This window comes from Calidris pugnax, unplaced genomic scaffold (genome assembly GCF_001431845.1).
Source record: "Calidris pugnax isolate Ruff unplaced genomic scaffold, ASM143184v1 scaffold8, whole genome shotgun sequence".
Classification (NCBI taxonomy): Eukaryota; Metazoa; Chordata; class Aves; order Charadriiformes; family Scolopacidae; genus Calidris; species Calidris pugnax.
This window is the reverse complement of record NW_015090830.1, coordinates 13,547,292-13,613,434: the sequence shown is the minus strand read 5'-3', so window position 1 is coordinate 13,613,434 and position 66,143 is coordinate 13,547,292. Positions and strand designations below refer to the sequence as shown.

The 66,143-nt window shown below is 41.8% G+C and overlaps 5 protein-coding genes across 5 annotated transcripts in view; all 5 read right to left on the bottom strand.

Annotated features, from left to right (window-relative positions):
• Nucleotides 1-6,824: 6,824 nt before the first annotated feature.
• On the bottom strand, nucleotides 6,825-13,301 carry LOC106887345 (ovalbumin-related protein X-like). Its single transcript, XM_014940805.1, has 7 exons — nucleotides 13,134-13,301; nucleotides 12,437-12,487; nucleotides 11,134-11,262; nucleotides 10,223-10,340; nucleotides 9,297-9,439; nucleotides 8,826-8,981; nucleotides 6,825-7,226 (listed from the first exon to the last, which is right to left on the bottom strand). The coding sequence occupies exons 1-7, from the start codon at nucleotides 13,299-13,301 to the stop codon at nucleotides 6,825-6,827; spliced, it is 1,167 nt and encodes a 388-aa protein (XP_014796291.1).
• Nucleotides 13,302-20,471: 7,170 nt separating this feature from the next.
• LOC106887474 (serpin B4-like) lies at nucleotides 20,472-25,259 on the bottom strand. The gene is made up of 7 exons (XM_014941010.1): nucleotides 25,092-25,259; nucleotides 24,503-24,581; nucleotides 23,864-24,030; nucleotides 22,439-22,556; nucleotides 21,957-22,099; nucleotides 21,044-21,211; nucleotides 20,472-20,876 (listed from the first exon to the last, which is right to left on the bottom strand). Exons 1-7 carry the CDS (start codon nucleotides 25,257-25,259, stop codon nucleotides 20,472-20,474), a joined length of 1,248 nt encoding a protein of 415 aa, XP_014796496.1.
• Nucleotides 25,260-35,116: 9,857 nt separating this feature from the next.
• LOC106887472 (leukocyte elastase inhibitor-like) lies at nucleotides 35,117-41,876 on the bottom strand. The gene is made up of 8 exons (XM_014941006.1): nucleotides 41,653-41,876; nucleotides 40,617-40,801; nucleotides 40,307-40,369; nucleotides 39,741-39,869; nucleotides 38,572-38,689; nucleotides 38,104-38,246; nucleotides 37,379-37,546; nucleotides 35,117-36,830 (listed from the first exon to the last, which is right to left on the bottom strand). The coding sequence occupies exons 2-8, from the start codon at nucleotides 40,785-40,787 to the stop codon at nucleotides 36,420-36,422; spliced, it is 1,203 nt and encodes a 400-aa protein (XP_014796492.1). The 5' UTR covers nucleotides 40,788-40,801; nucleotides 41,653-41,876; the 3' UTR covers nucleotides 35,117-36,419.
• Nucleotides 41,877-48,789: 6,913 nt separating this feature from the next.
• On the bottom strand, nucleotides 48,790-56,138 carry LOC106887471 (serpin B12-like). Its single transcript, XM_014941005.1, has 7 exons — nucleotides 55,971-56,138; nucleotides 54,215-54,328; nucleotides 53,717-53,848; nucleotides 52,770-52,887; nucleotides 51,404-51,546; nucleotides 49,501-49,671; nucleotides 48,790-49,373 (listed from the first exon to the last, which is right to left on the bottom strand). Exons 1-7 carry the CDS (start codon nucleotides 56,136-56,138, stop codon nucleotides 48,969-48,971), a joined length of 1,251 nt encoding a protein of 416 aa, XP_014796491.1. The 3' UTR covers nucleotides 48,790-48,968.
• A 7,499-nt stretch (nucleotides 56,139-63,637) lies between these two features.
• Nucleotides 63,638-66,143, bottom strand: part of SERPINB5 (serpin peptidase inhibitor, clade B (ovalbumin), member 5) — a 17,375-nt gene continuing 14,869 nt past the window's right edge. Inside the window, exons 6-7 of the mRNA XM_014941009.1 lie at nucleotides 66,055-66,143; nucleotides 63,638-65,121 (exon numbers count right to left, since the gene is read on the bottom strand). The exon at nucleotides 66,055-66,143 is cut by the window's right edge and continues 79 nt beyond it. Of these exons, the coding sequence (XP_014796495.1) occupies nucleotides 64,729-65,121; nucleotides 66,055-66,143 (482 nt within the window). The 3' untranslated portion in view covers nucleotides 63,638-64,728. The remainder of the gene's footprint in view (nucleotides 65,122-66,054) is intronic.

Genomic DNA, 66,143 nt, shown 5'->3' with positions numbered 1-66,143 from the left:
GTTGGGGAAAGAGAGGTTGAGCAGAGAAGAAAGATAAGGCTTCTGTTGCTTTTAAAATTCAGACATCAGGATATTAGGACCCCAGTCAGATGCTACCAGAAAAGGATTTGAAATTGCTGCTAAAATTTTGAAGGGTGGTTTAAGGTGGGTTGTTCTTTTCCTTCTCCACAGGTCATAGCACCAGATGCTAGGTTCAAAATGTGCCTTTTGTATACACAGAGACTATTCTTACAGATCTTCCACAAGTAACTTCATGGCCCATCAGGTGAACGAACCAGCTGAAGAAACATTCATGGTCTGCAGGACAGTCATAATATACAATAGAAACCATAAGGCAGTCACATAATTACATGATTTCTTTGAAATAAAAGAATGATCAGACAAAAAAAGAAACTACCCTGACCTCTTTCAATGCCATGTGATTCTAAAACAGAAATCCAAAGTCAATATACAAAATGCCTCTGAAATTGTCTAGAGCAAATTATGCTTCTAGGGAGAAGAGGTAACCTTTCCCTAATCCTTAACCCTTTCAGCTGTCTGTGCAAGTGGAAAGCCTCTGAATCATCCATACCTTTCTCTGTAATGCAGTCCTTATTAGTCCCATTCAGCTGAAGATACCAGTGCAATAATAACAGCAAAGAGTTCAGTCTGGACTACCACTAGTACTTTACATGGTAGTTTGTAGCCCAGGCCGGTCTGCTACAGCCATTGCTATGCAGTGACAGTGCTTCTGAGGAAAGGTCATGAGTCCCTGCCTCACAGCTGTGGCCCATCACTGCAAATCTATTGTAAAGAGAGTGAGCTGTTCTATCGCAGGAGTGGTACATAAATCGTGCACCACCGTTGTGAGTCCCATTTAGCTGAAAATGGTATCGCCATGCTGGTGGAAAGACAGGTGTCTTTCCACACAAATGTGTCTGTACATGGTGAATACCTTTAATCACACAACTGGGAGTGCTCCCAAAACTGTAAGCTGCTCCTGTGGCTGCTGCCCCTTCTGCCTTTTCTGCTTAAGACTGCTTTGTTTCTGTTCAAACAAGCTTTAACACTCAATGGCCATGGTCCATTGTTGTATACTTTACAGCTCAGAATTCAAAAGATTAGCCAATATGTTTTATCCTGTCAGTTCTGAATATGCCTTGAATCTTTTTCCTTGACAATGAAATTGTTTAGCAGTACTCTCCAGCTCACTGTATGTGAGTCACCTTGGCATTTGTGCACCATGTACCTGAATTGCATTTGGATCATCATAGACAGCCTATAACTTAGTAGCTACACAGATGCCCAGTGAGCCAGTACAGTTGTTTCATAACAGCCAGTTTGCAGCATTAATGTTGTTAGCAATGGCGTGTTTTTCAAAATACTTCTGAGTTGAATATTCATTAATGAAAGGAATTGTTTTGTTTTGCAGGAGAGAAGGGGCAGAACAATCCTCCAGAACATGTTAATACACAAACCAGGTTAGTGTTTTTTGTCAGCATTTCTATATTTTTATTGGTGAAATGAATGATTAATGTAAAGAAAGTTGCAGAAGCAACAAAATTATTCCACAAGTAAGTAAAAATCTTGATCATGATCAGCCACCAGTGCAGAATCATACAAATATAAGAGGTACTGCATAGTCTACTCAGCAACGTTCGATGTCATGGACTCTAGTGAGATTAAGCAAACCTTTCTGTAGTTGAAACGCTTCCTGGGATAAAAGTTAATGGATTGTTCCATCCAGCACAACCATGTATTGCAGCACAAACATAAAAGGATGTGTTTTGCCGCATGTCCTTGTTTGACAATGCTTGTCCCAAGAAAGAGGTCAGCGAAGGCTCTGCTACCCTTTCCACTGCTGGGCGTTTCATTGTGGAGCTGTCCCTAAACCAACAGACTCTTGGACATTTGAGCCTTTCCAAAGGGATACAAAGTCCAGGTCAGTTCACAGACCAAAGCCTCTCATCCAATCACAAAAACCCACGCAGAACTCAAGATTTTGTTCTCATCCGTGCTGCTTCTCTTTTGCTAGTAGGAAGGAGCACGTTAATTGTTTTGTGTTTGTCTTGCTCAGGGTGACTGCCAGTGATTGTTCAGTTAGTTGCCATTGCAGACCTGGGTGCTGTAGCTCTCAATGATGATTTCTCTCTTAGTTGTCCTGTAGGACTGTGTTCTTTCCCTCAGTGTGAAGAAAATGAGGTGTCTGGTCAAGCTCCTTCAGAGAGGAGCTCATAGGCCACCTGGCACCTTCGTGCAGCAGCTCTATGCCGTTCTGAAGAGACTGACATTGTTGCCTGTAGTGCTGCCTTGATCATTCACAGACTGTGACCAGGATGTGCATACCTCAGTGTTGGCAGAGTGGACTTCTCCGGTGAAATCCACTGGTGCCAGTGAAGGCACCTTCAGAAGCATACTATGATGGCCTTGGTCACAAGTGTCTCACACTTACTGCACTTGCTTAGCAGCGCACACAGCATCTAGGGGCTGCTGCTACACAGGTTCTAAACCAGTGCACACAGCAGTCCCTTTATCAGTCACCACAGCATGTGTGAAGTCCCCTATTCATCCCTCAAAGTCCCCAGGATCAGCCAATACCCAGGGTGAGGCTGCGGATGGTCTTACCTCACTGGGTTTTAAGGAGACAACATGGTAACCAGGCCCTGACACCCAGCATACCCATGGTGTAGGACAGGTGGCCACTGGCATTGGCACAACTAGTTTACTGGCTGTGCCATTCAGGAGCTTAGTTAGCAGGGTCCTTCCCCGCAGAAAAGATTGTTCATGGCAGTCTGTGACTAGCACTGCTCGTGTCACCATACATGTCACTTTACCTCCCACCACTCACTGGAAAGCAGCATGCCAGCTGTCTTGGCTGCCAGGAAAAATAGCATTTTTCTTTTACACAAAGTAGGATAAACTAATCTCTTGGCTTGTTTCAACACAGACATCCTTCCGTGAAGCCTTCCTCCCCTCCAACTGGTAGTCTACTGAGATTCTTAGTAATATTCCTGGCATGTTTCCTGCCTCTCCTGAAGGGAAAAAGTGCTGCAGAAAAGGAGAGAAGGAGAAATGTCACTGCACAAAGCTCCATGCCATCATGTCAGTTCTGCAGAAAAGAACTGGGGGTCCTGTTGGACACCAAGTTGACCATGAGTCAGCAACATGTCCTTGTGGCAAAGAAAGTCAACAGGATCACGGTCTGCATTAGAAAAAGTATTGCCAGCTGGTAAACAGAGGGTCAGCTCTGGGATTTCCAGTACAAAAGAGATTTGGATGAACTGGAGCAGGACCAGAGAAGAGCCATAAAGATGATGAAGTTATTAAAGGATCTGTCATGAGAGGAGAGACTCAAAGAGATGGGACTTGTTACCCTTGAGAGAAGAAAGTGCAGGGGAAATCTTATCCATGTGCATTACTTACTTGATGGGAGGGTGAAAAGAAGATGGAAACAGACTTTCTCCAGTGAACAGGCAAGAAGGAATGGGCGCAACTCAAAATAGCATAAATTCCAATTAAACAGAATAAAATGTATTTGTTTATGAGAAGGGAAGTAAAGCCAAGTTGCCCAAAGTGGCTGTAGAGCCTTCATTCTTGGAAATACTCAAAACCCAGCAGGACATGGACCCAGGCAACCTGCTGTAGCTGACCCTGCTTGAAGGGAGGAGCTTAGAACAGACAATTGGCAGAGAACACTTCCAGTCTCAGCTGTTCTGTGATTTTGTGTTATACATGGAGGAAGATCTCAAGGGAGATGAAGTAGAGGTATCACACATTAATGTGCAAAGAAAGTACTGTGGTGTAGATGTGGCACCAGGAATGGGAGTGTATGGCAAGTACCACAGAGGAGTACTGTTTCCATGTTCTATGGGGAGTAACATTGCCTCATATTGGAAGGCCCTTGGACCTCTCTTTATGATTTCTGGAGGTGTGTTAGTTGCACCAAGAGGTGCAGAAGGTTTCAGATTTTGTCTTGCACCCCAGGTGTTACCTGCCAAGTCTTCTGTCTGGTGCTGCACAGCAGTCTGTCACAGAAACAGGGTCTCAATTCTTCAGAAAACAAAAATGCCAGGAGCTTTTAGAAGTCTACAACAAAACCACCAGTAGCAACAAAGAGGTTTCCAAGATTTATTTATTTTTGTCTTTTTTCAACTAAAAACTTTTTGAGCGTTTTAACATTGTTAACATTTTGGCCATTCCTTATTAAAGCAAATACGCTCAGCAGCTCAGAACCAGAACCATGCCTGGGAAATGGGACCTGCCAGGTGAAAGCACAGAGATGCTCAGGCAGAACACAGATCCCGGCTGTGCTCCTGGAGCACTTGGACCTTTCCACTGCATGCTTGCTGGGTGGATGAGGGGACAGAGAAGCTTGGCCACAGAGCCTATCTCTCTGGAACACAGGAAGGGCTGCTCCTCCCAAATCTCCCCAGTGATTTGGATTGCTTAGAGGTCACAGCAGGCGTTCATCATCCCACTGGCCAGGTCTGCCACCCCCTTCATTGGGAATACTTTTCCACTGCCTTTTAAATACTGTGCCTCCTACCTGGGCTGTGGTGGCCAGGGCCAGGACCTAGCCATTGGTACTTTGTTGCATGTTTGGTTCAGTGTTGCTGAATTTGCACTTTTTGATGCCTCCTATTTCCCTTTTGAGAAAGGAGAAGCTTTGTACTTGCTTGTAAGTCTCATGGCTCCTTTGTTTTTTTCCCATTCCTTCTTTTTGACCTTTGTTGTCATTCAGGAAAGAGCATTGGTCACTGAGGCATATCTTTGTACTTCAAGCGCTTTCCAGTTTAGTAATCATAGGAAGGCTATTTTGCAAATGTAAGCCTTTTCAGGTCTTCTCATTGCTTAAGTGTACTGACTCTTAAATTTAACGAACTGGATCAACTGCTTCTCAATGCAAATTATACAAAAGGTGAATAAACCGCTTATGATAAACCTCAAGATGTTGAAATTTTGCATCTCTTGGAACTGTTCATATCACTGCCTTCATTTCTAAAGAACAAAAAGTAAACTATACTTGGTAAAATAGCTGGTTTTACCACTGAAAAGCAGCTGAATCTGTATCACAAATATCCTGATGGTGCTCAAATAATGTGGATGTCCGACCTGTAGCACCAGCTGCTTTCCTCTACAGATCTGCTTTTATCATACTGCTCTATATACTGATGTGTAAATAGCCAATATTAACAAAAGAGTTCCTCCTGTTAAGACTCTCGGGGGGGAAATGCCTTGCCTAGTTGTTGGTCTGTTACAGTTTTTGAGTTACATGATTTTCAAATGATTTCATCATTTAAAATGGCAGAGCTGCTGGAATAGTTCTTCCTTGAATTATTTACCAGACTAATTGTCAGTGCACATGTATTGGAATTGTGTTGAAATTGTGGGCTATTTCTTGGTAATCTGTAATACAAAGATGAATCAAACTCTAGATTTCATAAATGCCTAGAAAACTTCATATCTATGTGATTCATTCATTCCAAAAATAGGATTTCGTACCTAATCCCATTTCACTCACAATAGTTACCAATGTAATGATATTTGGAAGGGTTTGTGGTCCAGACAATTAATATAATTCTCATGACAAGCATTTGTGATTCTCTTTTATTATGTTAACAAAAAAAAAAAATAATCAATTGTACGCATCAAAATCAATGATGTATGTTTAGAATGAAAACAAGACATAGTATTGAGCTAATATATCCATATTTGCAGGTGGCAATGGACACATAGGAAGCAAAAAGACAAAGAATATCAAGATTCTTAAAAACAAAGAGATGTAGCCTTGAAATACCATAGGAACAAAGAAGCCCAGCTGCATTCATGGAAGGATAACATATTTGAGTTTTGAGCTTCACCTGAGGGCTTTCCAGGGACAAATTAAAGTTTACTTGCTAATCAAGTTCAACAGAGACATGGATTATTTTGAAAGCTGTGTTTTTCACAAAAATCCCATAGAGAAATCAGATTCTGTAATACCACTTGCAGGACTTTTCTCAAAAAACAAAATACTCTCAAATTTGAACTATATTCTAATATCTTAAACAAGAATTCAGACAGCTCTTTTGCTTGGTGGTTCTCACTGAGTTCTGGATCATCTGTGTCATCCAGAAACCCGTGTTTCAGGCTTTGAATCTACACTCTGTGAGAAGGCATAACTGCACCCACACAAAGTTTGATCTCTTTGCAGTCTCTGAAGTGGGAGACTTTCTATGACTTTGGAAAACCTCGGCAAGAAATTCAGAATTAGATGAGGAAGTCATGGTGAGAGGACAACTCTGGTGACAGTGGACACATGCACCATTTGTCAACACTTAAGTAATACAAATTAAAATTTACATATGCACCAATCAATAACGTACATAGCAGAATCTTATCCACAAGCATCTCCTCCAGACTGCGGATCTCAAAGCCCGTGTTTCAGGAAAAACAACATGGTTTTGTCAGCAGGATGCTACTGGGGAATGGGATGAGCACAGCTTATGGCTTTCTAAGTAATGGACTCCCAAAGACTTGGAGTCATGCCTGTAGCTTCTTCCTCAAGTGAAAATCACTTGGCCCCTTCCTGGATGGTGGGTGCCTCTATTCTCTGTTGGCTCAGTCTTTGCTCAGCTCAAGAAATCCTCAAACCAGCATGAGACGGGAAAGGAGTAAATATGCTTGCTGCTGTTTCCTCACCTGCGGGTATGTCTTTGCTATGGAAGCTTCCCAAATGGGCATTTCTTAGATTAGGCTTTCCACTTGGAGAAAATATTGAAGAGATGAGACTACGCTACAGCATTACAGTAAAGGGGATCTGTTTCTGAGGGCAAGGCAAGCATTATTTCCAACTCTTGTTCTCCTTAGGGGGAACAATATTTACCAAAGAAGAGGATGCTGTTGGTTGGGATGTGTTTGATGAAGAAAAGGAAAGGGTGGTCAGCCTTAAACTCTTCCAACTCAGAGGAATGTTTGATGTCTCCCATCACCCCTGCTGAGCCTGCCATCTCGGTGCCCTCTTCATTGACTTCCAAGTACGCCTCATGGACGACCTCAGACATCTTCAGGGTCTTTGCTGAAGAAATGCCAGACAGATTGGCTGAAGGACTGAACAGGTCAGTCATACCCAAGGCGGTTAAGACAGATGTGAGGTTATATTTTTCCTGAATCTTCATGCGTGGGAGGTAGACTTTCACTCTCCTCTTTTCCATCACATTTGGACTGGTCCACTCAGTAAGTTTTTCAAAGCTGATTTTCTTCTCAAGCTGCAAAGAGAGGCAGGGAATGAAATGCCTGGTGTGCAAATACAACTTCTTCTTACCATTCATTTTAATCAAGGCTCTTATAAACAAAACAAACCAGAATGGTTCCTAAAGTGCATCCTATCAACACTCTTCCTGTAGTTCATTATTTGCCTCCCCAGTACTGCCTGTGTCACTCTCCTTTTATTCAGTTCTTTATCCACCTTACACATCCCCTTCTGTCCAAATCATCTTGTGTCTCATGAAGCACATGTTTCATAGCCCAACAGTTTCATAGCTGAGCAAATTCATCAGGTTGTGAAAGAGATTGCAAAAAAAGTTTACCTACAGTTGATAGTGCCTAACAAATGCAACCTCTTCTACATCTTCGATAAGTCTACTTAGGAATAATAGGATATATAAAGGAGGCTTCATCACTTTTTCCCTTTTTTGAGTACAGATAGATAGTTTGATATCACCTTGATAACTTTATTTTAAATGATTGGCATGATTTTTTTGCTACTTCTTTCAGAAATCCTGCATGAAGATAATACAATCTACCTGACAAGCAAACTAATGGTTTGAGTTTTGTTTCTGCCCTGCATCAGTCCATTTTTATTTCCCCTTCACCGTTAGTATCCTGATTCACTCAGTTGTTTAGCTTCATTTTCTTCCAAGACTAAGACAAAAGTTTAATTTAATTTTGCACAGTCATTAGATTGTGTTTGTATTCTTGTGTATAACCCACAGCATACTGGTCCCACTTCTCTCTCTTTTTTTTTTTTTTATTTTAAAGAACAAAACCATTTTTTTATTAGTTTTCATGTATCTGGCAAAAACTGACTCAACCCAAGCAGTTTTGATGTTTTCTTTTACTTTCTATGCTCTTCTCCTTTTCTGTCCTTGTATGTTCATTGATTCTTTATGCTGTTACTGTTCATTCTATTAGACACTGTCTCCTCTGTTTTCTTTGTCTGATGTGTAATTTTCAGCATTTAATTCCATGCATTTAATTTCCATCTATAGATTTAAGACTCTTTGAAGTCTTAACAGCTGAAGTGCTATTGATTACTTAGTTTAGCTTGATTGGTTTCACCATTTCAAAATCAACAATATCTTATTAAGAAGATGTTTTATGTAACTTCATTTTTCATTTAATGCTAACATAATCAGAGCAATTTTTGAAAGCAGCCAGTTTCTGATGCTTAGTGGTCATTTTGTGGGGAAAAAAAAAACAACACAAAAAACCATGAGTGATTGCTGCAAAGAATGCCTAGTTCTCATCAATTTTGGCAACCTTTCCTACACAGTTTCTGTGGGGAGGTGGGTGAAATAACCTCTCAACAAAAAAAGAAAAATCTGCCCGTACGTACATCCTCTTCTGCGGGGCTCCAGCAGCACTACGCTCCTGTGCCTTCATTTTATGAGGGTGAGCCCAAGGCTCTCCTAAGAGGCCACTCTCTGCCTGAGCTCCTGATTGATCCTGGGGGGCTCTTGTGCTCCCCTCCTGCCCAGCACAGCCCTGGTGGGGGCAGCTGCCATGTACCTGGACAGCAAAAGGTCTGCCAGTAGGCAAGTCCCACTGAAGTGATAACTCCTCTGCTTCCCTTGCCAGGCCCCTACCTGCTCCAGGCCAGAGATGTCATCAGGCAACAGCACCAACATGCTCAGCTGCCCACTGGCGTACGGAAGCTCCAGGATCTTCATTTTCTCTGCAGCCACCGCTGCCACTTTGAAGGTACTGTTTTGACACATCATTTGCACAGGTCTGCTTTCTTGCTGCAAAAGCAGAAATGTGAGACAATATGACTGGGGAGTAATTTTTCTTTGAGCAGGCAAATGTACAAGTGTGTACAGGCTAGGACTCAATCTTCAAGCATGTTGCCTTTGAAGAAGAGCTGTATCTCCATTTTCCTCTCCTGGTGTGCTCTGCTCAGACACAGCTCTTGCAAATCTGACAGCGAGGCCCAGCTAAATCACCTGGCCAATGACCACAGCATGTTGTATGTGTATCACCCAGCCTGCAAGCTCTGCAAGCCCTGCAAGCCAACAGCCTGGCTTCCTGGCAAGAAGCTGTGTCTCTGCCCCCCCTACCTTTGTCACACTGAAGGGCATTTCCTGAGTGTCTTCTTCTTTAAATGCTGTCTTCCATATGCCTTTGAAGTAAATGGCACTCACAAGGGCCAGTGCAGTATCGAGATCAACAGAGCCTGACACAAGGATATCTTGGATCTGTCCTTTAAGGAAGAAGCAGAGCAGAGGGTGATAAGTTTTATAGCAGTAGTCTTGCGTTTTAGAAGTCAATCGACATGCTGCTGTTTGACTTGACTTCTGCTTCTTCAAAGGTCTGCACGCGGAATTCAGGTTCATGAGGATGACTCAATACAGAATGACTGACACCTGGCCAGACATTTCTGCAAGAAGACAGGTAGGTTCAAGAGTGGTATACGTCCCCAGGAGTGTTTATAACCATTGCTTGGAAAAAGATCTATATAGAAAAGAAGGAACAGGAGAGGGAAGCAGCGATACAGATTTTCTGTTTCTCACTGTGCTTCTTTCTCACACTCACTCTTGGTTTTCCTCCCACCTCAGCACAATAAAAGTACACAAGCTCCTGAGTCATTCCTTTCCCACCAGCAGCCTAGTGCATGCATTACTTTCTGCCCTGAAAGCCCACTTCTTACCCTTCCAGCACATGCTTGTAAAATTATGGAATACTCTAGAGATGGTGAGACTAACCTTGCATGAGTTAAGCTCCTCAGCCACAAAAACATTCATAGAAAGTGTGCATATCCTGACACTTCTGCCTTTGCCAGATATGTTTAAAACACACTGGCACTGCCACACAGGTGCTATAGAGTCATCCCTTTCCACAGGGAAAAGTGGAAATATCCATTAGTGAAATATCCACTGATGGGGAGAGGAGGAAGAAATTTCTCTTCTAATGTTTAGTCTTTCCAGAAGTTGTTCAAATACAGTTGCAAGAGGGGAATATATTTCAAGGTGTTGTCTGACCTTACCATTTGTCTGATTTTCCACCCAGGAATTAATGAGCTGTCTGGCTTGATTTGATGCTGTTTTGAAGTTGACCATTTCCAGACCTGCTCTGTACAGTTTCTTCACACATTTTACGTAGATCTATAAAGACAGAAATTGTAACCACCAAACTAGTCATTTTTTAAAAACAGTCTGAAAGTGAAATAAAATATGGCTAAAAGGATTTTTATAGTGGTGCCATGGTAGGCTGTTCTCATTGCTTACTTCCTGGAAGAATCTGCTAAAACTGTGCCAGAAAACTTATTCTGATCCATGACATTTTTAGATCTGACATTTTTATTACTTGACTAGTTAAAAGTATATGTTAGAAATCTTTAAATATTTTCTTTAAGTAATTCCAATCCAAAAACATTGTTTCCAGTTCATTTTAGAGTGTTTTATTATCATTATGTCCACTCTTTTTTTTTTAAGCATTTTTTATTATTTTTAAAGATAAGAAGTTTCTTTGATTTAGAACATTCGTATGTTTTGTTTTGAAAATGTCAAATGAAAGATTTTGAGACTTTCAAAAGCTGTTTTGGAGGTGGGGTTTTCAAGTGAAGAAACATGTTGACATCAAATTATTTCCTGAAATAAACCAAACAACCTATTAAAATGAAAAGGCTTAGGGGGAACAAGCAAGGAGGGGTGAGAATTACATTACCAAATAGTTTTGTTTATTACTTTGTTTATTTTTTAGCAGGGCCATCTTTTTACCTGGAATTGCTTTTCATTCAGGTTCTTGTCAGGGCTGTGGGAAAGGGAAAAGCCATGGAAGCCCACACCAGCGGGAACTACTAGATTAACAGATCACCTACTCTCCAGTAGGTGAGTGGACAGGCCAGTCCTCCTGGATCACAGGTTTAGCAAGAAATCACTCTAATGTACAACTCACCGGTAGGATCGGACATGTCTTTTCAGCATAGAGTCTGTTGGCAATGAGGAGCGAAGAATTGGCTTTTGGTGCAGTGATATCAGAGAGAAGTTCTTTAAATAGTAAGTGGATATTCATAGACTTGCCACACTGAGTTGTTGATAAGAAGATAAAAAGGTATAGCTGTTAGCTTATTTAACTAGAAAAAAAATTACTTATAAGGTACAAATAACATAGAAAAACAGTGTTTGGACATTTGAAAATGAACATGTACTAGAGTCTAAATGCTCCATGGCAGGGATGTTCAATATAAGCAACTAATGATGTGCAATTAGTTTATGTCATGTGATGACATTCATTCTAGGTGATAAAAAGGAGGAAACTTCAGTGATAAATCTGAAACCATATGGCCCAGGAGTGAGAAGACAAAAAGAAAAATTCGGGTGTCAATGTTTGCAATTGGTGAATTGTGATAGACATAGGGCCTTTAGCTCCCAGCTTCTGCTTGCATTTTCATGGCGGCTTTCTGCTGAAGTGCTGGATGAGAAGGGAGTGAGGAAGTATCTCATAATATAGTGAAAAAAAGGATCAATTTTCTAGTGCCCCAAGAATAGCGTTCCAGGTGACACAGGCTAAGATTGTGTAAGAAAAATGCACAATGATAGACAGTGGCTGGGACTTCATTTTATGAGAAAGACAATTGTGTTTTACTGCTGCTCCTTTCTATATGCTTAACCAGCCACTAAATGCTCTAGCTGATACTACCTTCATTTTGCCTTATTAAAAGGCAAAGAGAAACTATAACTTGCCATTAACATTGTTTCACTTGGCATGATGATTCTTTTTAGTTACAAAATAAGATTCTATAGAACTTTATAAACATACCACAAAGACAACTAGAAAACTCCTTCCCATTTCCCATTCCCATGTGTTCTCTGCAGCAGTGTTGTGTCTCAGGGGGATGTAGATTCTGCATGTATCCAGCTGCCTTCCAAGCTGCTTATCAACTCCTGTTTCAGAGACTCTGCATGAATCATGGCTTGTGCTGAAACTGTTAGATCTGACTAGTGTGAGTTGCATGCATGAGGAGTTATGAGTCATGCTGGTACCGTCCTCACAGAATCACTTGTTGTGGTGCAGCTTGCGCAGCCCATTTTATTTTTCTGTTTTTTGGTGTTTGTTTCTTTTTTTAAGTTTACATCTCTGAATTTAAGATCATTAGCAGAAGTATGGGAAGGTGTTGAACCTACCTGAAGCACAGTCAGAACAAACTATTCTAAGCAGAAAAATGTGAGAGAAATAAATGTACCTTAGGTTTCTGTACCTTGGTCTGAATAGTTCCTCCAAGTCCTGCAATTTTGTCAAAGTGAAGAACCTGCAATTGAAAGTAGCAATAGAAGAAATTCAGTATGTGAAGTCCACCGAGAGTCGCTGACACTTGTGTTGAAACTATAGGTTGGGACTAACTAGGCCTGATTAACACATAGAACTGAGAAGTCTGCTTGAAATCAGTTTTTTTTTACTGCATGGGCCACACTGAAAATTTGTGACTACTGTCCTCAGCTTAGATCCCTTCTTTCCCAGTTAATAGTATTCAGTCTGTAAACCAGCTACAACCTTACTGTATTGTACTTATAACTGTGACTCTTACTTTCTGAATGTTTCATCTTTTGTATATTACAATTTGTCCTTTCCACCTGGAAGGAATCAGGTCTGGGAGATAATGTACTCTGAAGCAAGAGACCTGTCTTAACCATTCTTCAAGACTGCTCTTTCTTAATGGAAACCTCAGATTGTTCTTGCCCTTCATAGGGAAAAGCAATGATAAGTGAAAACTCAGCTCCAGGTCCAAACCTCACAGTTCAGAATGCCATTCTTTAACTAGGCAAGTTCAAATCTAGCGTCAAATGTGACTATGTGACTTCTCCCCTCAACTGGAGAAAGTCAAAAATATGTAAATGGATAATTTGTTGCTGTGTTGAACACGACCAAAAGAAGTTTGTATCCATTATGTGACTTACCTTCTCCATTTGATGCTCAGTGTTACCTCTTGCTCCCAGATAAACCATGGCCAAGGCTGCAATGATGCTCAGAGGGGAATAGAGGATGTTGTCGTTGGCATGGTGGACTTTCAGCTCTTTGAATACATCAAAAGAAAATTCTGCATTTGCTGCACTGATGGAGCCCATTGTGAAATCAGTGTTGTCTGAAGCAAACAGAAATATGAGGGTATAGTGGTGATAGGTAGCACTTGTTTTAAAAAGTACTGTCAATAGCCCAGAAGCTGCTAGTTCATGGCTGGTTTTGTGATGCTGAACCAATGAATTATGGGAATCTTACAAATTCTGTGATCATTAGAAATATTGTAACTCCTGACCCATTTATCTCTGAATGAATGTTTGTTTCCTTTTGGGAAGATACGAGCTCATCTTCAAGACAGTATCTCGTACTTGCCTTTTAGGAAATAGATAGTTTCATCCATGCTTCAATATGATAAAAATAACACTGAATGGATGAGTTTCCATCCATAGGACTCATAATGATATTTGAGACAATTCAAACTTCATATTTCATTTCTTCTGTGACTACTTCTTACTGTTACTTAGTACAACCAGCCACAAATTTGGAGGTTGCTTTCCTGTAGTTTATAGGAATAGCAGGAGTAAGTTCCTCTGTAAACCCAGACAGTTGCTTAGATGCTGAGCTATAGACTTAGGCAGGTTCTTTCTTGTAGTCCCATTTCAGATATTTAGTCTCTGCTGATGTTTTCTTGTTGAGAAAAAGCACAAGCACTTATATCGTAAATTTGGGTTTTGGCAGTACAGCTGGAAACAGCGTAGAGCTGCGTAGAGCTGCAAACATTCAGTCAAGTCCTGTACATGCAAATGAACACGACACATTAAGGATATTCATTGAAACTTGCAGACGTTCTCTCTTTTGATTCTGATACCAAGAAAGCTGCAGACTGTTCTTATAACTCTAAAACAGTTAAAGCTGGAGGAATAGCAGCATACCCGTAGTTTGGAGCAGATGTGATTGATTATGTGACCTGAGAGGCATCTGGTGCTAATGACTGTGGAATCACAGACTCTGAATCACCATACCATACCTCACCTGTGTTCTCCAGAGAGTGAGATCAGGAGAACAGAAATGCCTTTATTTCCAAAATAATTAATAAAATTACAAAAGAACGAGAGGTGTTTCTACTCAAGGCTATGGTGTACAAACACTCAGAGTTTGCACACCTGAAAGTATTTGACAGTCAAACAGTATAAGATGTATTGGCAAGGCAAGGTAAAATTATTGTATATGCTGTCTTTTTACATATCTGTTTTATACTTACCTTAAAGTTCTGAAACATAATATCACTTTTTTTCCATATTAAAGAATAAAAATTAGACATTATATTTTACTTGAAAAAATACTTACCCCACAAATTTCAAAGAGGGATGTTATAATCCAGCTTGCCAGCTGAACGTAAAGAGGTTCTCTGAGCCCTTGGAGATATATATTGTACCATTTGAGACACTCCCACTCTTAGCCTTCAAAGAGTCATCTTTTGAGTCACTACCTTTTGTCACAACCTTTGATTCATTGCACTTTGAAACACTGAGCAGACCAACGTTAGACTACTGCTGCAACAAGTCAACTTTTCTTTATTGAAGTAAAACCTAATAAAAGAATTTAATTATTTCAGCTTTTGCTGTAACTTATAAGGCTGTACCAAAGTAATTCGAGTTCAAGTCTAAAACTATGTTTCATGCAGTTCTTTTGAATCTACACGTTGACATGGTTGGGCCATAGAGGTAACTAGAGCCAAATTAAAAACAAATGCAAAAAAAACCTGAGGAAAAACAGTGTTACAAATATATTCAGCAAAGCATAATCAATTTTTAATAAACTTAGCTGTAACATCAGATCAAGTGATTCTCACAGTCAAACGAAGCTAAAGATCCCAAAATACTAGTGGAAAATAGGACCTAGTCCATAGTGCCATGAGCTGGGGGTGAGCAAACAGTTCCCACCACAGTCCATCGTTAGTGAGCATCCAGCAATAGAGTTGAGGAAAGAGCCTTGTATTACCAGGGAGCGTAAAAGAGTGCATCAGTCACTGAAAACCTCACTGTTTCTTTTCTTCTCACCTATGAGGGACTGTAAGTACAGAAAGTACTGTAAAACAGTACTCCCACCCGGTGTGAAAGCAAAAGTGGGTACTGGGCAAACTACTGAAGTTCTGATATATACCCGACAACTCACTACAGTGTCTGTGCAGAGGAACAGAAGGAGATTCCTCATGGACAATAACCATCTGATGTTGCCAAAATAATGCAATTCCAAGCAGAGCCAGCTGCAGGGTGGTCATTCTATCCAGAGGAGTTTGAAATGGATTTTTTCCATGTAAGAACAAACCCAAAATTTCCTGTTTGGACTGGTGCAGATCCTAAAAGCACAGCCACATCTATTTCTCTATCTAGGTGAGACCAAAGCTTTTACCTGAGTTCAAACTATAAGGTCTACAGAACACATGTGGATGAGGGCCAAGGGCTCTGCAGAGAAAGCACGTTTAGCTGAAATATTTAAGAAAATATTCAGAGCAGCAGTGATGAGTCAAATTAGAGTTCTGAGGATGGGCATGGCAGAGGAAGAGATTTGAGGAAAAGTCAGGAATTACATATCTGCTGTGTTATAAGTCAGACCCCAGAGTATTCAGGTATTCAGAAATGGATTTTAACCAGCCAATAGGATTTAAAGGATGATTGAGGGTCAGTTTTTAATTGTCATTCTCCACAGGTCATGGCAACAAGGCCCATGGTACATGTACAGGCCATTCTCATAGATCTACAATACCTACTTTTTTACTATGGCAGGTGAATAAACTACAGAATCTGTCTGCAGGAACATTCATGGTCTGTTAGACAATCATAATGCACAATATCAAATAGAATTCAATTGTAAAAAGCTATTACTCTTTATTGAATAATAGAGTTGATGAGTAGTAAAGAAATAAATCTGGCATTTGTAAAGGCCATAGGTTGGATAATAAAAATACCAAATTTGTATGTATTAAGTTGCAGAGCACACAGCAGTAGGCGCACCCTCTGTGAAAGGGAAAGGGAACTACTTTACCCGTAACAGTGTGGTTTGCTTTACTGAAATGCAGGCATGTATGTACAGAGCCTAATAATTGGGGTGGCTTTCAGTTTTCCAACTCAGAATGCATTTTTTTGTCTGAGGATGTCATAGTAGTGATGAGGATCTAAATCTAAAGACAGTAAGCAGCTTTCATCTCATCTTGTTCAATGTTTCCTATTCTGTGAGTTTGGCTGCTCTAGCTTTTACTTTATCCTATCAAACCTTTCCTACCCAAGGGCACTGGTTTTGTGTGGAAAGAGCCATAGTGTGTCTTCTCTTATTCTCCCATTTTCACATATTCACATTAGAGTTCCAGCTACTAGTCAGCAGTTGCTCAGACATGCCTTTGGAGCTTCCATGAAGAGCTCTCCTGGGCACCAGCCCTCCTTTGTACATTCTGGTTCAATGTGTTTGTCCTGTGTGGACATCTGTGGAACATGCACCTGAAGGACACAACTGGCCCTGCACAGATGGCCAGCTCTTTGCCTAATGTCCAAGGTTTTCTCAACAAACATTTTGTTGCACCAACTCCTCTAGAAGAGGGGACATAGGTGTTTCTGGTATGTTCTCCCAGCCAATATATTTGCCTTTGTACACTCTACATTTCATACCTCTGCAGCAGAATGATCACCACAGCAGCCACAGCAGACACTGTCTAAAAAATATGCTGTGAATTTCAGACAGTTAGAAGAGGCTTAACTGAAAAGTCAAATTACTGAAAGAAAATTGGTTCTGTTTTACCTCAAACCAGGACAGTTATCCCCACAGGTAAACTGGTTGAACACCTGATAACTGCTCACTTTCTGAAGTATGATAGCTTTCATAATGTGAAAAACTACTTTGTCAAGGCAGGTGAGACAGTTTAAAATATCCCAAGTAAATGAGTTCATGGAAGAGAGGAAATTTGGTTCTGCCAGTAGTCATGGATGGGGCAGCACAACTCCACAGAGTGGTCTGTCACTACACACTCTTGGGTTTGTCTTGTATGTTTTTTCTACACTGAATGTTAGTGGAAAAGGGTTGCAGAAGCAGCTTGTGAGAAGCTGAAAATGTTGATCAGAATGGGCTATCCAAATGCAGTCAACAGCAGACAAGTGCTCTTTTGTAACTTTAACTAGGGCATTGGACCTGGAGAAATCAGATGCTTCTCCTGAAATTCAAAAGCTAAGAGAGTAGTACTGTAAAGCAAGACAAACAGGTTAAAATCTGTTCCGTGTAGAAGGAGGTCACCAAGGACTCTGCTGCCTTTTGTGTTTAAACCAGTTCATGGTGTTTACCCCTACTCCCCAATGTTGACATAATTGAGGAGATATTAAGCAGCAGAAAAAGCAGCTCTTTCCAGCATTTCTCTGTTTAGATTTTCACATTTAATTTCTTATGGTTGCTCAGTAGCTATTCCACAGTGTTTGGGGCTATTGTCTACTTATGCTTTGGATGACCTGCCCATCCATATCACGCTTAGCACACGTATACTGGCATCTCTTAAGGACCTTAAATGAACTGAGATGTGGCCAAAGAAGTCCCACTTATAGGATTTCAGATGCTTTTTATTCAGTCATGGTATTTTCTGTGCTGGAGGCGATCAGCTGTGTGTGATGCACACACAGTCTGAGGCAGACTGTCATTGGTATTAGTGCTAGCCCTTTTTAGACAGCCAGCACCTTGTATTAAACCTCTCAGAGAGGCAGTGATTTGAGCTAAAGTAAATGCCTAATGTGTCCTTTCCCCTTCAGAGCCCATAGTAGCTGGTATGTCAATGTGTATTGTGTTTGCACAGCAACCCAAGGTAAATCCACCAGTCCTCTCTGCCCCTTGATTGCTGGTTGGCTCTAGCAATAAGTCAACTTGTTATAATAAAGCAGCAGTGAAGCGGTGACTTTTTTCCTGCTGCAAATGCTTGCCAAAAGAAAGGAAGAGGCTTGCCCAATTGCCACTCCTCGGGTAGCTGGATCTCACTCACTGCAGCTGTGTCATGCTCGTGGTGCTCTCTGGCAAGTGGTGCTGCTCTTCGCCTGGTGCACACAGCTGCCCAGTAGCTCACCTGTGCAACCTCTGAAGTGACCTACGTTTAACAATGCTTTCTTCTTTTTCTTTACAGAATCAGCTCCACAAAATGGCATTTGAAGTGATACCTTACAGAGTTTGAGTCCATTTCTTACTGGGATCATAAGAAGACAGGACTTTCTGGTATAAAATTTTCTACTGGTTAATTTTGAAGGAAATAAGCACTAGTCTTCAGATGGGAAAAAAGTATTACTCAAAACTGTTCTCTTTGGCTTTTTCAGTGACAACCTGAAAATCTTCCTCTGCTCTTCTTGTCCACCCATTGCAAATCTTTTGCATGTTATACATATGTGATCAAGTTATACATATATTATCATGTTATACATAGGTACTAAGAAGCAGTTTAGAGGAAAGCAATTTTACTATTTCAGGCTGTATTTCATATGGAAATTGCAGCCATGTGAGATAGTTCCACAGGCTATCATAAGTCTGCTTTATTTAGCAATGTTATTTCTATTGAGTACTGTAATTTACTGTAATTTATCCTGCATATCTCAGCATTTTGGAAGAATCTGCAGTTCTGAAATGGCACTACTGTGTTCCCAGCATTTACCTTCTTCCCATCAGTGAGCAGCAGGAAAAGCACAGTGAGTCATCAAAGAGGTGGAATATTTTTCCTTTAAAAGCAAGTACTTTGTGTCTGTGGATTTTGGACATTGCCTCCTGCCAAACTGTGCAGTCTGCTCTCCTCACCTCAATTCCTCTGCTACGTCTTACCACCACTTACTCCACAACATCCAGGAGGTGGTTTAGGGAACAAGGTCATCAGCAAGCAAATTAACTTTACCAAAATTCTCCCCCTTGATTTAGGTCTTCCCAGAGAACTGCTTAACACCAGGTCAGGCAAATAATAGTTGTGGCGTAAGTGAGGGAGCAGAAACAGATGGAACGAAGGAGACAAGGGGAGCATCCTCCTCCTCCTCAATGGCATGAGACTGGCTCAGCCGTGTCCTAAAACTGTGCTCTTAGTTGCCTGGTAAAATCAAATGCAAGAAAGAAGCAGGAGGTGAGACTCAGGATTTACCTTTCCTAATGACAAGTTGTCCAGTGCCTAAATTTAGCACAGCGAATATTTTAAAATGAGAGGTAATCCTTTTGAAAAGATTAGCATTATTTTTATCTGTGATATTAGACTATTCCTCTGTCCACTTAATTCTGTGGACTGCTACATTTAGTATTTAGTTTGTAGTGGTTTTATTATGAAAAATGGAACAAATACAGGCCGTTATCTGAATAGCATCACAATAGATGTTTTTATAAGTTTTTTATGCTGATGAAAAATAAAACAGATGGAACAAGAAACTCATGGTATCAGAGGCACAAAGAAAGAGATGGTTTTTTGAAAAGCAAGAATGGGTGATCACAGCTTAAAGATTTATGAGGGAATTAAGTGTCTAGCTCACAGCCATTGCGGAGCAAGCCTTGTCAGACAAGACCTTCCGTTGTTCTGAAACCCTGTTTTTGTTACGTGGAAGTTTATTAAGAAGTTGGAGAACTTTCTAGCACATACAGGGTTTCTCCCAGGAAAAAACAACCAATAGGAACAAGCAAGACTACACCACAAATGTCTTTTACTTTCCCTGCTCTCTGAGAACAAATCCTCATTCCAGCTTGAACTATACCCTTGATCAATGTTTAAAGGAGTGGTCCCACAGGAATAATTTGCTACTGCCATACAAAGTGGCATTTTCCTTGAGACCTACACAGAGATTGGATAGGTACAGCTAAATGAGACCGAGTACATGAGTTTATCATTTTAATGCAGATCCCTATCCTCCTGTCTCCTTCGTGTGGGAGGATCTATCTTTAGGGCACTAAAATCACAGGTATATTGGAGACATGCTACATTAGGAGAAGATCAAATTATGATCTTCTATGCAGGTGTCTCCAGAGGTCTTTGGCAAATATCACACAGCGTATTTTAAAGTAGATGTCAGTTTAGTGAGGCCTCCTAAAAGTAAAACACGACTGAAGTTGATGTTAGAAAGGAAATGGTTAACATTTTTAGGTTTTTCTCTCTAGTTTGGCTTTTATCAGATAGTCTTTTTTACAGCAAATTAACACATTTGGATAAAGCCTAGCGAAAGTGTGCTTTTGTCCTCAGTGCTTGCCGATGAGGATGTTAGTGGAGAGAAAGATCTCTTTTCCAAAGTAACCTCCACTTAAGGGGAACAATATCTTCCAAAGAAGAGAATGGTATTCGTTGTGTTGTATCTGATGAAGAAGAGGAATGGATGGTCAGCTCTGAACTCATAAGAAACTGGGTGACACAGAGGCATTGCAGCAAGCCCCATGGTACCAACTGCTTCAGTGCCCTCTTCATTCACTTCCACAAATGACTTCTGGATGGCTTTGGACACAGCTAAACCGTTTTTCGTAGAGATTCCTGACAAATCAGCTTTTCCCCAGTCAAAAACATTCATCACTCCCATCTCCTGGAGAGCTGTGTTGAGAACATAACTTTCCTCCATCTTGAACTGAGGCAGGTACACCTTCACTCTCAGCTGTTGCATCCTATCCGAGCTGGTCCATCCTGCTAGTTTTTCATATGTGAGGGTGCATTCAAGCTGTAAAGTGATATTGGTGAGAATGGTTAATACCATAATGAGCAGAAGGAAAAGATAATAAGGTTCAGTTTTTCTTGCTTGTCTTCTCACCACACTGGACCAATGTTAAAGTATTTCTCTCTTTGCAGCCCCTTATGTATGCTACTAGAGAGAAAGAGAAGTATTACCTGTTCTAGGCCAGTAAAGTCCTCACAGACAACTTCAGGAAGAAGAATGAGCATGCTCAGTTCATTGTTAAAGTATGGGAGCTCTAACACTTTCATTTTCGGTTCCTCTATGAAGGCCATGTTAAAATAACCTTCTTGAAACATCATCTGCACTGTCCTTTTCTCATTCTGGAACACAAGAAACATATAAAGCAGAGATTACAGAAATATAGAAATGATCATTCTGGTAGTAATTGGTTTCAGTATTGAGATTAGAGTTCAGCCTAGAAAACATTCTTTTCCCTGATCATGGGTTTAATGTACTTGTAGCGTTGATGTGTTCCTCCCTCTTAACTGTAATTGCAATTAAGCTATCCATTTTAGAAGCATAAACCCACTTTTCCATTTCTACTGGTGCCAAATTACTTTACTTCAAAACTCCCTTGTTATATCATTCTTTTTTCTGGCATGTCAGCTGAGGAAACTGCTGCATCTGATGCAACCATGAATCTAAGTTCTCCATGAATAATGTCTACATTCTTCTGAGATAATTTGTCTTTAGTTCATTTTTCCCCGAGAACAAACACTGTTCTACTGGTAAATAGTAGCAGAGGAACAGAATCCTCAAATTCAGTCCCAAAGGCAGACTGGTTTTGAAACAGCATCCACAGTTGAAAAACCCCCAACAAAATTAGTGCATGTGCTCAGTGGCTTTGACCCACCCAGGATCTCAGCTGCACAAGAGCCACTTCTGATGGGAAAGAGTTACATATTTGGTTATCAAACTGGAGAGAAGATGTAGCTTTCTGTTGTTCTAGCCGAAGACCAGTGTTTTGTCTTGGGGTAACAGAGAGGAGTGCTCCCATCTCTTGTCATAGGAGACTGATACGTGCTTTCTATCCCCGAGCCGTTTCAGTTCCTGCTCATACTGTACCTTGTTCAGTTGGAAATATGTTTCCTTGGTGTCTTCTTTCTTAAATTCTACTGCCCACTTTCCTTTAAAATATATAGCATTGACCAGGACAAGTACAGTGGAGGGATCAATAAACCCAGTAGCAAATAGGTCTTTGATTTTACCTTTAAAAATAATAAATTAAGAAGTATTATTACTTTATTCAGGCAATCAGCTGCATTTCACTATTAATAATTACTCCTGTAAATCTGAAAAGTAGTATAATTCTGCCAGAGGAATAACAGAAAGTTTATGTACAGCTTTTGAAGACAGGAACTCAAGGCATTTTTCTACTTCTTCCTACGTTTAGCTCCTATTGAGCAAAAAATGCAGTTAGTGTTTAATATATAAAATACATAAATATTTTTTTAAAATATATAAAAAAGGTGGGAACTGAAATTCAGACATGATATTCCTAACTGGTTGGATTGCAAACCAAATAACCTGCACATATTCTTCTTTACCTTTTGTCTCATTTTCCACCCAGAAGTTAATCTTCTCTCTGGCTTCTTCTTCAGTGCATTTAAAATTGACTGCTTCCAGTTCTGCTCGATAGAATTTCTTTGTGGAATCCAAGTATTGCTGGAAAGTACAAATGACAGAATTGTATCACAAGAGGATGCTTTTTATAAGAATGATAATTTTGTGGCTTTAAGGTAATTCCATGAAGTAGATCAGGAAGAAAGGAATGTGTAAAACAGGCATATATGTATTAAAAAAAAATATCATTGAATTAACTCAAGCATGCAATTTTTAGAGAGCTTTTTTATAATAAAACATATTTGCAGATACATTTTTCTGTATTTTCAAGCTGTACTGAACAGCAGAAATGTCTCATCACAGTAAAAAAAAAAATAAGAAAAAGAAAAAGACTTAAACTTAGTACCTTTCTTTAAGTTTACGTATCATTGTTATTCTGCCTGTCTTCCCCCAACCACCAAATGAAGAAGGTTGCCTTATTTTGAACAAATAACCAGGATTGATATTATCACAGTGAGATGTGTCTGTATATATATGTTACTCTGTATAGATACATACACTGTAAGACTTATAACTTTTATTAAGTATAAAACTTTTCTGGGCTGCTGGTCACCTTTTTCTGGCTCTGAAAATCTCTCTTTACCTAGAGTGCGAAGTTTTGAAAGAAATATAAGATCTTCACTGGAAAAGAGAAAGATGATTACAGAGATAAAACAGCACTGTTCCTAGCAATATTCTTGCAAACACCTTAGGTCTGGTTTCCTGAGGCAATTATTTGTATGCACTTGCATTGCCTCAGCTGTCAGTGTTCCACAGGAATGGTCTAAGATGGTCAATTCCACTTAAATTGGACTAATTGACCAAAATCTCAAAGATGCTACTTTCTTCTAAGCCTTGTCTGAAAAGGCAGCAGGGATCAGAGAGCCCCATGCTCGCAGAGGCTCTGAAGGGAAGATGGAAGAGTGAGTACAAGCATTTTATTAGAAACAGGCAAGACACTGGGGGAGAAAAAAAGTCTGCTGGCCACAGAGCTTCATTCCTTGGATAGAAATGACTTGGCAAATGCTAGCTCTATTAGACATCGGATGTGCATGGCAAGGATATATTGATGGTGATTAATGCTATCATATTTTCTGGAATACTCCGGGAAAGCTGTTACCATAGATCTGTTTCTTTACATAAAAGCTTTTAAGTCACAGCTTCTCAGTGCTCTGCTGTTCCCAATGTCTGCCACTGGGCAATCGAGATGGAAAGGCTCCCTGACTGCAAGAGCTGTGGAGTGCAGTCATTTGGCAGCACACCCTGACAGTACTGCTGTGTTTCATTTCCCTTCATATTTTATGATGGAAGAAATTCTGCTGAGTTTGTAATTCCCAGGAGCTATTAAAATGGACACCAGAGCCACTCACCTGGAAGAACGGATAAGTAATTTCTCCAAAGAGCCTGTTGGCAATGGTGAGAGAGCAGCCTGGTCTGGGTTCACTGACTGCAGCCAACAGAGACTGGAACTGGGAATGGACTCCTCCAGCTTCTTCGTACTTCAAACAGGAAAACAGAAGGTCATGGCAGGCTTGAGCTTTCCTATACAAAGCCAGACCTGAGGGTGAATTGCAGCCTCTGTCTGTATGAGAAGCCTTACTCCACCCAGTCAATATATGCATTGGAATAAATGCATCAGGACACCACCTCCAACTCCCCAGAATTCCAACAGAATGACAAAATTACTCCCCTTCAGGCCCCTGCTAGTCCACCTCCAAATCACCTTGTATCCTACAGTGATGGCCCTGTGCACAGTGAGTGGAAGGAAGTCTGCTGGCTTAGAGCCTGGTAGGAGCAAGCTCCAAGGTGCCTTTGGCATGCCCTGTAGACGATATTTTGCGGGTGGCAACTCAAGCACTTACAATGGTTTAGATTGGTACTCTTGTTTTGGTTAGAAACCTATAAAATCTATTCAGAGGGGCTGCTCAGCCGTGCCGTGCTTTCTGAGTAAGTGACATTTTGCAAGGAAAAGGGCTGACAAATTGCCACCTGTTGCTTCATCTCAGCACTGCAACTGTCTCTTACCTTCTCAGAAGCATATTGGTTTCCCTGGCTTGCACTGCTCAAAACTTCACTGAAGTGAAATACCTGCAAGGTAAATGTCGGATGAACGCAGCTGAGTGATGGTACCTCAAAGCTAAAATAGAGTGTTTCAAACCTATCCCAAAATACAGCCAGACACAGACAATGGGGAAAGCCCAGTTTGTCCTTTATCGTGAGATCCTTGGAAGTCGACAAGTGTTTATAAAGGCTGAGCTCACGAAATCTTTGAAATCTTTCTTCTTATGAAAGAGTACTGGGTATTCAGAGAAGGCAGTAGACCATATCACAAGGAACCACCACTTCTTAGCCTTGGACAGTGGAGTGATACCTCCAAAACATTTTCTTTAGCATTGATGTATTCATGGAATGATCAATTACTGTAGTAGTGTTTAATCTGGACAAGTTTGGTATTAGGACCAGCAAAACAGAAGGTTTTTTAAAGGGTCTTCTGTGTACATCACTCCTTTGGATGCTTAGGAACTCTGTCAGACAGAACTAACAGCCTCTTGGCTCATACCTCGCCACCATCCCATTCTCAGAGCAATGGACACCCACCTCCTCAATCTGTTTAAGCGTGTTTCCCCTGGCACCGAGGACAACCATCCCAAAGGCAGCTGAGAGACTTAGTGGAGAGAAGAAAATGTTTTCATTTCTTTTTATTTTGCTCAGCTCTCTGAAAAAGTCAAGACAGAACTTGGCATTGGCTGTGCTGAGAGAGCACATTGTGGCGCTGCAATCACCTGCAAGAAAGGAAACAAGGATTTATTGTTCTCCTCCTTACACCTGATAAGCTTAGATGCCTTGGTAGAGCACAGTAAGATTTTTTGCAGTAACGTGGCTGAATTGCTCAGCACTTCACAGACGATTTCTAACTTCCCACATCTGGGATTTCACAGTGACCTTCAGATTGAAGCAACTCATCTGAAAAGCAGCACCCTGAATGGCAGGAGAAACACGTTTTCAGAAACACTGTTCTGAGTTCAGCTGTTTCTCCAGCTCAAGCAACAGCTATACTTAGCACTAACCTTGTCCTCACCACAGACCCAGCTCACTTTATGTCCTGATCTTTCTTGTCTTGAGTGCTCCGGGCATAGTGCTTAATTAATTATACTCCTTGATCAAATCTCACTCTCAGTGTCTCTCTAAAAACTTTGTGTATATTAATCAGCTGTGCCTCACATACTGTGTCCTTCTAAGGCTGGTGGCTTAGTGAATGTTCAACAGAAAATTGAACTACAGATAGGCTCACTTAGAAAGATTTGCCACAAACATTAATGGAAAACCCCAGTCATATTTTTTATTTTAACTGCAGCTTTAACATCTTTTCCAGAAATACTTTAGTTATTATCACAATTAGTACTAGCAGATATCTTGAATGTTCTGCAAAACTCTTCACATCTTACACCAAGGACAGTGTTCCTTTCTTATGAAAGTATTTTCCCAGCGTCTTCATCCAGCAAAGTGATACAGAGGTATCTGAGCCCTTAGAAAGTCAGTTCAACATTTTAGAGCTTCCACTATTCTAAGTCTTTTTTGGTTTGATTCTTACTGAGAGCGAATACCTTTCTCCACAGATGTCAAAGGTACCTTCCCCCCATTACATAAGAAAAATTAAATTATCTATATAAATACTTAAAATATGGAATGCTGTAGAAAGATTTTGTTCTCATGAAGTACCAGTTTGGATCACGCAGAGAAAGTGTGAAAATGTTTGGTTTTAATCATCTTTTGGAAACACACTCGGTAAAGCCATTGTGCAAGTTAAGCACAGCTTCATCACACAGCCCACACATTTTAAGGTATTCCAAAACATTGCACAGCACCTTGAAAATATTCTCACTTCTTCAAAATATGCTATGTACAGTATATATGTGCTAGTCAGATATGTACATCACTAATGCACATATCAATCTTTAGACATTTCATAGCTATGTCATTTGTCATGTAAAGGTTAAAATTAAAGGTCAGGGAGATATTTACCTTCTCCTCAGGACTTCTCCTCAGTCAACTCGACTGTTGAGACAGGGCTTCTGGAGCAATGGGATATAAAGCCGTTGCCACTCCCAGGGACAGCATAATTTTCATTTGTGATGAATCACATCCCTGTCTGTTGCAAGCAGTAATTATAATTAGGGGACCTGTGGTGGAATCTTGAATTTTTCCTTATCCCCATGAATTCAGAAAGAAGTCACAATTATAAATACATCCTGAGGTGTAAAAAAAATTATACCTAATTATAAAAAAGAGGAGTTTTCAGGGGTTTTACCTGTAAAAAAAAGTTCTACACAATTTGAGGTATGTTGCTGTCAGAACTGAATATAAACATGTATGTTTTTTGTAGTAGAAATCAATTATTAAGGCCTCTGCAGGTGGCACAGTAGCAAATGAAAGAAAAATATAAAATATAAAAGTACCTATTTGGCCAACTGTGACATGAGGCAGTGATTCCAGAGTGGACGTGGGGCAATTCCCTTTGCCTGCTCCAGTCATGTGGTACTGAAGACTTCTTTCTTAAAGACCCTTTCCAGGGAATTTTCCCTACTTGTTCTCTTCTTCATCTGTAAATTTTGTCCTTAATGGACAAAAGGAATTTAACCATTTGTTCCAGAGTTTGTTGGATATCCACCAGCTTGGACAAACAGTTTGCATGCCATCCAAAAAGAGCAGGAGTGGTGCAAGCGCAGCATGGCTGTGCCAAGTGTGTACATTGGGAATGCTGCAGCTGAGCACTTTGCAGTTGTTGCAGTGATGAAGCACAGATTGTGTGCATTCCTATCAACCACACAGCACTTGCAGACTATCTCTGGGACACTTGGGATCCTATGCTTCCTGCAGAGACGCTGCACTTAGAGTCTCCCCATGTGTCATCTGCATTTCTTTAATTTTTCCAGGTGGAAATATGAGGGTGCTGTTCCTCTCCTAGGGATTCCTGATATTTCTTTTGTAAGTGGGGAAGGCATTTATGGCACAAGGGGCAAAACATAGAGAAGCTATCCCTGTCCATAGTTTTCTTTCAAACCCTTGCATTCTGCAGATGTGTTTACAGGAAACCTGGATGGGTTTTGTCCAGGCAGGCTTTCCATAAGGTGCTGATGTGTCAGCTAAGTTTAGCCCAGAACTTTTCATCACTCCTCATTTTTATCAGTGACTCTGAGGCAGTCTGGCCCTTGCCATTTGTTGTTTCAGCAAGGCATCAGCAGCAGGGGCAGAACAACCTAACTGTAAGAGGTAATGTGTTTCTGGGACTATTTTTCTGAAAAAAAAAAAAATCTTCATTAATGTTTATGCTGATATGGGGAGGGGCAAGTGTTTATATGAGTGTATGCAAGCACAAACACTTATAACACTGTTTTGTAAGTACTTAGTTATCACTGCTAACATATCAACCGTATCAGACACTAGGCCTCTCTGGAATTTAGGAAGCTCTGAAGGCAGATCCATAACTTTCATAAGATACTCATGAGTTTATTTCCTTTACAGTTTGAATTTTCTCTCATCTTTTCATTGGAGGAAACAAAAATATGTTCTTCATTCAAGCCCTGAGGAGAAGAGGGTTAGACCTGCACAGATTTTGCCTGAAGGGAATAAAGCCGTGCAGTCTGGTTTTGCTTGCTTGATGTTGGGGCAAGAAAACTTCCCAAAGAACTGTCTGGTTTGCTTTCCTGATTTCTGCTGAGGAATTGGCTGCTCTCCACGCAGTCACTACAAAAGCCAACTCCTGAGCCTGTTCCTCATGTTGTCACCTAAAGGAAACCACAGAGCAGAACTGGGCAGATGCTGTTACCTTTCTTAGCACGGTGAGTTATTCTCTGCATTCTTATTTTTGGCACTAGGCATAGCAGAGTTGGAGGAAAAATGCTGTGGAATATGAGTGTAAAGTATGCGAGTAGGAGCAGGAAGAAGCAACAGGTTTAATTCAGAGTGGTGTTCAGTCATCTCCCAGAAGAGGAGAAGGGGGGTGGTTTTCAAGCAGCAAGACACAACAATGTATTTCTCTTTCAGGAATACTGGCTATTTTGAATCTGAACTAATACAGTGAGTGGAAAATTACAATCCTGGAGCACAACGAATCATGTCCTTTAGGCACAAAGATGTGTGCCAAAGCCACAGTTCTGAAAATTCATTCTTCTGTGTATGAATTGGTCAAGGCAGAGTTCAAGTTATCTAATGTGCTAGGAAAGTGAGACACTACACTCTTGGCCCTGCTTAGTTTTCTGATACTTTTGAATTCTTGTTTTAACTGTCTTAAAAAAAACAGGTTTCTTTCTTGTTATTCCTCTGCTTCTTTAGGTACTTATGTTCCTATTACATTTTGCATTATCCTGAAGATTAACTGTCACTCCATTGCTCCATTTTGTGGAGGTTTGTTTCACATGGATTATTTCCTGACAGTTATTAAATTGTAACTAATGAAGTAGCTGGACTGGCATTAATTCCTAGACAGGGACATTTCATTTCCTGCTGCTTTTCTACTATCTTCCTTTGATATTTTCTGCTCTTCTAAATTAGTATAATGCAGGTTAGACAGTGGCTTAGACAGGCATAGCTCTCTAACACAAATGTCTGGGAAACACAAGAGTTTTTGTTCAAGTAGATTGAAGGATCTCCTGCATTGTAGGTTCTGATGAGACTCAGTAGGCAAATGCCTGCTGGGAAAGACAAAGCTATAACTCATCCTGCCTTTGGACAGGGAGCTGGACTAGGACTCGCAGCACCCCTGTCAGCCCTGTGACTCTCTTCTTGCTCTTGGAATAATTAAAGGTTCATTGCTGACCCAAGGAAAATGAAGAGGATGGAAGATGGGCATGGTAGTCTCAGAATCAGGAGATTTTACCAAGGGAAAGTCTATCCATTCCTAATGGGAACAGATAACAGGAGGATTTTTTTGAAAGGTTACAGAGAAGTAGTTGCTGTGATGCATTGTGTGGAAAGAAAGACAAAGATGTAAAAGCACTGCAAGTCCAAAAGCTGTGACAGGTTTTGTTTCAGATAGTTAGACTACTCTGGATAGAATGCAGATTTCAAAGACAGCGCTTGTAGCTGGTTGTCAGACACTTGTCATGGTAAAGTTGCTTTCAGGCACAGAGGAGTGGATCACAGACTGAGCTGCTTCCTACCCCTGCAGTTGCCCACATTTAAGACTGCAAATAATGTCACATCCTCAGGAAAAAGCTTTGTTCACCAACGCTTACATGTTTGCAGTCATTTTGGCTGAAAGTCTCAAACTCTTCACTTAGCAGAGATGTTTCTATTAGTGTTTCTTGTGGCCTTGGTACCAGGCCCAAGGGAATGAACACTTCTGTATGTAAGTTATAAACTGCAAAAAGTTCTGATTACATGGATGAGATAACCATAGAAAGGTCAAAACAGGGAAAAAGAGTTCCACTTGGTGATGCCAATCAGCAGAACACAATTTCACAGCAAGAAGCAGCGACTCACTCACCACCAGCATGTCTCTTGTGATTATTCTTTGCTGCAAGTGGACACACTGCAGAAACCTAGATGGCTACAGTTCCCCCTTGGCTTTTTTCTCACAGTTTTCAGCCATATGCTTTCCTTGCTGTCAGTGTCTGCAGGGGACAGCAGGGAAGCAGATTCTTGTTGAGAAAATAGAGACTGATCTCAAGCTTCACAGCAAAGGCTGTTCTTGTCTTTTTCATCTGACAAAATACACCTTCTGCTACCACTATGAGACTGCTCAGGTGGTAATTACAGAGTACCTGATGTGCCTGAAGCTGCCTGTGAGTACAGATACCATTGGGTAAGTAGGGTTGCTGAACAGCAAGAATGAAGGACTTCAGTGATTGTCACTGGACCAAGGATCAAGAGGGCCCACCCTATTTGCCAGACTCCTGCTACATAAGCATCACAAAAGATAACAATCATATACATCATATTAGAGCACTTAGAGTGATTAAGTGTCTGTGGTGATCCACAGCAACTTTAGCATGATAGGAAAATATCTCCTGAAGTGGATAAATAAGTGGGAAAGACTTCAGATGTTGCGGGTGGTCTCAGCTCATTTGACAAGCACCGTGTGAGCAAAGTTTGATTTCAATTCCTGTGATTTTCAGACTGCATGAGTCAAGAACCTACAGAAAAGCAAGTATCGCTTCTAAATTGCACTGCTGCCTGCAGATTCTCCAATACTGAATTTATTGGCAACAGAATGCAGAAATTTATGTCAACTTTACAGAGATTTGAGCCACCTCGTGCTGGTCATTCAAATTGCCCAGGAAAAGGTAAGCCCAACACTGTTTTTTTACCACCTGAATTTCTTTCTGCACCAGAAATCTTTCCATGATTGCGACAGACGTCTTTACTCTTTAGGGAGATTTAGACAAGACACAAAACAGCATCCAAAAATTCTTCATCTTTCATTCACTTATCAGCATTCCAAAGAAGCTCTAGGAATGCAGCCAGTTCTGCCTGTTGTACCTTCTCTGCTCACACCCTTTCTCACCTGCTCATGAACCATGACTAACAGGAAATTACATTTGTAAGCAAGGATGTCTGCATGTGTCTTCTTAACTGGCTTTCACAAAGTAAGGGGTTATGGGCCAGACAGATAAATATTTCTGCATGATGAGCCTCTTTTATAATGCCAGCTGATCCAGGCTTTGTGACTGATCTCATTGACAGTATCCCTGGATATCATTGCTTTGTGGCAGTTTAAATCATGTTAGAGGATGTGTCTTTTTACCTAAATAACAAATGCAGCACTTTTTAAAGCTGTGAGATATAGAATGTCCCTAAATATTCCTCTCCTAGCTCTATCTCAAGTAATTAAACATCCGTCCACCTCAATGCATAGCTTTTCTTGTCAGCCAGCATTGTTGGGTGCAGTGATGAAGACTGTAGAAAACTTCCTTTGCATTTTAAAAAAGGGGCTGATTTTCTATATTCTTTAACCACTGAGAAAGATAATAGATATTTTCATGCAGTGGAGCTACTGTTTGGGGTTTTTGAAAGTGTGCAAAATGTTGATTTGCATTTCAAAGTTCATTCCTACAAAGGTAGAGACTGGTTACATTTTTTTTTTATCAATGAAATGTATGCATGAATGAAAATTCTGCTGAAATAAGACATCAGGATTTTGGCATTTCAGTCTAGGCAACAGCAAATAGATGATATTGTAGTTCCTATTATTTCATCACTGAGGCCCTGATAATACTCCAAATCAGTCATTCTGCAGCCCAGAAAGTGATGAAAATCCAGAGTTCAAATTCAAAGTAGAACTTGCCTGTTGTAATTCTGGTGGGAATTTGGGGTGCTTCAAGTGACAGAAATGAGAGATAGGCATGTTTATGCATTTGTGAAAAGGAAATTCCATGTTTTTTATCACTTAAGCATTTCTCCTTAGCATCCTCAAGCTTTTTTTTAATGTTACTGAGGATGTTGGAAAGCGATAAACTCTAATCGCAAACATTTATTGTTTCATAGAGGTCATTGGGCAAGGTATAGTTAATATCACAGGACAAGGTACACATTCAGAGAATTGGGGATTACCACAAGAATTTATACAGTGCTAATGAAAATGAAATTTGGTGAGGAATTCCCCTAAGTTTTGGTGAATGCAACACATTCAGCACAGATCAGTGTTCATTTTCACGTTATTCTTGGAGCTGAACTGTAAAGAATAAAGGACTGGTTGGAAACATTTTGTACCTAAAGAAATGGGAGAACCTTACTGCAAGATCTGCATTCAGCCACTGGCCACTATCTACATTGTGTGCAGACTCCTCCCTCTGGAGCTCCAGCCACAGAAAATACATGGATGGGTGATGGTTTTTAGTATAGAAGAAGCTGATAATAAAAACTGCTGTCCATATGGCAAATCAAGTTTCCAAGAGTGTATAAAACATGTATGAAAAAGGAATGAAAAATCTATTCCCACCAGCAGATCTTGTAATAACTCTGAACAGATACATTGAGCAAATCTCTGTTGTTCTTTTGCAACTTCATGGAGCCCTTAATTAGCTTTGATCGGAAATGACAGAAATGTGTGGCTGGAAGGAGCCTCAAGATTATCTAGTGCATCTGCTGCCCTAAGGCAGGATCAAAGATGTCTGGATTACAGTTGATAGGTGTTTGTTGAACCTGTTTTTAGAAGCTTCTAGTCAAAGAGTTTTCAAACCTCTGATACATTTCAGTGCTTCCTTATCCCTGGAGTTTTAACTCATCTCTGTCCTAAATCATCCTGACTGAAAATCACAACAGTTACATTCGGGCATCTTTAAACTTTGACATATGCTACTGTCCAAGCCATGCAAATACTTATTAGTCAATTTATTCTTTCTACAAGATGTAGTGTTTGGGAGTGTCTCCCTGGTCATAAAATGTAATTAATGTAGACATAGTCATGACCAAGAACTTACTACCACACTAATCACACTACCCAAAACACTGTGGGTATTGTTAATTACTGAGCTACTTCAACATATTATGGACTTGGACACCTGAAACCTCTTCATGGCCCCTCAACCCTGTAGGGCATTGTATAATTTTCACAGTTCTGAGGAGAGAAGTGTTGCTTTTGGCTGTCAGACTTGATGTTAAAAGTAATTGTTCTTTCTTATTCCTGTGACCATCATTGTGGAATGATTTCCACAGCTACTCAAATTATGCAATTGCTTGGTAGTCTAATGTGTTATTAGTACAAAAGTTAGTGTGGGGATGTTCTTGACAGTCCTTACAGCCAGTGAAATCAGATGTATTGTGGTCCAGAACTGGAGCGTGATAGCCGATATTGTGCACATATTGTTAGTGATCAAATTTCTGAGAATAAAATGTAACTTGGAAATACCCTTCCCAAGGTGCCAAGCCCTATGAGGAACTGGCAGGTGTATAATTTGAAAATACAGGATCAAATTTTCAGCCAATGTAAGCTGATTCATCTCCAAAGGAGGTGTGAAAAGAGAATTTCATCCACAGAATAATGTGGATGTGCAAATGGTATGTTTTCCACATCCTGCCGTGGAATGTGTATAATATATAATTTCATCATTCTGCAATTCAAATTCCTGATCTACATGCTTGGGGTAACCAAGGACAACTGAACTGTCCTGCAAATAAAATTCTCTACATCTCTCCCCATTTCTGCTTTCTCTCAGTTGCACTGTTTTTTACCATTGAAAAAGTTGTTACTCTCATATTATCCTGGATAAAATTTGACAGCCTCTTCATTTCTGGCCTGCCAGTACCTCACCTTGTGAACACTAGATACTTCTATCCCAGCTGGTTGTAAACATTTGTGTACAATCTAATGTAGAACCTGCGACCAGTATCACTTAACCAACAACCGTCATAAAACAAGATGCGTTTACTACACAGAATAAGATATTAGAGAAAAGTTGACTTTAAACCAATATGCTTTCATGAACCATTATTTCATGCAGAATACACAAAACAGCCCCTGCTATTTTGGTCTTGCATGCCTGTTGGATGCAAACAAGAATGCCTTGACAGAACATGATGTCAAATGTCTTTGGTATTTGACCTGGGACACACGTGTGAAATGTAGTGGCACACAGAAGTGTCTCACACTGATGAAGGCAGGTACCTAACTACAAAATGTTGATGAAGGGACATTAAGTGTGTCTGGGAAGTCATGACACACCTCTTCCCATGCAACTATCTATTTGTGGGCCAGTGGAACAGCATCGCTGTGGTACAGCAGCACACACAATCACTGCTGCTGCTGGTGGAAAGTAGCATTTGACCCTTTCCTAAACCTTCATCTTGTACAAAGTAAACATTACCACTAAGCCACAGGAGGTAAACAGGAACTGGAATGCCGTGAAATGCTTGTGGGGTGACTTCAAAGCTCTGATCCTGCCAGCAAGCTCTCTCATTTGAGAGCTGGGAAAGCCTGCAACTACATGTCTTCATTCGCAGAGCTGCAGTTTACTCTGTATTTAAGATTGGCAGAAATCCAGATGACCACCATACAGGTTACTATGAAGAAAGTTAACTCCCTCCCTGTCACTCTCAGTGCACCCTAGTACAGACATGGGACAAGGATTGAATTAGTATATTCTGAAATATGTGTGATTTGGAGGATATGGTACTTTAGAGGGACTTTCCTCCATTATGACATTCTGGACTGAGAAAGCCTTTCCCCTCAGTAGCCCCCTCTCTATTATTTACCTGCTCATCAGGCAGAGGGCTATAGAAATGTCAAGACAAGAGATTACAAACTTAAAAAAAGAATCTTCCTCTAGGGCCACCCATCTTACGGTCTTGAAGGACTGTGGCTTTTCAGGCACATCAAACACCAGAACTTTAGGGAAGACTTTTCTTTGAAAGGTTTCCCAGTGACATTAAAAAAAAAAAAAATCAACATCTTCTGCATCCATTGTTGTTTTTAGAATGGCAAATCAGATAAATGCAGGTGGAGGATGTTTAAGTTCCTGGTGGTACATTACACCTCACCGTGCTTTTAGTTCATGGACAAAATACAACAAACAAGAGACAAGACACATGGCAAGATGTTCAAGTATTGAGCACCTAAGACATCTTTCAAATCAGGATTCAAGAAGACAGACCAATTAAATGCTTTGAGTACCTTTATTGCTGCCACACTATATGGTTCAGAAAACTACTACAGTTTAACTGTACTACTACAGCTAAAATTACTTGTAAGCTATCATTAATTGTTATAAATGTACCAAGTTTTGGAAAACCAAACGCACTCATAGGATACTGTGTGTGAGACCATGTGTCTACACTTGATGCTTGCAGCAGGAGAAAAAAAAATGGGAAGAAAGCAATATCCAGCTTTCTCCAGAAGAGGACAAACAAGCATGGCACAGCTGAGGTCAAAGAAGATGCTACCAACTTTTTGATGACAGATAACATGTCACTGTAGGGTTATTGGGTTCCCCCTGAAACCTGTCGAGGCTTTGTCAGGCAGAAAGCTGGCATCATTGTGAAGGTGTTTGTGGCTTGGACTTGCACTGCAGGGAAATGGGACTGTTCTGGTGCTCTTAGGAACCCCTTACAACAAAACACTGATGAGCCTGCACTCTCTGAGGAGGTGCTGCATCACACTGAAAAGGCTCGCTGCCAAATCACAGCCAGGCAAAGACCATAATGGCCCAGAGCCCACCAGAGAGGAGCAGGACTTCTCTCTCTTGTGCTGAATGGGAACTGCCTCTGCCCAGGGGTATCTTTTGTGTCTCTACCGCTGTGGGAAAGGCTCCTGTCACTTCTCACCCTCAGGTCCTTCTGAGGTCCTTCTCAGAGGGGAGGGCTGGAGAAGGTACCTGAGGAGAAGAGAGAGGGACAAATGGAACTATGTATCTCCATGCTCAATGTCTGTATGGAGCTGTACTCAGGACATGAACACAACCTGTGGGTTTCACTGCCATCACGGCAGCCAAAAGCCTCCCCTCCTGGTGGCATTAAGGCATTGGGTTGCTGGAGACATGTGGGAGGGAAGCAGGAGGTTCATCACTGAGCTGTCTCTGGCTTGGGATCTGGTGGCTGGGGAGGAAGGTCTGCAAAACCTTCTGGAGGCTGACCCCACCACCAGTCTTGCCATAGAGCTCAAGAGGGAAGGCATCATTTTGGACTTCCTCATTTACACAGCACTTCACCCAACTGTTTAGACAACCCTTCTCCAGTGAGAGTTTTCATGGCCAAGAATGAAATAAGCTCCATTAGTGTTGCTTCCAAGTTTGAGAAGAGCTCTAAACAGGAAAGGCCCATTATAATTTTTTTCTCGTAGTCTTGCCAAGGCAGCTTTTTTTTTCTCTTGGGATCAAGATTATGGATATCAGGAAATGCCAGTGACACTTGATAGTAATGTGTTGTTTATGCCTTACTTCTTTTTACCATAGTATTATGCTCTCTTTGTGAAGAAAGAAGTAAAATCTTTCCTTAGGGGGAACAACATCGGCCAAAGAAAAGAATGTTCTTGCTCGGATTGTGTTTGATCAAGAAGAGGAATGGGTGGTCAGCTCTGAACTCATAAGTAGTGCCGATGGGGTACATGTCCCCACATACGATCCATGTAGAAGCAGCTGCTGCCTCAGTGCCTTCTTCATTAACTTCCACAAAGGACTTATGAATAGCCCTGGAGAGGTACAGCCAAGGCTTTATTGACAGCCCAGAGAAATCAGCTTGCTCAGGACTGAAGACATTCCTCATCCCCAGAGCCTGCAGTACTGGTGTGAGCTCAAAGCTCTCCTCCATTCTGAACCGGGGCAAGTACACTTCAATTTCTTGTAGAAACACGTTCTTCATATCGGTCCATTCTACTAATTTCTCATAAGTGACAGCACTCTCTAGCTGCAAGGACAAAACACAGGGAATCACGGTCATGAGAAACTACATCAAAATGCTCGCAGCAACATTTTCCTTTAAGGAAAGCCCTGTTTTTCACGACAAAGACAGAACCTGTGCCCTACAGCTATTGATTGTAAAGTCAGCCAAATTCAGACTCAGCCTTGTCAGAGGGATTCTTCTCATTTGTTCTGATTTTCATCAAATACCAATAGGGCATCATGTATCGATGCTTTTACAGGGAAGAAGTAAGTTCCCTTCGCTAGTGCTCCATTTTGTCCGCTGAACTAGGCATTAATTCCCTTGAAAAGGCTACAAAGTGTCACTTTTGAGTAAGTTTTTCCCAGCCTTGCTATGCTCTTCTTGAAGAAACCTATATACCCACTAATCTATCTCATCTCTACACAGGCAGCAGTGTTCTGCCTCTGGAAAGCAAGATAAAACCCAGAACACTTAAAAGATATAATCTTGGCCTGCATGGCTGGGAAGCATGTTATTTAAGTACTGGATGGACAGGTAGTTTCTCCTCCCAGGAGCAGAGACAGGAGTGTTACCTGTTCAAGGCCAGTAGACACATCACAGATGTTTTCTGGCAGGAGAATGAACATGCTCAACTCTTCTCCAACATACGGGAGCTCCAGCACTGTCACTTGTTCTTCTTGTCTCCTGGCTAATTTGTAGTTTCCTATCCGATGCATCATGAGTACATTCCTGTGTTCTCTCTAAAATACAGAAAGTCAATCAATAGTCAGAAAAAACAACCAAAAAAAGAACACAACAAAAAATAAGCAAAACAAAGCAAGTAATAAACCCCATGGAATCAACCTGCTTGAAATTTCTTGTTCATTTTCCATGAATGGTCCTTAAACCACTATCTGTTTTTGCTGCAGGCATTGGCAGAGGCTCAAGTTCTGTGAAAGCCCTAACAGTCACTCTAAGGGCTTCTAGTCCTCTGCACTGTAGTTCATGCTCCTCATCTAACTCTTTCCTAAAGGATAATGCCAACTTCTGCTACAGCCCCTGGAAAAGGCTGATGGGCCCTTGGAAAAGTCTCCTCTATAATTTAGCCTCTCCAAGAAGGTACCAAAGCTTGCCTTCACATGACCTCTGTCTCAAAGGTACTTGGGCAGAGGATGCTGCTTTCCTACTTCACAGGGTGGAGGCTTTTGGCTTGGATAAATTGGGTCCCCACACCTGGGCTGGGCAGAGACTTGCCCTGCACACAGCAGAGCACAGCCCCACTGTCCCCTGCTCCCCACAGCTCTTGTTCCAACCGTACCTTGTTCAGCCTGAAAGGCATTTCCCTGGTGTTTTTCTCGAGAAATTTTGTAGCCCATTTCCCTTTGAAGTAGATAGCGTTGACCAGAGCTAGCACCGTTGTGTGATCAATAGAGCCAGGAGGGAAGAGATCTTTAATTTTTCCTTTAAAACAACAAGCAAAGGTAAATTATGATTTTGTTTTGACCATTGACTGGGAATGATCCCATTACTTCCTCACTTGGAACAATTTCCCATTTGCAGCAAGAGTTGATCCACAGCTTTAGCAGAGTCAAAGCTCCCAGAAGCTCAGGGCCATTGTATGCCCCAAGCTGCTTTTACAGTAGCTACAAGCAAAATTAATCACTCCATAGCATTTTTGAGTGTTGCTACACTCAGGAAAAGGAAGAAACTCCAGCACCAGGGATTGACTTCTCACATGGTCCTGATGCACACCCCCCAGGCAGCCAAGCACAGGCCTTGTCCCTACCACAAGTTTGCTTTTCCACCCAGGAATTCATCTTCTTTCTGGACTCATCAGCTGTGTTAATGAAGTCCATTGCTTCCAGCTCTGCATGGTACAAGGTCCTTGTGGAGTCTAAGTATTGCTGCAAAACAGGGAAGAGAGGTGGCTCTCATGACGGTATTTGGGGAGCTACTTGACCACAGAGTAAAATAAGAGTTCAAGAAACAGACACCAAACTGTAGGTCAGAGGTCTGTGTGGGGCTACTTGTTCCAGTATTAATGTCCTGCATATGCATTATGACTTTTCAGGAGACACTTTCTGGGCACAGGGAGGAGCGAAGCAACCAGTTCCTGGGACACCTTTCATGTAAGAAAGTCCCAGCTCTACTGTCTTTTACAGTTCTTTTACTGTTCTTTGTGAGAAAGTGTTTTGCTTTTTGATCAAGACAACCATTTCAGGAAGATAGTTGTTGGCAAGGGCAGGGCACAAGTCTGCCAGCCTAGCCATCAGCCATGGCCCCTGCTCCCCTGTCCTTGCGGAGCAGCCTCCCCACTGCTGCTCCCTGGCCCTTGATGCAAGCTGGCCCTCACTTCTCTTCCCACTTCTCATCCATTCACTTCAAAGTGCCAGCTAATGAAAAATAACGTGCAAGGACTTCATCTCCCCCATTGTGCACAGCGCAAATGAGCAGAAAGAATGCTCTGGGATCAGGCCATTAAATTCAGGTCTCAGTATAGACACAGGTGTGCAGAGAGAGAAACAAGCCTGGGCAAACTGGATTTTTCCCCCTGTCTGGAATGATGACTTCTGTGGAAATGCTCTACACTACACCATTCAAAGATGTAAATGTGCTGCAGCATTTTAAAAAAATGTAGGTAAAGGTTGCCAATTCCATCTATATCAAAGCATGAAGAAACGTCATTAGGTGCTACCTAGATCTTTCAAAAGTATTTCTATCTCCTCCTCAGGAAATACAGGCCCTTTCCCTTGACTTTAGACAAAGTCTACTTAATCTCATAAGTCTCTCTCTTTATACTCTTCTCACTCTGAGTTTCCTCCATCAGTGAGAGCTTGCTTTTCTGTCACAAGGGCAGCAATGCAGAAATGTGCAACTTCATATCCTTAGCAGAAGTTCAAAGTGTAGTACAGAAGTTTTTCAAAACCACATAGCCTGAAAGGAGTTATCACTTACCTGAGGGAACTGAAAAGTCACTTCTCCAAAGAGCCTGTTGGCAATGCTGAGGGAACATGTGGCACCAGATTTCTCAAGGGCAGATAGAAGCTCCTGGAACTGAGAATGGGCTCCTCCGGCTTCTTCACACTGCAAGCAGCAAGGGAAAGCTGTCTATAGCAAGGTGCACTCGCCTGGAGTTCCACCCATGTGCCCTCAGGCTGAAATCATAGGCACTGTCCCCAAATGCACTTGTGGGGCCAAGGGGCATGCAAAGACCCACAAACACCTCTGGGCTTTCTGACCACCCAAAAGCACCAGGTCACACACTTGTCTCCCTCCTCCCCTGTCATCTCTACCTTGAAAAAGGATCACCCTTTTTAAATACAGCAACACTTCACGCAGCAAGGCAACAGGGTCTCTTCTGCACATCCACACAGGTTTCAGAGTTTGATGAGGACAGGGCTGAACTCTGCTCTTACCGTACTTTTGGACTAAGTGCTGCCACTTAGCAGGTAAGTCTGCCTTGCCTTGCTTCACTTCATGCTATAGTTCAATATTACCACAAAGTTTAGATGCTATCTCACCTTTCCAGTGGTGTTTTTGGTTCCTGGACTTGCTGTGCTCAGCACCTCGTGAATATGAAGCACCTGCAATACAAATGCAATATAAATCTATTAATGAAGACACAAAGAAAGCATTAGGGTTATGCTGCAGCCTCATGGGCGCTGCAGAGCAGATGAGCGTGTTTGGACAGGAGAGATTTGAGACCTGTAGCTGACACTTCTCTCAGTTTGCTGTTTGTGAAGAACATGACCTGGACTGCCAGAAGGCTCTTTTCCGTTTCCAAATGTAAGCCTCTAATAGCAGTTCCCAGAAAAAGGGAAAAACACCCACCTTTTCTATCTCTTCAGCTGTGCTGCCTCTGGCACCCAGCTGGATCATGCTCAGGGCAGCCGAGATGCTCAGCGGGGAGAAGAAGATATTTTTGTCTCTTTTTCCTTTGCTCAGCTCTTTGAAGAAGTCCAGGCAGAACTTGGTGTTTGCTGCAGTGAGGGAGCCCATCATGGCACGGCCAAGGCCTACAATAGGACAACTATGTAATCCATTTCACAAACATTGCCATGGTCAGAGCACAAAGTGTGGAGAGAGTTAGAAACTCAGAGCTTTTCTCAGGAAACAGCACCCCAAGCATCGACTCGCCCCTGGGAGCAGGTTTCAGACCACATTTAGCACTTCATAGCAAAATGCACCCCTTACCCTGATGTGAACAACCACCTCTGGGCAAATCACTCCTTTAGCCCTATTCTTGCGCTTCCCCTGTCTGCTCTAGCTTTCCCCACGCTCGCTTTCATGTCCTCAGGTTTTTTTTCTAAAGGCTGTACGCTGTGTAAATATGGCCACCCATTCAACATCCTGTTTTTCTTGCAAGAACTGCTACGTGGTTTAGAAGCGTTAGTCAACCATCAGATACTGTATTGTCTAAAAGCTTTTTTTATTTGTATATTGTGTGAAACATGAGCACAATGTATGAAAACAACCAAGAGAGGGACCAATGAATTGGATTACCAAGTCATAGACAAACAACAATGTGGAAAGGCCTTCCTCTGCCTCCCCAATTTGAGGTAGCAAGATCATACATGTCCCAGCACTTCTGAGATAACTGCCTTGCCATTTATATCGCCTTTTGCCTTTTAAGGGTATTACCAAATTGAGCGAGCTGTTGAGCGAGCTTGTTCAACTCAAGCAAAGAATTTGGCTACACACTTCCTGCATCCTGGGACTGTCACATCCATGAAATGTGGAAGCCAGCCCTGCAGGCAGAAACACCACAGCCTGCCTTTGTGCACAGCTGCAACACTCCTTTTTCCCCTCCAGCTTCTGTTTCCAATCCTATCACTACCCTGAGGAAAGATAGAGCTGAGAAAGTTACCTTCTCCTGGAAAGAGGTGACTCTGGCAGCTTCTTCGCTGATAGAGGGTGGTGTCCTGCCCTGTCTTAAATCAAAACCAATTGCTGTGTAGTCTGGCTCCGTACCCAGCTTACTTCTGAAGAAAGAACGTGTCCGGAGAAATCAAAGATCAACAACAGAGTACCAGGAGAATGGCCTTTCTGGTCCCACAGCAAAGTGGGAGACACAATCCAGTCTCTTCTGGTTTTCACTCTCTGAAACAAATAGTGAAGAAGGAAATACGGGTTTTTCCCCTCCCAGAGAGGAGGGACCCTGTTGATGCTGCTGCATCTCATTAGCTTGCTCTGCCGAATCGTCTCAAAGACATGGCAAGCATCTGCAGAAAGCATACAGCAACAGCAAGAGGGAAACAGAAACAAAACAGAAAGTAAGACTCTGATACGCAGCGTTCAGAGAGGCACTGAAGTCTATCTGGGAGCCACTGTCTCATGAGGAGCCCTGACAGTCCTGCAGCAGACGATAGAGTCAGGCCCATAACCACAACATGTTATTTCTTCTTTATCCCAGGCCTTGCCAGAGAAGTGCAGTGATCCAGGCTGTGCCCTGGCTTAGCTGGGTCTGTCTCAGCACAGGCACTTCATCTGTCTCGGGGATCTCAGCACGTTTTCCTTCCTCTGTCAGCAAGGGACAGAGAGTAGAGGGAGCCCACAGTGGCCTTCAGCAGCACATCCCGTCCTGGGTTTTGAGCATCTTCCAGACTGTGGGTCAGGAGGTGGCAGGCCTAACAAGGTGCTATAGGACCTGGTCCAGAAGGCAGAAGGAGTCCCAGTTACACAGCTTTGGGAACAGATCCTGGCACCAGGATGCTCCCATATGGCAAGAATTTTAGGGAACTGTTTTTTTCCATTGATCTCATGCAGAAAAAGAGCAAGAGGAGGTGAAACAAAGTGAAGCAACAACTAGCCCTGCTTGTGAGAGCTCGGTGTGGCCAGCACTGCTAGTCATATGCAGGGAAGAGCACTGAGCTGAAGCAGCTCCTTCTTTCAGACTGATGCTCCTTGCTCTTCCAAGGCTGGATGTGGATTTTCCCCATGACACCAAAGACAGTTATCCACTGCAATGGGAGCATGTTCAGCTGAGGTGCTCAGCTCAGTACATGATTGCTGCTGTACTCCAGCTATAGATCTGGTATCCTAACACCTAGGTCTAGCCCACAGGTTTCAGCAGAACTGTGTGGGGAAACTGAGGCATCGACAGTTTTGGCTTGAAATGTGTGTGTGGCTCATGAGACTTTTGCTGAGTTGCACAGTCATTGTCAGTCTGCACTTCTGGGTGGCTTGCACAAAACAACAAGCAAAAAAGGCAGCAAGTTGGAGTTGCTCCTGTCAGCAGGCACAGGAGATACACCAAAGCCCCCGGCTATGTTTTCCAGGATCCTTCACATTCATCAACATTCATGAACAAGGAAATGGCACTTTGCTGCCAAAGCACACACTTACTCATCACTTAACCCTGGAGGTTGTTAGGCTTCACAAGCAGCAGTGAGCTTTTTCCTCCCAGGTGTCTTGAGGCTGGCTGGGGGCTGAGCATTGCCTGTATTTTAGGCCAACAGGCACTGCGCTCAGCTCTGCTCCAGGCAGAATATCATACTTCTCACTGAAGACCAGCAGCTGACTCCATTGAGCAAAGTTCAGCTAAGCCCCCATGTTGATATCACACGATGATTGCAATAATATAGTCTGAAAATACGACTGGGGGGACTCTCCCCTATTATGAAACTCTGGATTGTGAAAGCTTTTCCCCTCGGTGGTCTACCCTCTACTGTTTAGTAAGATAATTTCTCACTGGGCAGGCTGAGGGCTGTGGAACAGGCAGGATGGGTCACAGCTGGCCTGCGTTAGGGACTGCTTCCTGAGAACAGATTGCAGGGGAGAGAGGTGACTGGCAATGGAGGGGGCTGTGGTGGGGGGCACTTAGAAGAGGAGCTGTCGGGTGAGTGAGCGGAGGCAGAGCTGTGGCTGGTGCTGCGAGGGTGCAGGCTGCAGTGAAGGCTGCAGGAAAAGCAAGCGGCTTCACAGGGCATTGCGTGAGAAGAGAAGACACTCACATCAGGATACACAACAGAGGCCCATCAGCAGTGCTTTTTCAGCGTGTTTAAAACTGTCAGTAAGTGTATGGAAAAGCTGGACCCTGTTTCCAAACCGTGGCAGTCCAGTGAGGGAGTAAGGCAAAACAGTCTCGGAGCTGCATGGGTGGTAGTGCTCTTATACAAAAGCTGTGGCACTCCACCTCATAATTCAGAACATATAATTTCATGCCTGGGGATTCAGATGAGAAAGCTGCAAGCAACACCCTCCAAAGAGCTAGAAAGAAGCTCAGAATTTAATTACTTCATTCATATTTTCTTTTCTAGGCAGATATTTAAAAAGCGAGGCAAGATTCATGCTATCCGAAAGATATAGAGTAAAATATCATTGTTGTGAGGACAATAATAACAACCCACGTATAGATACTTTTTTTCTATTAAAGTGTTACTGAGTTAAAACAAGAGTAGTCCTGGGAGTAGGGATTCCAGAACTCATCTGCAAGTTGTTCTAGTTACTGAACTGCAAAGTTATTAGTCCTTAAGTTATTAAGTTGCAGTCATTTGAGTAAGAGCACAACTTCAAAAGGAAGGTGGATTGTTTTCCACCCAGAATATGTGTCTGATAGTGCTTGGTATGTTCTGGGACATGCAAGCTTTAAGTCCTGTGAGGGTATGGGACACACTGAAGACAGGCCCTTCACCTCCTGAGCTACAAGAGTTTCTCCTCTACAGAAGTTATGTACCATTTTCACTTCAACAAAATGAAATCACTCTGGCGGCATTTTCAGGGAGCCCAGTTTAGATAGCTTGTGCAAGGTCTGCTTTGAACGTATTCACTAGATGTTCTTTGGGGACTTGCACCTCATTCCACTTCATTCGTGGATTTCAGCATAGGCAAAGCACCTCCTTGCTCACATCAGGACAGTCCAGAGCAAGCAAAGAAAAATGTTAGTTGCAGAATTTACAAAACGTGAAAATTAAATGCTTATATATCTTGGATACTTCCGTACATGTAAGAAAAGAGAATTTTTCTTTCACATGGCTTTTTTGGATGTACATGCTTGAAGCCAGCCTACGTTCTGTTTAGGAGAGACACACAATTATTTTAGTGTTACTTCTCCTTTCTGAAGTCATGTGTAATTCTGTGCATTAAACATGTTATGCACTGGTTCTCCATTACATATACACATAAAAATACAGTCAGGAAGTGTAATTTCTGAATTTAGTTTTCATAAAGCCCATGAACACTTAGATGTAGTACCTGCTAGAAATAATTATAATGCCCTATAGAAAAGGAGTATACTTTTCCAAGAAAATTAAATCAAGGATTTACTAAGACACTTTTTTTTTAATAAATATGGAAATCAAAGATCTAGATCATCCTGCCTCTGTTCCTGTGTGACTGGCTGTACAGCTGGAGTAGAATAGCACCTTGTATAGGACAGAAGGCATGAAACTACTCACATTACCATCGGTTGAGGCCAATCTTTGATGTGTGGTAATTCTATATTGTATTAAATGTTACATTATTATAATTAATAATAATAAATTATAAAGGAATAAAAGGTATTTATATTTATAATAAATCCATGTAATAAATCATATACAATTTATATTGTATATCATACAGAGGTTGAACTTTGAATTTTAGTCCTCATAATCTGTTTATAATTCTTTACTCAGGTCTTAGCCAGAAGACACGAACTAGTAGCACTGCCCTCCTGCTACCCTTTGGACAGATGGCATATTTCCTCCTTTGCTGCTTCATTTAACTTCATTTAAGAGGGTGAATAGTGGCCTTTCCCTCAGCTGCTACCAGGGAAGAGGTGAGTACCTAATTCAGTGAGATGATGAGCACCACATGACAGAGCATCCACAGCTGCTGCTAAATCCTCTAAGAAGGGCTGTGGCCCTGCAACTCGGGGAAGCAAGCTGAAGTGCTGTGCCACCCGAATGCAGTGTGCCGAGTTTCAAGAGGAGGGGCAGAGACTTGCTGTGTAAATTCCTACTGCCGCCCCCCTGCCTCGCACCGAGGGGAAGCCGCGTGCAAAGCTAGCTCTGCCTGAACACAAACATTAGATGTGATGCTGTGAAATTGAAACCATCAACACTGATCACGTCTCTAAATCTAGTCTCAGGTTATGAGCACTGAAAAGTAGTATTTCTTTGCCTTTGAGTTTAAAAGCTATAGATTTTGCCAATTTCCATTGTTCCAATCGCAGTCGAGTTTCTCCCACTTCCAGTTCCAGACAGGAGTAAGAAAACGAGGCAGCTCTTACACAGTTCAGTAAGTATAGCATGGGATATTAAAGTCAGCAGAATTTGAGATTTTTAAAATGTGCATGTATGTTTTGGGTCTAAGACACGATACCTGATAACTTCTCTATTTTTTACCAGCTCAGACATTTTGTGATGCAATGTGGTTACTATAAACTAGTTTGACCAGCTGTAAATCAGTAACCGACCAGAGCTGAGTGCGGTTAGCCAAATTCAGCTAACCAGTGTGCAAGACAGAATGGCCTTCGGGTTGAGGGGTACCTCTAAAGATCACCTAGTCCAACTCCAGAGGCTTGGGGCAGGGCAGCAACTGCCTTGCCATTGGCAAAGGGGATTCTTGCTCCCCTGGGGAGAGAAGAGGCATTGGACCTTGTTGACACGGATGGGGATTGATGGGGAGAGGAGCTCCCAGAGGTAGAATTTGCAACAAGGGGCAAAAATAAAGTAAAAAGTCTATGTTGCATAGATATTTTTTTTTTTTTTCTTCACAATGTTAGTCTTCTTTTCATAGTCCATGAGATTGTAGCAGTGGTAAAAGCACTGCCATTGTGTGTACCAGAAGCGGCCCGGGCGCATCCCTTACATCACGCAGGGCTCACTGCATCGCTTCATGGCTCCTGGGCTTTGGTGGCACAGGAACAGCCCAGCTTAGCCACTGCTGAACAGAGACTTGTATTGCAAACTTCCCCTTCTATTTCTTCCACTTTTAAGACTAAGCTTCTGCATTCTTCACTGGTAGCAAGTACAGGTCCGTCCCTCTGCTAACCCACAGTATCATCAGACACTCCTATTTTAAGTCAAGGGTGCCGGGAAAGAATATGTTGATGGCTGTGGACAGTATACTCATTTCTGAGAAAAGACAGGAATAAAGGGAAGGGGTTTTTTTCCCTCTGTGGTGTTTGCCACTTCATCACAGGAATTCCTGACCCTGCCTTTTCAGAAATGCTGTTTGAAAGTTGATTTTTGAGGTTGCAGTTCTCCGAACTTCCCCGGGGAATGTAAACACTGTATGATGACAGCTTTAGGCAATAAAAACAGGCAAAAACATTGTCAAACAGGTTGACAGCCTCCAGAAGGGAAACGCAGATGCAGACTGGAGAACTGCTGCTGCAGCTGTACTGTATCTTCAGATTAGACAGTCAAGAGTAGTTTGTTTCTTTGACTCTTTTCTTGTCCTGCTCCTGTCTGTTCTTGCTCAGTTATCAATCACTCTTATTTCCTAGACTTTCTTGTCCAAAGGGCCCCACTTAAGGTAACTTAAAGCTATGGTAATCATAAATGCAGAACATAAGACTGCTTTACACCCAATTATTTGGTGAATAGCTAATGTAGACTTTTCTTTTATGGGTCATAAAACATGTCGCAAACATTAATTTCTTAAACCTCACACAGAATCCCACTGAGGAAGCTGTTACTTATGTCAAACCATCAACTTAACAGTTATGTCTCACTGTCAGTCAGCAGCAAGTTTTATTTTTCTCCCACAGGCTGAAAACCTTCCCAGGTTATGTTTAACTCTGATTTCAGTGATTTACACTGCTCTTTACAAAACATTTCTTCATTTCTCTGAGCATGGAGAGTGCCCTGTCCGTATGAATGCATCTCAGATTGTTAAAATTCACCAGACAGCAGCATGCAAGGAAGAAAACACACTTCTTGGAAGTTCATGCCTGCAGTTCTTCCTATTTTGAGAGACTGAAATCACTTGATTTATCCCCATATAAAAGGCAGCCTTCTTTACTATGTTAATTAACCATCTTTAGAAAGGTGTGTTTTCATATACCGTTCCTGCAGGCACCATGCATACAAAATTCTCTTTGGAGTCATTTGAGACCTTAGAGGGTGCTTAGGGGAGGCTGTCCAGGGAGGTGGTGGAGTCTCTGTCCTTGGAGCTATGTAAAAGCCAGCTGGACATGGTCCTGAGCAACTGGCTGTAGGTGGCCCTGCTTGAGCAGGGGAGGTGGACCAGATGGTTTCCAGAGTCTCTTCTAACCTCAACCCTTCTGTGAGCTTTTATTTCAAAAATTAATGCAGAAAAAGTCCAGTAATGTTGTAATCAACTCCTTTTCGAGAGGTGTCCATGAGGGCAGAACCCTGTCCTTTCCCCTGACTGAGTATTCCTACTGCTACTAGCATAAAAACCAATGCTACTGATAAAAACTTACACAAAAAGATACAAGACTTATAAAAGGCCTACATGTGACATCATTTTTCTAATTGGTAAGATGACGCTTTAGATGTAGGCATAAACCTAAATAAATAAATGAAGCCAAAGTTGCTTCTAGGATAAGCTTTATATAGAGTTCAGAATAGCGTAAAAGGCAGAGTCAGTACACATTACTGGGGAGAAAGTGGTACAGTTATCAGTAAGTAGGTATATTTGCTGTAAATATGTATCTTCTGCTTGGCTGGGAACAGTTGCTGCAGGAAAGGGAATTATCATGGCCAGATCTCCACTGTGCAAAGGATTTGCCACGGCTACAGAACACAGACAACAAAAAAGTCTGAAGCACCTCTCTGCTGACCAGTGGCCAAGAATAAAAAAGTACAGAGCAGGGCTACTCTGTTTTTACTGGCAATTACTGAAAATTGCTGCAGACAATTCTGCTCAGACAGCAGTGTACCGACTCCACTTTTGCAGGCCCAGGCAGGTGCTGCACAACACTGCCTGGCTGGGCTGGGGAACGGTAAGGAATATAGGAGTATATGTGGGCATCAAGGAAACAAAATGTTATTCATATTCAATGAGGTTCAGGCAAAATGTACTGCTATTCTGGATTCAGAACAATATTTGCAGTTCGAGGAGCGAAGTGGCAGAGCACCCAGTTGATGGGTTCTTAAGCTAAACTGCTTGCAGTGATTATTTTGAAATGCAAAGTAGCTGTCGAAGGATTAAGAACGCATTGGGGGGAAAAAGTACTATTTCTGATTTTCATCCAAGTGTTTCTCACAATGTTAGAAAATGGCCCTGCTTTTAAGGTGAGCAGAGTTTGCCAAAAAAAAGAATGGTATTGGTAGGATTGTGTCTAATAAAGAATAAGAAAGGGTGGTCAGCCATAAACACCTCTGTGAGAGGAAGAGACCTGTTCACAATGACAGCTCCTGTAGCAGCTGCTGCTATGGTGCCTTCCTCATTGACTTCCACATACGTCTTATGGACAACATCTGACAGCACCAGCGATTTTGCAAACGACATTGCAGAAAGGTCAGCTTTTGATTCATTGAAGATGTCAGTCATCCCCATCTCTTGTAATACCTCATTGAGGTTAAAGGTGCTTTCAAGCTTGAATCGGGGAAGGTATACCTCCACTCTTGTCTCAAACATGTGTTCTGAAGAGGCCCACAGCATTAAATTTTCATAGGTCATTGTGCTTTCAATCTAGAAGATGGGGAAAAAACAGAGCTTAAAACAGGTGGGGGGGGCTTCGAAAAGTCTAGATCTTTAGACCCAGCCTTAATTCAGACAACCAGCTTCCAGCCACAGTCCATGATATATACTGCCTTACCTGCTCCAGCCCACTGGTAGATCCATCAGCCATGTCACCTGGCAGTAGGATGATCATGCTCAGTGACTTCTGAGCATAAGGGAGTTCAAGGACCTGAGCACCCATCTCCTCAATGTAGCCAAATTTAAACATGCCTTTCTGATACATCATCTGCACAGGTTTTTTCTCATTCTGTTTAAAAGAAAATCATGCAATCACTTAATCAATACAGCTGTTAACACTTAAAGTTATCATAGATGTAATATCAGTAGTCAGGTTTTCAGCAGTAATCGCTGTTAGGCTAAACATATCTCTTTATTTTATTGCATCTACAGTGACACACAAAACATCGGTTTGGCCATGCATAAATAAAGAAGATAATTATTAAAAATAAAAATAAAAATCCCTGCAACTGATCCGGTAGTGAAGTTGCTTAATAGTTTTACACTTCCAAACAGGCTGATGCTGATTGGACTTGCAAGTCCTAACTTGGACTGGGATAAAGAAGAAATAGCACTGCAAGAACCAGGCTGTCATTTACCAGACTGATTGTTTAGACAGGAAGTAATAAATAGGTTAGGAGCAAAACTAGCCTCTCTCAGGCATCCTCTTCTACATCTTGTTATCTTGCCTTTTTTGTGATGGGGTTGTTTGAAAGCTGTATAAAGGCTCGCTTCCTTCTGCAATTAGCTAACTTCTTAGCTAACTTTTAAAGCAGTGAAAGAAGACTTTTTGTAGATGACATATTTTCTGCAAAAATCCTGCTAGTATTGATTAGCAGATGGAGATTAGCAGATAGTTTCTCCTACTGCAGCAGGGCAGAAAGTATTCTCACCTATTGTCAATATCCATATTCAAAGATACAAAGTCACAAATATAAGCACCCAATATGACAGTTTCTTACCAGTGTCTTAACAAAGGAATGCAACATGATAACTAGAAATACATGTTTTTCTGACCTTTTCATTTGATATATGAGGAACATTCAAAAGAGACTTTTTTCCATACAAAGCTCTGCAATTTAAGATTAGACCTAAATCTGTTGGGTTTTTTCTTTTTTTTTTTTTTTTGGCTGAGAACTAACAGAATATTAGCATAACATTTGGTTTTGGGTTTTTTCTTTTTTTTTTTTTTTGGCTGAGAACGAATAGAATATTGGCATAACTTTTGAAAAGAAGACAAAACTGAATTAAATGAAAGTAAATGTCTTTGATGTCTTTTTTGGTAATGTCTGTCAGGCCTAAAAGGCACATACAATATTTGGAGAAATGTGCTTGTTAAATAACTTTGCAACCGTATTGACAATAGCTTAGTTAAACAATGAAGGCTTTGGTGATACCTCTATGGCAGAAAAATTGGGCTAAAACGTTAAATATATTTTAAATAAACTTTCAAACATTGCAAATACTGTAAATAAACCAAAATACTTTATAAGAATATCTCCTTTTTCAAATTGCAATGGTATTTTTTGCTTGTTACTGGCTGACCTAGTTCATTTGGTGTGTTTTAATCTCTAAAATGTGTAGGTAATGTTAAAATATATTGAATGTAAGAACACCAGGCTGACCCCCTGGAGCCTATATGAAATGTGATGTTCAGATTTGCTTCTATCCACAACAACTATCTGTAATGATTACTATGTTCAACAGTGCTTATCAGGGCTAGCACTTGTGCTTTGCCAGCCACCAGAGAAAACTGTAAGTTGTTGCAACTTCTCAGTCTTGCACATTTTTTTCAGTGAAGATTATGCTTTTCTGCAAAAATCTGTCCTGCCAAATCTAGCCAACAGGTTGAGTTCCCAGCACAACCACACCTTGCTCACAGGACACCTGAGCCCTGGACATTGTGCTTCTGTGTTACGCTTGCTTTATTGCTCACAGTGTCTAGGATAAACAATGTTAAGATTTACGGAATGCAGATGTACCTGATTCAGTTTAAAATCTCTCTGTACTGTTTTTTGTTCCTCAAACTTGTGTTCCCAGGATGCTTTGAAGTAGATTACATTCACCAACACCAGCAGTGTATCTACAGTGATCACACCAGGAGCAAAGAGGTCCTTGATTTTACCTAAAGGAAATTTTGGAATACACAAGTATTTGTTAGTTGTCATTAAGACTCTATGCTGAAATTCCATTACTTGTCTCTGAACTTAGTTTTGGAGAAACTTGGAAATCCAGTTCTTGGCTTTTTCAAAGGACAGGGAAAATATAGACAAATACATGGTAGATTCCTCTGCACTGTTACCAGCCAGGGAGGACAGTGGGGAGTGGGGGTCACCAAATTAGCCAACTGTCAGTGTCAGGGACCATACATATCTGCCAGGTGACATTAACCATGGGGCAGGAAGCAGCACCATTAATTGCATATTTCGGTTTACATAAGGACACCTTCTCCCTGAGCACAGCAGTTAACCAGCTGTGGAGTTTTTGACTTTCTACACAGAAGCAGTTGGCAGGCCCTCAGGCTTCATATGACTACCCAAGCAATGATGGCTCCTAACCCTGTGGCTCCTGAACCTTCAGCCCTCTTACTGAGAGCCAAATGGGGTTAACGAATCTTTCCCACACCAGTCACAGGCCAGTCTGCCAGTACAAGGACAAGTTTGGTCAGGAGATGGGCAACTGAGAAATTATGGAAACCTTCAAACCTATTTGTCTCCCCTCCAGTAAGTTCTGTTTTATGTTCAGCCAGAAGATTTCGAAAATTTTCATCCCACTGCTACTGCATTTCTGGTAAAACTAAAGGAAAATGGCACGTATCACATTTAATTGAATCATCAAGAGCCCATGGCTCCTGCTAGCCTTTTAAGGGGAAGACTGTCACTTGTGATAGTGAGTCTTGCTGATGGTCACATCTCCTGTCTTTGTGGGCATTGTCCTACAGGTCCTCAGTCATCCTCCTTCCCCCCCCACCCCAGCCTGTTCCCAGTCTCACCATGAAGCTAACAGCTTACATCCCCTGCTGTCCTGTATCTGCAGTTGTGGCTATTCACAGAAGCAATTTGTTTGGTCAAACTTTACAGGTATTATTGCAATTATCATGCCGTGCATAAGGGTGGGAATACAAAAGTATTTGACAACAAATGCATCTTTAATTCAGGAATATTTCACATGATAACTTACTCTAATATTTAAAGACTGGATGGGAAGACAAACCATCTTTAAACGGCATAAAATTGAACACACAGAAACATGAACAAGTCTTTGCTTTTCACATCCTGATTTTTTTTTTTTTGTTGAAGCAGCAGAAAAAGGCAGTGACAGTATAGCTATGATTTTGCTTTGTTTTACCTTGTGTCTCACTTTCAACCCAAGAGTTAATTTTTGTTCTGGCAGCTTCAGTAGCACCTTGAAAGTCCACTGTTTGCAGCATTGCTCCATACAGTTCTTTAGTGCACATTAGAAATTGCTGTAAAGCAAAATGAAGATTATGCATTGGTCAAATCTGTTATGCATTTATTCCCTTCTGAAAGAATACAATCATTCAAAACTGGTTTAGAAATGGTGAGGGACCAGTTGACTCCATAAGGCAAAATTGCATTTTGGAAACATCTACTATCTGAAGTTTGTTTTTTGAAGAAGAGATCATTATTTTATTGCATAAGCAAGAAAATAAATAAGTTAAAAACCAGAAGAAAGAGTCTCCCCATGGAGAACTGTATACCTGGGGTTCAGATAAAAATAAAAAATTACAGAAGATGCAGGATGTGTAGTTTAATGCTAAAATATTCAAATCATTCAACAGAAATAATTGACAGAAAAGCAAGGACGTGTTATCTGTACTAGGTAGTCTAGAGATCACTGTCATTCAGTACAAAAGGAGTAGGAAATTCAGCACAGAAGCCCTATGTGTGAAACTGTATAATATCTCAGGTGACAAGCCCTCTCCAGGCTTACTGCTGTGCCACTTGCAAGTCTGGAAGCATTTGACACAGAGCTCAAATAGGCCATTTTTAACTGTAGTCACACCTCTGGGTGAGTGTAGACATATGCCAAAAGTGAACAGACTCCTGCTTTATTTTTGCTCTGTGGCCACTGATATCCACAAGGTGGGGTTTTTTAAATAGAAGAATAGAAAGCTGACACTCTCATCTCTTTCCCACCAGCCCCAAGAGATTCAGCTCCAAGAAGCCTATCAAGTGCTCCAAAATGCACACGAGGGGGACAACAGTGAGGCTCACAGTTACAGAGAAGTTTGAGGTCACGGCCACAGGAGCTAGCAGATACAGGTAACTTACCTGCCGGAGTTCAAATCCTTGTTGTAAAAAGAGATTGTTGGCCAGGGTCAAAACATAGCTTTCACCAAGGTTTTGTAGTTGTAAAAGCAGCGTCTGGAAAGCTTTATGGTTAAGGTCCCCATCCTTGTTACACTGGGAATAATACAAACACAACAATTATAATGATTCTTCCATATAACTTTGGTTGTTAATTTGCATCCTAAATAGATTACGCTATAGGACTAACTCCTGCTGCAGTGATTTTTAAATCCAGCTACTAGTCGAAGCTTCGTTGCCTGATCCTTCTTCAGGTGAGAACACTGAATGCTTTAGTATTGACTTCATGGAAGACTTGGCCCTTAATAAAACACCACCTTGCATCCGGCTTTTCCTAGTGGATTAGGCAGGCTCTGTGCGTGGGATCTTGACTCCCTCCAGTGGCAGACGCTAGTGCTTTATACCGAGTAACCTACCCTATAGTGAAGAGAGGGCTCCAGTGCTCCCCACCCAAGGACGTACCTGTGAGAGGGAAGGCTGTCTCTCCTGGCTTGGTTTTGGCTCCATCGCTGGGGCTGCGCTCTCAAGCTCAGATCCAATTCTTGTTCTGCCTGCAGCTTTCCCGACATGGAGCACCTACAGTTAAAGATGTCAAATTATGGCAATTTTAACTGGGATAAAAGCATTTCCCTTCTTTAAAAGATTTCCAGTGCTGTCCTGGATAAATGGTGTAGATTTATATGAGGTATTTTCTCAGCTTCAGTCAGGCTGAAATGACAGGCTTGAAATTGTTCATATATTCATGTCCAAATTCACATTTCTGTATTAACAAACCAAGAAGAACTTGCACTTAATCTCTCAAAGTGTTACTCTCCACTACCTCAAAATGTTTACATTTGATTTGTATTTTTATTGCTTCAGGTACCTTAAATTTCAAAACAAAAAGTTCCCTCAGGCAAAAACATAGAAAAGTTTTTTTTAAAAAAACAACAAAACTGGCTTTTGCAATCACTCTTTAACTTTGCATTAGCTTAGGAAATGCATCAAAACACCAGTACTCTAGATGGAAAGCAGTCTTTGTTTCTAATGTGCAAATATCTTGCTGAAAAATTTCCACCAGCTTCTCCATTATAATAATGTTGCATCATACATAGACTTAATCTTTTTTATTGAGGAGACTGGATCCCCATTGCTTTCCTAAAATAAGCAAGAGTCCCTGTGTATTGGGTCTATCTGGCAAGGTTATGGCAGCCAGGGGGCTGCAGGGGTGGCCTCTGTGCAAAGAGACCAGCGGCTGCCCCCATGTTGAACCGAGCTGGTTCCAGCCAGCTCCAAAATGAGTCAAGTCTGGTTTGCCATGACAGTAACTGGTGAGTGACTTCCCTGTCCTTATCTCAACCCACAAGCTTTTTTAATCCTATTTTCGCTCCCTGTCCTTGTTGAAGAGGGAGAGTGAGAGAGTGGCTGGGTGGGCAGCTGGCAGTCACCAGCCAAGCTCAACCAACCACATCTTGGGAACCTCATGAGGAGGACATGTCTATCTTGGCTATGGGTTAGTTAGCAGCAGTTAAAATGTGCGTGGCAGTGATAGGATATGATGCATTAAACTCTACCAGTACAGAGCCAGCTACTGATAAGAACCTCTGCCCTAGGATTACTCATCTTTTACCACTCGTGGGCACAAACAAGAAAAGAAAGGTTGTTGAAAACAAAACTTGCACTGCTGGGAGTAAAGGTGCAGCGATCAGAGGAGTGGCCTTCTTCATCCCATCCCTGCCCACCTGTGTCCCTGTGAGCTCTGCAGGTGAGACATTTTGACTCTTGAATGCCATAACTGTTAAGTGAGCTGTTTCCAGCCACCCAGCTGTGATCACTTCAAGTTTCTGCAACTCTCCCCGCTACCCACTCAGACTCACACTTTCAGGATTCTCATTGCAATCATGAGAAGCAGCGCCTTCCCATAATTTTGAAACAAAGTCTGGTATTCTAGCAGCAGGCTGGGGGAAAGCCAGAATTCCCCTCGGAGGTGTATCACCTCCTCCCATTCAGCTCTTGCTCCATGCTCCTGAGCCTGCATGGGGGCATGGTGTGACTCACGCAAGCAGATGGCAAGGATCATAGCGCACCAAGCATCACTGTGAAGGCAGCACCTGTGCTTATATTTGTGCTTGTTTCCTACGAGACCCTGGCACACGTGTTGTGCTAGGATGCCCAACATTTCCATTAAGCAAACAGCAAGCAATGTGGAAGCATCTCAGCACATTTCATTAATACTCACTTCTTCTATCTGAGCAGCAGTGTTGTTTTTTGCACCTAGATGGACCAGGGCCAGGGCAACAGAGATGCTCATTGGAGAGAAGGCGATGTTTGTGTTCTCTGCATTTCTGTTGAGCTTATTGTAGAGATCAAGGCAAAACTCAGTAATTGGTCTAGAAACGGAGCCCATCATGAAGAAGCTGCTGACTGGGAGCACAAAAGAAAGAAGAAATTTAATGCAGATTGTTGCATAGCTACATCACACTGTGAAGCATCTGTCTACCCCAAGATTGTCCCATAGCTGGTTGCGAAATAATAGAAGTTTGCTAAATTCAGAGAGTTTGAAACAGCCAACCTTGCACACACTTGTTGGTCCATGCTGCACAGCAGGAGCAAGGACACAATGGACCCAGAAAAGGGACCCATGCTCACAACATACATGAATTCCTCAGAAAGGGCCATTTTTCTGTCTTATCTCATCGTGTACCTTATTTTCGATCACACTATTGAAATCAGTCAACTGTGGATTAACATTTTCCTTCTCCAAACTGGTTTAATGTATACAGTCCTGTCAATTCTTTCCTCTTGCAACAACATACTATTAATGACAGAAACTTAGTAACAGAAACTATGCCTGCATATGACCATGTCTGGTAACCAGAGCTGTGGTATGAGGGTTTCAAAGAAGAGGTTTATAAAACCAAAATCACCATTAATTAAATGAAAAAGGGTCATTAACAGCTATGGAGACTGAACTATGTATGGAAACATGAGCAGCTGAAATACTTTTTCCCTCCCCATGAGTTTTCCAGGAGTCACAGATTCAGACAGGATACATAATTAAAATTTCCAAACTAAGCAATAGCTCAACAGCCCTGAAAAGAAGTCTGTTCCTGGTCAATGATACAGCAAGATCTGTGTCACTTCTTCCTTTTGTACTAGAAACAACAGCCTGATACCTTTCCCATGGGTTTCCATACATAGTTCAGATCAGTCCAGAAACACTTCACATGAAGACCTAATACAAATGGGCAAATCAGAGGAGAAACACCCAACAGATTTTCTGAACAAACAAATTAGAGATGAGTTTTATATATCTCATTAAGTCTGAAAACAGCTGTTCTAGCTCTACTGTTTGTGTCTTTGTACGAAACACAGGTTTAATTTTCCTTCTAATAACAGTCGTCTTACCACAAGAAAAAGACATCACACTAAATAATAATTTTTCCTTTCTTCCACCTTCATTACCTACTCTCCAGAACCTTCTGAAAACAAAACTCAGTGCTTCTGTAGTGTTGAAGTTTGTATTGCTCCACTTCCACACCTCTTAAGAGATCTGAAATGGAGCTGTGAAATCATTCATGGCGAATGTAGGTCATGAGGCGTATTGTAGGTGTGCCCAGACCTCAGAACGAGTCAAGGAGAAAAAAAGAGTTAATAAACTTCCTCAGGAGGGAAGAGTCACCTCCACCCCACCCTGCAGGGAGAGGAAGGATTGCCAAGTTGGAGGGAGAAGCCAGGAGCTGGGAACAGGTTTTAAAAGCCAACGGAGGTGGCCACTCCTTTAGAAAAAGCAGCAGGCTGTGCTCAGGGTGATGTTCAGGTGCAAACACTGTGGCCAACTCCATCATTTTGTGAGTCGGAACTATTTAGAGAGCTGCCCTGGAAACCCAAAACAAGGGACAGGAGGTGTGGGCTGGTGGAGGAACTTTCTTACTGCAGAATGAAAGGATTTAATGAAATTTCTTAATCTAAATTGAGGTGGGCACAAGTGTATGAGCCATCTGTGTAATCAGTGAAATCATTCAATCAGTGATAGTTTTGGAGCTACTGCAAGGACAGTGGAGTTTGGAGAACACCTACATGGTGGGCAACAAATGGTAATGTTACTTTTCAAAGATCTTGGCGTGGTAAGGAAGAGAAGATACAAGATCAAAAGAAGTGCTCCAGGAAGATCACAGCTGCCTTGCTGCACTAGCCAAAGTGTCTGCACTGAACATTAGCAACAGCGCAGAGACGGCAACCAGGGCTGGGGCTTTACAGCTGATGAAGGGAGATGCTTTGCATGATGGTTTAGTAGCTTTTAACATAGACTGGCAGATGAAAATTGCTGGCGCTGTTATGTGTGAGCAAGAAGCTACCCAGGAAAAGAGCTTCCTTCAGAAACCTTGTAACCGCAGACCTTGTAAAGATGACAAACGTCTTCCATAGCTGTGTGAAATGAAGGGCACTCCTTTTCCATAACTATTCATGATCTGTTCTCTCCTTACAGTTTGTGTTTGGCTAAGGGTAGATGAAATCAAGACAAAAACTCTCAAAGAATAAAAAGCTGTGCTCAAAGCTATCTTAATTAATAGGTGTATTAGATTACATTATGCAGTCAACAGGAGGCGGCAGTAAATAAAGTGGGGAGGCTAAGAGAGTTGTAGCCTTGTTTTTAAGGTAATTCTATATTTAATACAAGGTAAAGCAAGAAAGAACCTGTTTTCCCTGATGTCACATGATAATTCCCATTGCATGTTTTGCTTATTCAATCTGCCTCCCATTAAGGTGCTTTAGTGCGCATTAATTTCTCATACATAAAGGAAGACAGAATTGGCAGAAATTACATGTGTCTATCCTAGAAAAGGAGCACATGCCAGATAATACTGTCTCCTCCCATGAAAAATCTATGATTGGTAGAAGTGACTTTCTTATTTTTTATGACCATTCATACAAAAAGAAATTCCCAAATGTTTCTGTGCTGATTGGGAGTGAAAGGGACAAATAGCACATAAGAAAAATGGAAATTCCTACAACACAAAAATTCCAATCATCCCTATGTGACACAAAATATTTTGAAAGTAACAGGATTTAAATTAAAAACCAATGCATTTCAGTACAAAATACAGGGAAACATTACCGAGTTCATTTTCCAAACAGCTTAGCCTCTCAGGCTACTACTTTTATGCCAGAATGGGCTTCTTCAGACTGCTTTTATTCTTTTGCATCAGTACCTCCAGGATGTATATTTTCTACCTCTTTCTAGGCCAATTATTCCTGCATAAACAGGCATGGATGTACATTGGCCTGTTACAGGCTGTACAGTGATTTGCTATGCCTGTGTGCAGCTGCACAGGCTCCTCAGCAAGCTTCTAAACATCCTTGCCAAACCCAAGAGCTAATACATAGCTAGTGAAGACTAGCATCCCCACTAACAAAACAAAATCTGAATACTACTCCACCCTTCCTATTTTATATAATCATTGTTTAAGCACATAAACAATGCCCCGGCAGCAGGGATCAGGGTACAGGAGAAACACCTAAGCACTCAGGCAAAGAACTGCATGCCCTCTCTCTCTTCTGGTGAAAATTTCAAGACTTTTTCTTGTTCCATGGAAATTTGAGTAAAGAAGGGGAAATTAACGTATCTACCCCTTTGTGGGTGAGTTTGCCCAGGTTATCAGCACACCCACTTCATGTGAAGCCCATTTTTACCAGAGTGGGTAGAGGTGCTCTGAAAGAGCCTAGTATTCAGCACTTCTGGAGATATAGGCAGAAAAGCATCTGCTTTCTGGTATGAGCTGCTGAGCTGATCTGTCCTGTGGCAATTAGAGCTTTCTGGATAGGCACAGAGGTCCTGGGGAAATTTCAGATTCAAAAGTCTGTGAAATTTAGGCAAGAATCTTTAGATTCATAGCTTTGGATGTGTGTTCCTAAATTCCCCATCTACATCCCACTGAAGACCTGATCCCTTTGTGTGAGCTCTTGAGCCACCTGAATTTCAGCAGTGTGTTTTGCTGCCTGCAGCCTGTTAAAGGTATCTCCCTCTCTGTCCCATCTGTAAACATGATGTTTACTTTACCAACCTGTAGACTACTAACACATAAATTATTTTGGAAGAAAAAAAAAAAAAGAGAGAATTGTTTACCTTCTTGCCCGAAGAGGTTAAATGAAGAGCACAACAGCTGAGATCTGGAGCACGTTCCTGTGAATACTGTATTACAAAAATCTCCCACTCTCTTGTGGGAAAGTTCAGCCTCTCACCAATTGTTGATAATAGCAGCATGTTGCAATTTAATGCAAGTGCCATCAACATGAAGTTCCCTGCAAATACTGGGAGACCTATATCTACCAATAAGCTAATAGCATGTCTCTTAAAGCTGTACAACAAGTTTAGCAGGCAATATCTGCTGGCAACGACTCCCGATTGCAATGCCAAGTCACCCTCAGCTGGAAAACAGGGCATTAACCCTGCAGATCCGTGGCTGAGCTGCTGTGCATAGTTTCTTTCAAATCTGACTGGGTCTGGCCTGAACAGAGGGGTGTGCAGGGCTCATGCCAGGATTCAAGGAAACCTTGTTTGGAGCTGAGCTTGCTTGCAGAGATAGAGCAAATGAATGGGAAATTCATGAGCTTTATGTTGCCTGCAGCCATCTCTCTCTCTCTCTCTCTCAGGTAGGAAGTCAGCTTTATGCGTATGGAAGGAGCTTAATTAGAGAAGGGAAGAAGTATTTCCTTGAACTGTAACAGGAATCCCCAGCCAAGGGTTATTCGTTTAAATCATTGGAGTTAAAAATAAAAAGGCGTCCAGGAGTGGCTGATTACATAGGTTGTGTCTTCAGCATAGAGTGAGATGGAAGTAAAGAGATGGGAATCATGGAGCTGCATCAACACAGTGTTTGATCTCCCTTAATCAGCACCTCTGATCTCAGGTGCAAAACTGGGTTGTGGAAGCTGGACTTGGGGGGTCAAAATGAAGCCCTCTAGGATTGTATGTGGCTTTGCAACCCTGAAAATTTTCAGCCTTTCCTTTCTCATGTCTTCTTTCTTCCTACAAAGCATAAAACTGGCTTCAGATTCATGGGATATTTGAGGCATCAGATATGGGGAGGGAACAAAGGAGGAAAGAGGTACAATGTCTCCCAGCACCATCTTGCCCTTCCCACACTTCCCTTCTAGTGCTGAAGCTGGACCACCCTCTTCCACAAGCAGAGCTCCCACCAGCTTTGCTGTCCCCTGCTCCTCTGCCAGGTTATCAGCCCAGTTGCCCAGGCTCCAGTGCTCCAGTGCCCATCCGAAAAGAGGGATTTGTAAACAATGCAAGACACAATGATAAAATGAGTGTTCTTGTTACCCTTACTCTTTCCCTTGCTTTTTGGCTTCCATTTGCCATTCACTTCTTTGTTTCTGTTTTTCCTTCCTGCATGTTTCCGTAGCGTTCCTTAGTTTTCCTCCTCAGTTCTGTCTCTTTATCTGTTTTTCTTTGTGGGGTGTTTTGTTTTTTTTTTAATTTCTGCACATTGCTTTACCATGTATCTTTTCTTCTTCTGCCTTTATGAGTCCCAGCCTCTTTTTACTGACAATCTTAAATATTTTGAGTATCTTTCAAGATTCTCCTTCTTCAAATCTTTGTGCCTTCTCCTTCCCTCCTATATTGAGATCATTCCTCCACTGATTTGTTTTACTTGCTCTACACATATATTCCCTCAGAACTCCCTTGGCATCAATTTAACTGCTTTGCCTCAGGAAATGTCAATGTAGGTGCAAATTCTGTCTTTTCTAGGCCCTTAGGATAGTATACTTGGGGTTCAAAACTGTATTCCTTTTCCAGTGGAGCCAATTGGCTCTACGTAGCATTTCTCAAGTTTCAAAACCAAACTGCTCTTCCCCACAGACAACTTTTGTTTCCACAAGATATTAAGACGTATCACTTCTCTTCTACAAAACGCTGGGAGCAGGAAGTGGGCAATGACTGTGCAGCTGAGCAAGCGATGAGATGACTAGACACATAACGCTGCAGTTTGCAACTGCCTGCAAAAGCCAGCCACGGCTTGTTTCTTTCCGTCAGGGCCATCACCCATCACTGGATAGCAGGCTCTGTTGAAAGGTGAGGTGGAGCAGCTTGGTGATCTGAGCAAGTCCTCAGCTATGTTCACTTTCTCCATCGTAACCAACGCCTTTCAGCATGCAGGTGTTCCTCTACACAAGCTCCCACACATGCTTTCCCATGTCCTCCCATGCAACTTCTTGCCCAAGGCCCAGAGGCCACCATGGGTGGAACCGAGCAATAGACCATAACAGTGTTTCTCACACCAGCAGGAGCCTTACTGATACTTCTCCCTCACATGCCACAAGACGGACAGATTTCATACTAGGACTGGTAGAGAGAAGAGGCAGAAGTGAAAAATAAAACTAAGCTTTTCATGGTCTGTTTATAAATGACCAATGAATGGGTTTGCCTTCTGTGGACTGAGACAGTTTTGTATCTCTAACATCTGCTTGCCTTGCACGGGCTGGGATACCTTGGCATTAGTCAAGAGGTGGAGAAAGATGGGCCCCACCCTGTGGCAATGATTCCCTCTGCTCTCATGGGATAACCCTCCCTGGCAAAGCCATCACAAGGAACTCTCCTAGAAGCCAAGATTACGTCAGTATGTGTGGATGTGCTAAATGCTCCCATCAGCATTTGAAATGAGTATGAGCTGCATTGAATGAAGACTGGCTCCTGGACTGGAGTGTTTTCAGAACCTGAAAAAGCTGAGTAAGTGAAGGCTGAGCTTTTCCCCGTCAGGAAGTCTAACCCAGGAAGAAAAAAGAGGGATAGGGCTATCTGCCAGAGGTTTTCATCAGTCTAGCAGACCAGCATAGGAGTAGCAATAAGTGTCATAAGGCCTTCTGGACAGCTGGAACCACCTGACCAAGAGTCAGTGGCCAAACACAAACAAACCACACAAACTATAGGCAACTACTCTATCTTGCCTACGTATGAATTGCCTGTGCAGCTGCTTAGTCAGTCGTCAACCCTATGTGCCCACCTCCTATGGGAAAACCAGTAGAAACCACAGTGATGACAGCTCTGGATGACGCTGACTCCCACCTCCAAAACAGACTGGACAATGATGGGGTGTATAAAAAATTTCCCAGCCATTCAGCTATCACTGAAATTATTGAGCTGGTAAAGATCTTTGCAGACAATTTGTTTTCATATAGGATGGGTTGCAAAGTAATTGATATATTTTGCATTCTTCTGACTCCTATTTATGTATCAGAACACCTGATACATATCAGCAAAGACCCTCAGAGGTCTACAGGGACTTATGTCTCATTGTTGGAACTTAGTCCATTCAGTACCTTCAAACATACAGCCCAGAAACTCCAGTTAACCCTCTGATATTAAAATGTTTTAGAGCCCATTATAGGTCCACAGAGGGAAGGAAACTGGTAAAACCACTGAATCATTGTGGCCAAGGGCTTCCCGTGGGTTGGCAAGGTCAAGAATGGAAACAGAACCCCTGCCTACAAATTCACAATAACCACCGTGCTGTTCTCTGGTGTTAGAAGAGAGGTATGCGTATCAGGGGTTGCATATTCCCATTTAGAAATCTCTTTCCAGTTTCTTTCAGACCTGAAGCACCAAGTGGAATTCTCAAGCAAAATGCTCCCATTTTTTTAAGACACATCATAATTAAATTCTTGTATACTGTGAGCAGCTAGTAACATAGTCCTTACAGAGAACTATTATCATGTGGTCCAGAAGAGCAATCCAGACATTGATTTAGGTTTTTATTTTGATTTTGTGGCCTAAGTGAATCTGTTTATTTCCATGCCTATCATTTATTGGAGGTCAAGAGTGAACACTGACGCTGTCAGCAAACACACAAGTGTGAACACACAGACTGACACTGGAGGTATTGCAGACATTTGACATGGGTTTTATAGTGCTTTATTCTGAACAGTAATTAGGTAAACCAGTACTGAACATATGCAGCAGGCAGTCCTTAGACAGAAATGAAATCTGATTACCATGATTTCATATGGAATTTGGAGACTGGTAATTACAATGTTAATCTCACTCAAGCTTGCAGTCTTTATTTCTTTCTCATGCCTCAGATGTTTAGTAATTGTATGGAGTCTCCTTAATGCTGAATTCAGAACTAGAAACAACAGATAATCTGTGCTTGAAAAGTGTGGCACTTCCAGTATTAATCCAACAGATTTCTTTCCTAGAATTGCATGATGTTCTTTTTTCTCAGGATATATGTAGAACAGGGCTCCTCGTGGCTGAATGAATTCTTCCATGTCTGCAGTGCAATGAGTCAAAAAATCCCATGGAGCAGAGTCCAACCTCCCCAATCTATGAACTCGTGCTGAGAAGTCTTCTGGGTATACATTTTGTCACCATGATTATTACTTCTTGCATCCATAGGTCTCAGTGCAGCTGCTGCTCAACAGGTGCAAATTCTGATGGTAGCCTGAACTGTCTGGCTACGCTGCAGAACCTGGGCACCATTTCAATGAGCAACAGCAGGGTCCGATAGGGCACCCTGGACCACCAGGGTGTAGCCAGGTACAAGGGGAGGGCTGTCACACCACATGTCCACATTTTCCCCTTCTGGGCAGTAGGAATCCACAGAACGTGGGTCACGAGGGAGAGTGGTTTGGCTAGGGAGCAGGAATGCAGAGCCCTTCCAACTCCCAGTCTAATTAAACCAGGCTCTCAGTTCACTTCCTTTTGGGGAAAAAGTGTCACAGAGGAACAAAATATACTTGTTTCTGAGGTGGGGATACTTCTCCGTAAAATACGATGTGTTCTTCACAGCGGGAATCCTTCAGCTTAAGGGGATCAAACAAAAGGAGATAAACTAGTTCTGCTGCATATGTAGAGTACCTTGTATTACCCAGCTGATATATAAACCTCTTAGATTTCCTTTCAAAGGTGATAGTCAGGATGCCAAGCTTTACAGGAACATGCACCACCATAAATCTAATTGTACTTTTTCATAATGAATGTGCCCTGCTTAAGGGGAACAGAATCGGCCCGAAAGAATGACGTTGCGAGTTTTGTTGTGCCTAAACAAAAAGATAAATGGATGGTCAGCTTTAAATTCATCTTTGTGTTGCAGAATCCGATATCCTGGTACCTCTCGGGACTCGCCACCTTGTTCATTTACTTCCAAAGAGACTTTATGGATGATCTTCGACAAAACCACACCTTTGGTCTCGCACATTTCAGAGAAATCTGATGAGCTCTCATCGAAGACATTTGTCATGCCCAGGCTTTCTAGAAGTGGCTTCAGGTCGTAATTGCCTTCCACGCTAAACTTTGGAAGAAATACATTCACTTTGGTGTTGGCCATCATGCTGGGATTGGTCCACTGTAATAATGTCTCAGGGGTGAGCGCCTTTTCCAGCTGAAGACAGAAAGGAACAGAGGAAATTAATAAGCAGTCCAAGGAAAGAGAGAAAAAAAAAAAAGGCCATTCCTGAACTTCCCACTCCTATCAAGCCCCCCAAAAAACAAACCCCCAAAAGCTATCTTTGCTTTCGAATTCACAGCTGTAGCATTCAGGGTTAACACTCTCAGCTATATTGATGCAAGTATCGTTTAATCCATAGGAGGCAACGTCCATGGATGCACAGGCTCTGGCTATTAGCCCCTTACAAGCTTTTGATAGGCAATAACCTAAACAACCATATGGAGGAACCTGAGAAAGACAGCTCCCACCCAACCAGCTGGTGGATCCAGATGTCTTGATTCCTGACTCTACACAGTAATGAAATTGCTGGTATTTGGGACAGAAAAAGACTTCAAATCCAGAGTGTGATCTCAATCATGTTCTATAATTTCCACAGAGAAATGACATGAGAAATTGTTGCTCTTTAGGAAATACTTATTCTTCTTCAAATTTTTGTGCAATTGCAATAAAAATGGCTCCTTTTCAGACACCTCTGCTCAAAATTAAAGTATCCAGTAAGTATGAGTTTAAGCACTTCACTATGGCAAGAACAAAAATCTTTAAATGAAATTCAGGGTTTGGAGCCAGATTTTCATTCATAAAGTGCACCACGGGCACCTTCTGCACTCTACACTATCTTCTGTGCAGGCCCTATCTAAAACAAAGTTTTGCTCACGACCTCACAGTTGTCCACAGTGGAAACAATTATGTCACAAATATGACATCAGGAGCAGAGATGCAGAATGAGAAGGGAAATTCACAGGAAACTTACTTTTTGTTTCTTCTACAAAGCATCTAAATAACAAAAACCTTCCATAAGTAAGTATATGGCATTGTAAGTGAGCTGTTTCCAAGGGAAGCATCATACCAATTTTACTTTTTTCTCACCTTTTCCAAGCCAGTGGTGTCATCTTCAATCTCTTTGGGCAGCAGAATGAGCATGCTTATATGTTTGTTGAGGCAAGGAAGCTCAAGGA

Excerpts from the sequence above, each read along its gene's own strand:
- LOC106887471 (XM_014941005.1), bottom strand. The coding sequence starts at position 56,138 with ATGGGCTCCGTTTCTAGACCAATTACTGAGTTTTGCCTTGATCTCTAC. Across the intron at positions 52,888-53,716 it reads AAGGATTTGAACTCCGGCAG|CAATTTCTAATGTGCACTAA; the intron begins GTAAGTTACCTG and ends TTTGCTTTACAG. Across the intron at positions 51,547-52,769 it reads GGTTGAAAGTGAGACACAAG|GTAAAATCAAGGACCTCTTT; the intron begins GTAAAACAAAGC and ends AATTTCCTTTAG.
- LOC106887345 (XM_014940805.1), bottom strand. The coding sequence starts at position 13,301 with ATGGGCTCCATCAGTGCAGCAAATGCAGAATTTTCTTTTGATGTATTC. Across the intron at positions 10,341-11,133 it reads AGACATGTCCGATCCTACCG|ATCTACGTAAAATGTGTGAA; the intron begins GTGAGTTGTACA and ends CTGTCTTTATAG. Across the intron at positions 7,227-8,825 it reads ACATCTCTGGCCTGGAGCAG|CTTGAGAAGAAAATCAGCTT; the intron begins GTAGGGGCCTGG and ends CTCTCTTTGCAG.
- LOC106887474 (XM_014941010.1), bottom strand. The coding sequence starts at position 25,259 with ATGTGCTCTCTCAGCACAGCCAATGCCAAGTTCTGTCTTGACTTTTTC. Across the intron at positions 24,582-25,091 it reads CGCTTAAACAGATTGAGGAG|GTATTTCACTTCAGTGAAGT; the intron begins GTGGGTGTCCAT and ends TTTACCTTGCAG. Across the intron at positions 20,877-21,043 it reads ACTTTACTGGCCTAGAACAG|CTTGAATGCACCCTCACATA; the intron begins GTAATACTTCTC and ends ATCACTTTACAG.
- LOC106887472 (XM_014941006.1), bottom strand. The coding sequence starts at position 40,787 with ATGATGGGCTCCCTCACTGCAGCAAACACCAAGTTCTGCCTGGACTTC. Across the intron at positions 39,870-40,306 it reads CCAAAAACACCACTGGAAAG|TGTGAAGAAGCCGGAGGAGC; the intron begins GTGAGATAGCAT and ends TGCTGCTTGCAG. Across the intron at positions 36,831-37,378 it reads TGTCTACTGGCCTTGAACAG|CTAGAGAGTGCTGTCACTTA; the intron begins GTAACACTCCTG and ends TTGTCCTTGCAG.